Source organism: Pristis pectinata, chromosome 26, assembly GCF_009764475.1.
Source record: "Pristis pectinata isolate sPriPec2 chromosome 26, sPriPec2.1.pri, whole genome shotgun sequence".
Classification (NCBI taxonomy): domain Eukaryota; kingdom Metazoa; phylum Chordata; class Chondrichthyes; order Rhinopristiformes; family Pristidae; genus Pristis; species Pristis pectinata.
This window is the reverse complement of record NC_067430.1, coordinates 14,558,970-14,615,186: the sequence shown is the minus strand read 5'-3', so window position 1 is coordinate 14,615,186 and position 56,217 is coordinate 14,558,970. Positions and strand designations below refer to the sequence as shown.

The 56,217-nt window shown below is 44.8% G+C and overlaps 1 protein-coding gene across 1 annotated transcript; it reads left to right on the top strand.

Moving 5' to 3' along the window:
• The first annotated feature begins 9,667 nt into the window (after positions 1 to 9,667).
• On the top strand, positions 9,668 to 56,015 carry epha2b (eph receptor A2 b). Its single transcript, XM_052039132.1, has 17 exons — positions 9,668 to 9,789; positions 16,353 to 16,420; positions 17,099 to 17,759; positions 36,347 to 36,502; positions 37,279 to 37,608; positions 39,171 to 39,295; positions 42,153 to 42,315; positions 43,201 to 43,288; positions 44,633 to 44,691; positions 45,085 to 45,210; positions 45,457 to 45,639; positions 45,780 to 45,841; positions 46,301 to 46,510; positions 47,878 to 48,027; positions 48,950 to 49,143; positions 51,753 to 51,908; positions 54,215 to 56,015. The coding sequence occupies exons 1-17, from the start codon at positions 9,714 to 9,716 to the stop codon at positions 54,321 to 54,323; spliced, it is 2,916 nt and encodes a 971-aa protein (XP_051895092.1). The 5' UTR covers positions 9,668 to 9,713; the 3' UTR covers positions 54,324 to 56,015.
• The last annotated feature ends 202 nt before the right edge of the window (positions 56,016 to 56,217 follow it).

The following is a 56,217-nucleotide window of genomic DNA, read 5'->3' as shown; positions in this document are numbered from 1 at the left end:
AGCTGAATGTCTGTGAGCGGCAGAATGATGTTGGACACCAGGGTGAGGGATGGCAGCATTAATCTCCGCCCAGCAGAACGACACTTCACCAGGAGACTGGAAGCGTGTTCCAGCTGGGGAGCCTTACCCTAGGGGTGTTTATCCAACAGTGAAAGGAGAAGAGTAAAATCAGAAGAAAAATGAAAATATATAACTTCCAAAAAGTATTTAAAAGGGGGTTTGGTGAACTTCAACTTGCTTGTTCAGAGGGGATGGGCCACTGTTTTTCCTCAAGATAATCAGACCAAGCTTCCCCTGCCTTTCCCAGTCATCTCCCCCTTACCTCCTCCTGTTCCTCTCCTCCCCATCCCCCTCTTATAAACTGACAGTGTGCACTCTACCCCTGTTGTTAAAGAGGCAGATAAACTGGGAATGTTACTAAACAGCACGGTTCAGCTGTCACTGAAAATCCTTTTATTTGTTAAAGTAAAATACAATCAACCTTCCAGCACTGAACCAGAACTCCCTCTCACAGTCCCCGTTCTTCTTAGTTGCAAAATGCAGTTTTATTACAGAACATCCACATCTGATAACATGAAATGAAAAATAAATGCCGTTCATAAAACTGTAGTTATCTCAATTAAGTGGTCAATTCTGCGGTTTTGAATCTCAATTTTACGGACCGTGAAAATCTAAATGACCTCATCCTCAATGTTGCACCCAACAAACTCTGACAGCCCAGAGCTGAAACTTGTTCAGATGCTCAGTGCATTTGGACAGTGACTGATATATTAGGACCATTGACTGTATTATAAAGGAAATGTTCCCTGTGCCTAGGGAGACAAGTGAAAGTCTGCTAGAATGTGATGGATCAAAAATGAATGAGTTGATTAGTTCCTGCAAAATACAATTAGTAACCCTGAACCTAGGCAGAAAATGGCCAGTGAAGATTCCTACCACGTGTAAAAGTTCTCAACGTAGTTTGGTCTTGCTACTCATTCTGTCCACTGTTGGTTGTCCAATAAAGGTTTGCTGGATCGCTGTATTTTGGAAAGTTAACTTGGCAATGCATTACCTAGCTTTTCTTTATGTGTTGATACAGACTAAGAATACAGATAATGTTACTTATCAATCTGCTTCAACTCTCTTTGCACTCCTATGATGGCCTTGGGCAAGGTTGATACGTGATGTTGTTAGCAGAGATTTATGACCTGGATCTGAGTCAATTGATGGGAATGGTAATTCACTGACTCAATCAGTCCTTAATCTCTTCTGGTAAACCAGTCCTGACAAAGATCAGTCCTCCTGTGGGCCCATATCTCCCAGATTGCTAGGAACTAGTGTTTCTCCTGGACCATCAGGGAGAAGGTACAGGAGCCTGAAGACCCACACTCAATGTTTCAGGAACAGCTTCTTCCCCTCCGCTGTCAGATTTCCAAACGATCCATGAACCCATGAACACTACCTCGTTATTCCTCCTTTGCACTATTTATTTATTTTTGTAACTTATAGTAATTTTTATACCTTTGCACTGTACTGCTGCTGCAAAACAACAAATTTCACAACATATGTCAGTGATAATAAATCTGATTCTGATTTAAGCTCGTTTTATTTCCAACCTTTTCCAGTTCCGATGAGAAGTCACTGAATCTGAAATGTTAACTTTGCTCCTCTCTTCACCAATGCTGCCAGTGTATTTCAGCAGTGAAAATACTGCTGAGTACTTTCAGCTTCTTCACTTTTATTTGTGGATTGCTCAGTGGATGGGAAATGAGCAACCCAGATCTGAAGGAAGGATTTGATTGAGCTAGTTACTCTCAGGTAGTGAGGAGGAAAGACTGTTGAAACAGGTGAAACTCCCCTTGACTTGCAGGGAAGGTTCAGGGTTTCTGTGTCTGATTACAATCTTATTTTCCCTCCTGGAAAATACCTACTTGGCGACATTGTGTGAGAACAGGACTGACGTGGGCTGTCAGGTGTCTGGAGGCAACCATTCAGCTCCTAAACCTGCACATGAAGGAAAGCTGGTTAGGAGATTTAACATAAAGGAACTTAGTCCCATGGAATTGTCCTCTTTCCCTCTTCACCAGGAGAGGGATGAAGGGCAAACATTAGAAATGCATGAAATTACAAGTGTATGAAACTACAAGTACAATGTTAAACTTCAGAGAACTGAGAGTCGAAGAATCCACTGATACATAAGGAAGTAAAGGTAAGTATTAAAACTTGATTCATTATTTGTGGTTAATGATTAATCTCTTTGATCTGTTCTGCAGAAACCGTAAAGAAGGTGTGGGCAGATAATACTTCCTAAACTGACATTTCAACACTTTGGAAATTTGCCCAGTCAACTCATTCTGAGATTGGGAACTCAGTCTGCCTTTCAGTCGGATGTAAAAGCTTCCACGACGTAACCTGAAGTGGCCAAAGTGAATTCCCCCAGCAGCCAGAACACTAGGAATCCCAGGACGAGTTACAAATATATGTCACCTGGGAACGGAGATAGGGACTTGGTTTAAAGTCTTATCCAAAAGGAGAGAAAGCCCTTCCTTCAGGCATCTTTTGACACAACACTTCTCTGACGGTCTGTTAGTGATTAGAAACCTGCCAACTGATTGATACATGCTGATGGATTGATAGCAGTTGGCTGACAATCGAATAAATCCTGTTTTTGATGAACAAGTTCCAAATAGACAATAGGGCTGATTAGGATTTGGTTTACTTACCTCACTTTTTGGATTGCAGAGTTTTAGGAGGAAGGAAGCAGCACTTCCACTTTTGATATTATTACAATACTATTGCACGTCAGAGTCTATTTGATTGGATAATTTGACTGTCAATCAAACATACTACATTCTTATTTGTTACTGGCTACATTGCTATATTCTTATAACATAGAAGGAGGCCATTTGGCCCATAGAGGACATGCTGGCTTTCAGAGCAATTCAATCAATCCCACTCCTCTACTTATTTCCTTTTATTCTCTCTCATGGGCCACTAACTCCCCTTTCATTCTTCTACCATCCACTTACCCCAGGGTAATTTACAGTGGCCAATTAACCTTCCAACCAGAACACCTCTGGGCTATGGAAGGAAACTGAAGCATCCGGGGGAAACTCACGTCAGTCAAAGTCAAAGTTGAGTTTATTGTCATGTGCACAAGTACATGCATGCACGAGTACAATGGAAAACTTACTTGCAGCAGCAAACTTACTTGACAGTTGACATTTTGAGTTGAGACCCATCATTTGGTCCAGTTGAAAGGTCTTGACATGAAATGTCGACTGTCCATTTCCCTCCAGACCTGACCAGCAGTTTGTTTATTGATGGTGATAACTGTTTGATCAATTATTCAATGTGAGAATATGTGAGCACTTCTACAGATGTGCAGTGGAAAGCATTCTGACTGATTGCATCATGGCATGGTATGGTAACCCCAATGTACAGGAACGTAAGAGGCTTCAGAGAGTGGCAGACTCAGCCAGTGCCATCATGGGTACAGCTCTTCCCACCATCTCGGAAATCTACAAGAGGCGATGTCTCAGGAAAGTGACATCCATCTTTAAGGACCCCCACCATCTGGGCCATGCCTTCTTCTCGATGTTGCCATCAGGCAGGAGGTACAAGAGCCTGAAGACCCACACCTCAAGGTTCAACAACAGCTTATTCCACACTGCCATCAGGTTCTTGAACCGGCCTAAAAAACCCTAACACTCCCTCAAACTATATTCCCCTCAACTTGCACTAATGTTATGTTTGTTCTTGTTTATTGTGTTGTGTGAGTTATGCATAATTTATGTTAAGTTTATATAATTTATGTTGTCATGTTTGTAACATACTGTGCTGCTGCTGCAAAAAGCTACTTTTCATGGCATTTATACCCTGGGCATGTATGCCCATAAGACCATAAAACATAGGAGCAAAATTAGGCCATTCGGCCCTTCGAGTCTGCTCCACCATTCGATCATGGCTGATTTATTTTTCCCTCTCAACTCCATTCTCCTGCCTTCTCCCTGTAACCTTTGACGCCCTTACTAATTAAGAACCTATCAATGTCCTCTTTAAATATACCCAATGACTTGGCCTCCACTGACGTCTGTGGCAATGAATTCGACAGATTCACCACCCTCTGGCTAAAGAAATTCCTCCTCACCTCTGTTCTAAAGGGACATACTTCTATTCTGAGGCTGTGCCCTCTGGTCCAAGACTCTCCCACTACTGGAAACATCCTCTCCACGTCCACTCTATCGAGGCTTTTCAATATTTGGTAGGTTTCAATGAGATCGCCCCCCCCCCCATCCTTCTAAACTCCAGCGAGTACAGGCCCAGAGCCATCAAATGCTCCTCATATATTAACCGTTTCATCCCCAGGATCATTCTCTTAAACCTCCTCTGGACCCTCACCAATGCCAGCACATCCTTCCTTAGATGAGAGGCCTCAAAACTGCTCACAATACTCCAAATGTGGTCTGACCAACGCTTTATAAAGCCTCAGCATTACATCCTTGCTTTTATATTCCCGTCCTCTTGAAATGAATTGAATACTAACATGTCCATGACAATAAACTTGAAACTGGAACTTGAGCACAGATAATTGCATTGCCGCATATCCAACATATTGGCAGATAAGTTGTCAATAGACACTCTAACAGAGTTCCACTTAAGAAACAATGGTTAAAAATGGTATCAATTTATTCCAGTACGATTATCCTTGATACTCACCAAGGGAAGACAAAATGAGAGGAATGAGTCCCTTGTGACATTTTGGGCCTTCCCTTTGTGTCATTATCAAGCACTTGGGAATATTGGCTGCAATCTCTGCTTGTCTTTGTCTGTGGAATTCTTACACTTTACAAGCCTGATAATTGGCACTCATGCCAGTCCAGCAGGGCTTCCTGCTGTCAGCAACACAGGCAGACATACTCCTGTACCTCAGCCAAGAGGCTTTTTATTATATGTGAGTTTGGATCCTGTGTAGCTGGGCCAAAGAAGACATTGTTGCACATATAGTATATACCAGTGTGTGTGCTGACAGGAGGAGTTTTGTAGCTATTGTATAACACTGTCAGTGCACAAGAAAAGCTGCTGGTATGACCCTTTCCAGTGAATACTTGGTTCCGCCAACCATGGCAGAGTTTGCCAAGAAGCTCATTTGGATTTCCAGGTCAACAACAAGTTCTATTTATATAGAAAGTAGCAAGATATCCCATGACACTTCACAGGTACTTTATCCAGGGGCATAAAGGGAGATATCAGTGTGAATGACAGAAAGCTTGGACAAGGAAGCAGATTTTAAGGAGCATACTTATGGCAGAAGAGATTTAGCAGAAGAAATCCAGGGTTTAGGCTTTTGGCAGCTGAAGCCACAAACACCAAAAGAGAAGCAATTAACCTCAAGATGCCAGGATCACAGGTATCTCAGGAACACGAGGGACTGCGGATGCAGAATCTGGAGCGAAATGCAAACTGCTGGAGGAACTCAGCGATCAGGCAGCGTCAGATGGTCCTTAGGATGGTGGAGGTTACAGAGGTGTGGAGGGGCTGAAACCATTGAAGGATATGAAAATAATACCGGGAATTTAAAAATCAAGGAAATGTTAAACTGGGACCACAAGGAAAGTGAAGTCGGGATGGTGGGTTAAAGGTCAGTTTTGGATGGGAGCTTCAGGATGAGTAAGTGGTGGGTTAAGCAGAGGTTGGCAACTGGGTGATGGACTGCAGAGGGTTGTGCGGTTGGTTTAAGAGGGTAAGTGGTGTGTGTAGGTCAGAGAAGCGGTGGTTTTAATGGATTAGGAATTGGGGAGTGAGGAGGATGTAAGAATCGTGGATACAGGCCAAGCTCAGTGGCCGGAAAAGGGGTTTCAGAGAGTTAGCCTATCCCGTCAGTGAGGGTCAATCAACAGGCAACTGGGACCTGCTCCCAGGGCTGGATCTGACCATGTTGGAGCCACACCTCACCCTGGCCTGGATGTTGGAAGAAGTGAAACAGCCCCAAGCTCCATGCCATCAGTGCTGAGAGCCGTCCCACTCACTCCCTGGTCCTCACTGAAGAGCAATGTCTGCTGACTGAGGAGGGAGAGCAGCCAGTTCTCAGCAGGAACCACAAGCAGCTGTAAAATGTTTCACATAGTATAAGAAGCGTTAAAGTAGCTTCAGCTGATTTTTCTCTCCAAAAACAAAAATTACTGCTACTAATCAAAAACCGATATTACTTTTCCACAATTTTGTCTGTTTCACCCACAATTCAACCACAGTTCATTCTGCAGCTTATATAGTGCCTTATCTATTACCACTCAAAATGGGACTGATTCAATGGATAATTGAATGGGTAGGATAATTCCAGTGAAGAAAAAATAATCATCAAAAAGACTGATCTATGAATTATCTGTGGCAAATTACTGGTTATCCAGATTAACAAAATTACACATGGAGGTTTAGGAGGTTGGGTGCTCTGAGAGAGATGTAAAACTTGCAAATAAGAGGTCAAATGCAATCTTTAGATGAAGTGGAGAGACAGATTGGAAAAACAGGACATAATTGAAACCCACTCTAAAGTCAACTATTTCGTCATTATTTTTGTATAATACTTTGGAATTTATGGTATTGTTGTGGTATATGTTAGATAAGCATATGGAGGAATTTAAGATAGGGGGATATGTGGGAAGAAGGGGTTAGATAGTCTTAGGCGAGGTTTAGAGGTCAGCACAACATGGTGGGCTGAAGGGCCTGTATTGTGCTGTATTGTTCTATGGTTCTATGGTATTATTTTCAGTTATATAACATAATCTGCTAAAATTGAAATATTTCTCTGGAATTCAGACCTAGGAGTTGTAAGAATCACCGTATGCTAATGTGTGGCTGGAGGATATAATGATAACATAGCAAATTTACATACTCATATTTCTAGACATGAGTATGATAATAAATGTTGGCTGAAGAGTGAGGCAAAAGCGTGACATCAGGAAGCAAGAGTTAAGGGAACAGGAATATGGGGAGAAGGCAGGAGAGTGGGATTGAGAGGGAAAAGTAAATCAACCATGATCGAATGGTTCGATGGGCCAAATGGCCTAATTTTGCTCCTATGTCTTATGGTCTTATGAATAGCATGCAGATTTAACATCATTTACATATATTGTGTATTATAATATCATCTTTTAATTAGTTTTGTTAATAATTTATAATTTAAAAATGAGGCTTGTCTCTGTGATGCGTTATAATTTATCAGGGCTACAGTCCTACAGAGACAAGGATTAATTTGAATAATTAAATTACTCACTGGGAAATTGTTCACCTGAACTCATTGTTGACAATCTACCTAGATATGAAGACCAGTGAAGACACTTTGAAAAGCATAAGAAATTAAGATTCATCCAGAAGAGTGATCTGAGATTTGGGAGCAAGAAGGCCCAGAGTTGGTACGTAGGAATATATGGACCCTCCTTCCCGCTCTGCCATTCAACAAGATCTTTCACTCCAACGCCACTTTCCTACACTAACCCTAAATCCTTTGATGATAAGAGGTATAATAGAAGTGATTCAGAAATATCACCCTGTGCTTGGGCTGATGGGGTTGGGTTGAGGACGGATGGGTGTTGCCAGGTCCAGCATGTAGGACTTTGATTGATCTCACTTTCCATGTTCATGGTGGTGACATTCTCCATTTTCACTTTCACGGACAATTGCTTCCATCAGCCATTTAACATGAGAGCAATGAGGAAGACAATCCATTAGGGAAGGGGCAGTAGATTCAATTAGACTGATAATATGGGTAAACAGAGAGAGATTGTTGAAGCTAAGTATGTTGTGTCACAGGGAGCCAGGGGATTCGTTCCCGCTGCTAGGCTTTGGTCTCAGATGAGTTGATGCCTTGAGATAAGAATCGTTACATCCACTTTCTGTGCCGGTGACTGGCAGCAGAATCCAGGAGAGCGGAGGCCTGACAAAGACTGCGCCTGACGCCATTCTAAATGTGAGTTGCCAGGGTCTCCTCCGGAGGTAAACCCGGGGGAAGAGAAAGGAATTGTCAGCAAAAACTTGGTGCATTGCAGTGAATGGGTTGCAGATCCATCAGCACCTGAAGTAATAAATGCCTTCATTTCTTTTCCACGCGGCCCAGACACAACGTGTGATGTGACTCACCAACATTCACGAGGTCAGAAATCACCCTTTCAGTTCCTTTCCCTTGATTATTGGTCCTTGATGAAACTCACCTTCTGTGTTTGATCAGTAGATAAACCTTCTGTGAAATATCCGGGCCCGGCTGTTTTATTGGCAGAGAGTCGCTGCTAACACAGGCACAGTGGAAGTCCTCATCCTGTCCTGGTGGGGAATCAGTGGTGGCTGGGGTCTGGGGGGGTGGGGGGAGAAGGCTTCTCTTCAAGAAAATAGTTTTGGTATTGGTTTATTATTGTCACTTGTACCGAGGTACAGTGAAAATCTTGTCTTGCGTACCGATCGTGCAGGTCAATTCATTACACAGTGCAGTTACATTGGGTTAGTACAGAGTGCATTGATGTAGTACAAGTAAAAACAATAACAGTACAGAGTAAAGTGTCACAGCTACAGAGAAAGTGCAGTGGAATAAGGTGCAAGGTCACAACAAGGTAGATCGTGGGGTCATAGACCATCTCATCGTTTCCTAAGTTTTGAGGTCCTTCAAATATTTTGACAAGGGAAACAACAGTCTGTGGTGCATTGCAATGATCAGACCGATTAACTCGCTGCTCAATCACAAGCAGGCCAGCGGAGAGGCGGTAAAACTGGCCCCGCTATCCCTGAGCTCAGGAGGGGCAAGTAAACCAGATGTCATACCGGAGGCAGCAGCTCACGGCTGAGATCACCCGGGTGATGTGCAGCCCATGGACGGAAGTCATCAGAAGATAGCCCCGATACTCGTCTTTCCATAGAGGACAGGGTCTATATTGCCTGTATATTGCTTGCGCCTGGCACTTTAGGTTCCGTGCACTCCCACACACCAAATTTGTAATAAATGTGCTTCAAAACAACAGGTTAAAGCCCATCGTGTCGACCGAGGTTTTGAGTCAGCCACGTTGTTTCAAAGCACAGTTCACCGGGGTACTGTCCCTGGTAAAGGGTCCCGGGCCTGAAGCTTTAGCTGTTTCTTTGTTCAACCCCTGCCTGGTTTGTTCACAGCATTTGTTGTTTTTTTATTTCAGATTTCCTGCACTTTAGTTATTTTTTATATTTTTCAGGACTTGTCGAGCTGCCCTTTGAATGTAGGCAGAACGAACATCAATCGGGATGTCGATGGCCTGACAATAAGAATTATCATGGTGCAATAATTCGATACAAGGACAAGCCAAATTTGCTCCGGACCGATGGAGACTTGGGACGAGTGGGCGATTTGTCTTGGGGTTAATTCCAGTCTTTCAAACCTTGAATTAAATTCTGCTCCGGGGCTTTTAAATGGATCTGCCCGAGCCTGTTCTCCCGCCAGTAATGACAGGGCAAGTCACACTGCAGTGTATGGGAACAGCTCCGTTCTCAAGCAACGCTGCCTCCTCCCAGCGCCGGGCCGGGAGCCAGAGCCCCGCCCCCGGTCACTGACACCCAGCCCTGGAATGTGGGCCGTGCTCTGATTGGATGTCTCCGGGTTCGGTGGGAGGGACGGGGCGCCGACGTCACCGGGCATGAATGAAACTTTGGCAAAAGTTCGCCGCAAACTTCTTGGCGGAGGTTTTGCTCGGGTCCCGCACGGCTGCGGCGTTTCTGCAATGGAGCCGCGTCACTTGTACCTCACCGCCCTGCTCCTTCTCTCGCAGGTCGGCCTCGCTCTCCAGACCAACGAGGGTAAGAATCAGTTTTAACCTCTTTGTTAATTGACATCTAATCACAATCGAGCCCCGAGTTTAGGGGAGGGGGGCTTCGCTTTTCTTTTAGGTCACGTCCCGTGTTTCTCTGCTGTTCTGCGCACAGGGAGTGCGTTCACCTTTTAAAATCGGAATCTCAGTCCCTGCCCGCCAGCTCTCTGATCCTGGGGGGAGTGGGAGTGGGTTGGGAGGGGGAACACAAAGGTTAACCGACCTGGAGAGGCGACTCACTCCCTGAAACTGCTGGACCGTGTGTTTCTCTTCGGATTGCCGTGGAGGGTCAAGGCTTCTTACACCTGCGATTCAGTCCCTCCGGCCTGTTGTGAAAGGTTGCTTCAACCCTCCTGATCTTCTCACACATTCGATCCATTGTATCCGTTTGATCCAAAGTTTCCCATTAGTCCCAGTTCCCTTCCCCTTCAGTTTTAGTTTTCGCTTTAATTAAAGGGACGAGATCCTGGAGAGAAGGGGCCTTTCCCCTTTGGGGTGTATGCAATGGCTTCACTTGGAGGGATAATTTTTGTAAGGGAAGGGGAATGGTGCAAAATGCGAATATTGAAATTGTTGGAAATATTCGCCAGTGCGGTCAGCACCTGAAGTGGATGTTTCGGGATTTACGATCACCTGGATTTATTCTAGCCCAGTATTTAGAAATTCCCGATTCTCTCCCGCACTGCTGCATTTTCGCAGTACCTGTGTCAGGAGCTGGGCAGTTTGCAACCACGGAGCTGTTCCAGTTGAATGGGCTGGAAATGTGAATGGGGGTGGTGAGACGGGTGCGCACAACTGGTGCCCGCGGATGGTCTAGGTGCTGCCCAAGGTCAGAGAGTCTGAGCCTTGGACACGCCGGAGAGATGCCTGCCGTGTGCCCATGCCCAGGGAGGGGGACAGGGTTGGGCACCAGCAGCCAGCGTCTGCCTGCACACCTGTGCCCAGCTACAAGGTGGCACACTGTGTGTGTGTGGGTGGGGTGGGGTGAGGGGGGCACTAAACTCGGGAACCAGTCAGAGGAGGGCGATAAAAATCGAGCGACGAGTTTAAAGTCCCGTGTTTGAAGTCCTTGCGCGGTGTGAAATGGAAGGGGCTGGTTTAGATTTCAAACAATTGGTTCAAACCTTTGAAGCTTTAACGAGTCTGCGTCTCGGTTTCTACGAAGGGATAAGAGCAGGCTGGGGAAGAGACGGCTGTAATCCCCCCAGTGTTGCAACCAAGGGAAATTATTCCTTTATCTTGTGTCGTGATTAATTTGAAGTATTTGGCTCATGGAATGTGATCCACCTCTGTCAAAGTACTTTGTCCCCTCGCTTACTTTTCAATGAATTCCTCCCCCGACTCCGAGCCTTCCCCATCCTGTTTCCATCCGAGGCAAAATTCTTTCGAGCCACGAACAACGTTATTCCTGTTTTCAGGAAATGTAAAGTTAAAATGCAGCTGCCAGAGTTCCGCTAAACTCTCCCCTGTTCCCTGATAGCGTCTTCCCGTTTGGCCCCTGTGTGTGTTGCTCGGGAGGATGAATGTTGCTCTAGAGCCGCTTTTCCTGTGAAACCGGCAAGAACTCCCAGGGGAGACCCGCGGGCATCCTGTTCCACACTGAGCTCATTTCTGGAGACCCAGAGGCCGGAAAACTACCTGCACCTTGTGGATGCAGTGCATGAACCTCCGTGGCTCCGAAAGGTTGCATGTTGATTCTCGGTGAGGGTCCAGACCCGCCAGTAATGGTCATTGGAGATCTCTAAGAAAAGGAATTAGTGGGAAAACTCGCAGCAAAACCTTGGTTCTCCGAGGTGCCACCGTCGGCATGTGCCCAGCCCACACATTTGCTCCCTCTGGTCTAGGTAATCGGTGAAAAACACTTTTCACTGTAGCCTGTAACCGGGGACTGGAACACTGCGGGACGGTCGAAGGTGACTCGTTCACTCTGCAGCTTCACGAGTATGCGGCTCGTTCCTTCCCCTTCTGTGGGGACCGAGCTCCAGATACAATGCTGTTCAAATTGTTCTGGTCAGGAGGTCCCTGTACGGAACCAGTGGCCGCTTCCCCGCAGATCCAATTTCAGAAAAATGCAGTCCCTTCTAATAATGAGGAGTATGGCCCCTCTATTTCACCCCCCTCCCCCCCGTTTAAATAAACGCCACTGGCGACTTGCCTGGTCGCTTGGCCTCTGTTCCCTGAACGTTAAAGTAATTGGGAAGAATTTGAATGTTAATATCCGCGGCAGCTAATAGAGCCGCTGTCTCACAGCACCAGTGGCCCGGGTTCGATCCTGTCCTCGGCAGCTGTCTGTGTGGAGTTCTCCCGTTCTCCCTCTGACCGCGTGTTTCCCCGGGCGCTCCGGGTTCTCCTCCCCCACCCCCCATATCCCCCCCCGTATCCCCCCACATTTCCTACCCACCCCCCCCCCCACACACACACAACCCCCCCCCCCCCACACATCCCCCCCCCCCCCCACACACACACATCCCAAAGACATAATTGGTCGGTCAATTAGTCACTGTGAATTGCTCCTGGGATCTAGGCATCAACGACTCAGAACCAGCTTCTTCCCCACGGCCATTAAATTTCTGAACGGTCCATGAATTCATGAACACTACCTCGTTATTCCTTTCTTTTTGCACTATTTTGTAATTTATAGTAAATTTTTGTCTTTGCACTGTACCGCTGCCGCAGAACAACAAATTTCACGTCATATAAATCAGTGATAATAAATCTGATTCTGAGTGATAGAATGTGTGTTACTGTGTGTAAAATAGGATTAGTGTAGGATTAGTGTAAACGGGTTTTGGGTTGGCACCGATTCAGTGAGCCGAAGGGCCAGATTACCTGCTGTATGACTGATAATTATAACACACAAAAGCATCACTGTGTATTTCTATAGAATTAAAATTTGTGTTCAACTTGTTAGGCAACGCGTAGAGAACCCAGCTTAGTTCCTTTCTTCATGCTATAATGGAGAAGAGGCAGTAGAAGTGCTCCAGGTTAGGCATATCAGCAAAGGTTGAACACACTTCTCGGAAAAAGGCTGATCTGTGTCCCTGGAGATGTCTTTAAAATGAAGGGATTTGATAGAGTAGGGACCAGAACTGGGAACGGTAGTGTAGAGATGGTCAATAAATCCATTTCACTTTGGTTAGAATGTAGACTGATAGATACTTGGAATGATGAGCAGAGGTGCTTCCAAGAGGAAGTGAGTGAAACACGGGTGGAAGAGGGCCGTACTGATGGGCTATGCGGATGAAACAAATGGCTTAGTTCCGTGCTGTAAATCCCCTGTGGTACCATGTAATGTAGTCTTGAGCACCCGTCAAATGAGGAATATCAATAAAGGGGTAAGTGAAGGGGAGCACCAAGCAAAGGAAACGCTGACTCAAGGCACACCACACTTGTGTTTAGGCACCTCTGCAGGAGGATGACACTTGCCCACCAGGGATAGAGAGGCACTAAACAGAAACACCGTCAGATCTCATGGGAAAACTAAAGTCCTCCAATCCAGGCAACGTCCTGGTGAATCTCTTCGATATTTTCTCCAATGTGCCACATCCTTCCTATAGTGTGGTGATCAGAACTGCACACAATACCAGTGTTTAGTACTGTTGCAATGTAACATCCCAACTTTTATATTCTATGCTCTGACCTATGAAGGCAAGCATGCTATATACCATTTGTGTCATCTTTTCTACCCGTATTGCTACTTATGAACTTGAACCCCAAGTTCCCTCCGTTTATCCACATTCCTTCACACTCTACCATTTGCTGTACATGTCCTATCCCTATCTGTTGTCTCCAAACGCACCACCTCGCACTATTCAGGATTAAATTCCATCTGCTGACACTCTGTCCAACTTTCCAACTGATCTATATCCTACTGTAGTCTTAGATAACCTTTCTTATCCACAACACCACCAACTTTCATGTCATCTGCATACTTACTAATCATTCCTTCTACATTCACATCCAAGTTGTTAATATATATCACAGACAACAAGGGTCCAAGCATACACACTGCGGTCCTACCACCTGTACCCTCTGCCTCCTATCACCAAGCCAATTTTGGATCCAACTAGCTAGCTCGCCTTGGATTCCATGTGCCTTAATCTTCTGGACCTGCCTACCATGCAGGACCTTGTCAAATGCTTTACTAAACCCATATAAACAAAATTTACCATCCTGCCTTCATCAGTCATCTTGGTTACCTCAGAAAAACTCAATCAAATCAGTGAGACAGGATTTCCCCCACACAAAGCTACACTGACTCTCCCTGATGAGCCCCGCCTTTTCAAATGTACATAAATCCTATACTGTAGGATTTTCTCCAATAACTTTCCTACCATTGCTGTAAGGCTCACCTCTAGTTACTGGGCTTATCCCTGCTGCCCTTAAACAAAGGAACAACATTAGCTTCTGGTACCTCATCTGACGTTAACAAAGAGGTCCTTACTGCAGGCAGTAGGAGAATATTCAAGAAAGCAGGTGACCTAGATTTTTTACCACCTTGATTTGCCACTTGCACTGGTGCCTAGTCTTGTCCTGGGCACATTCCCTGTGAGAGTCAGAGTTTCCACCATCACCCAGTACTCAAAACGTGTCCTCTTCATAGAGCGCAGTCACAATTTTATCCTTTGACTGGGTTCCTGCCTCACCCACAGCACTGACATCAAGCTGTGCTCACAAGCCGGCCTGTGTTTTATTGTATGTGGCCATAAGGCACTTGGTCAGCTGCTGACCTGTAATTTGCTGAGCACCAGGAGCTGGATGCAGCTTGGACGATCCTATGGGCCTCCTGGTGTAGGGTATGGAGAAGTCTTCGGGATGTTGAAGGATGAAGGTCCCTGATCAATGAGACAGGTTTATCTGACTTCAGCTCTTACACCATGTTTGACTGTGAACTACCACTCCACACACTGAGGGGCTGGGTCATGTATAATACCTTTCAAACATTGCCATGTTTAAGGATGAAGCATTAGTGATCCTGATACTGTGTGAATGTAATGAATTACTTGGTTCAGTGAATGAAGATATAGACAAGTTCCAATTCTATTTCTTTATATGTTATGAATGAATATTTTTTTAGGTGAGGAGAGGTAGGCTCTTCCACCACATTTGAGGGTGGGGGTCGGTGCATCACTCTCTGGAGGCCTTCCGGGACTGGTGGGCACCACAGGGGCTGGAGTGTATCCTGGACAAGGATGGGAATATTTTAATTTGATGTTTTAATGTTATGTATATTTCTAAGTACTGAATTGAGAATAATGTGAATAATATGAAAGTCTTTAAAACAAAATGACATTGGCTATAGAAACCAGTTTGAGTTTCACTTCTGATGGGAATGATAAGAGTTGGCAGCCGACACCTGTGGAGCTGCTACAATAGCCGGATTACCACGGCGAGATAAAAAGGGTGATACAGTTTGTGGGGCTAAAGTGTTGCATTCTTTCCTCCTGTCATCTTTGTTCCGCCAGTTTCGGGACAGTTTTACACAGAAGTCCTCCACTTTAGTTGGTGAAGGGAATCCGTGGAATCCTGTTGGCAGGAATGTTCAAAGGCCAAATGTGAATCGGACACTCATTGCTTCTGACCAGGTTGACTCTTTCCAACAGTGGAACGGAGATTGCTTTATGCAACAATAAAAACAAAACCTTTAGGAGCCTACAGTGGATTCCAGTGTGAACTTCTGAGGTTCACAGCTCACTCCAATTTGCTGTATGTTCTTTCCAAAGAGCTGCAGATGTATCCCTGTTTTTGGTAGGTGGAGGGTGTGGTGCAGCATAACATGATCTAAATTAAACTTGCACCTAGATTTAAATAAATAACCTTAGATAATTAAAGAATGATGAGGTTCCTGCAGGTATTTTTAAACTAAGGATACCAGGGATATGGGATGAGGGGCATCATGCCCATGTGTCAGTACAACCTGAAAGCATTAGTTCAATGATTCTGAATATGAAAGTTGTAGAGATAAGGGGAAAAACTGAGAACTGCAGTGAAGCCGAGTTGGTGTGATGAAGCTGAGTTTAGTGCAGTGAGTCTCGACAGAACAGTGATGGAGGGGAGAAGACCTTTCAGAATTTAGTAGTGGAGCCTGGCAGGAATGGGAGAGCATCTAGTGAAGCAGGTGTTTATATGGATGCTTTGCTTATTCAGAGGGACTGTGCCTAGTAACTGACCACACAGCATATCGTCAGGAGTGTTGAGTCCTATGTTTTATTCAAGTTTAAGTGTATTATCACAGGCAAACAAACCCAAGGTATAAATGCCATGAAAGTTAGCTTTTTGCAGTAGCAGCACAGTACATTACAAAGTACAAATCAGTTCTGAGTAGGGTTTCTGCACGGGGATTCAGAGACTGAGCTGAGTGAAAAATCATGTGTTATACGTCTTCAAATGTTCCACACCATGACATCAGTGCTTCATCTTTTCCTGTAGTTCACATACATGGTGATTCCTTACAATGCTTCATTTAATAATTTGGAAATATTCTACAACATTTTGAGGAACATCCTCGGAAGTTTGTTGATGTACATTACTACTCTGTTTTTGTTCTTCCAGTTGTTCTGTTGGATTTTGCGTCCGCACATGGGGAACTCGGCTGGCTCACCAACCCGTACAACGCAGCTGTAAGTACAAAGGCTCAGCAGATCACATCCTTCCCACAGGACAGCCCAAGTCCATCCCCAAACCGCTCGCCAATCTGTTCGGATGAATGGGTGAAATTGGTAGTTTTAGATTCTGTGGTGGTGGGGGGGGGTGGGAATACAATATTAGGTGGGTAAATCCTTGAGAGGATGCCCTGCTGATATTAATTATTTGGATTATAATATCAAGGCTTCTCGCCTTCATAAATAAAAGGAGGAAATGTTGGAAATACCCAAAAGGCTAGGCAATCTCTGCAGAGGAACAGTAAACTTCACAGGTCATTATTTTTTTATCAGAACTGGAAAAACTGAGGGATAAATACACGCTAAAGATGCAGAAGAGCATGAGAAGGAAAAGCAAGTGCAGAAAGGAGGGTCTGTGAGAGAGGAATTTGGGAGATTAACTACCAGCAGTGTGGTGATGCAAGGTCAAACACAGCGTTGGGTTCACTTGTATTAGTTTCCTGTTCTCCTCTGGTACATTGGAAGTGACTGCTGCCGTGAATATGGAAGGTTGTCATCGTCCTACTGGACTAGAGAAGAGGAAAGGGCGGATGGGAGAGCATGGCTGGGTAATTGGCTTCCTCCTCCTGGGAAACCTTTGACCCTTGGTTTTGAACTGTTGTTGATTTTTTAAAATCTCTTTTTTTTCTTTGAAAGTGGGATCTTCTTCAGAATGTGTGGAATGACACGCCCATCTACATGTACAGTGTGTGCAACGTGGTGGAAGGCGATCAGGACAACTGGTTGCGGACTAACTGGATCTACCGTGGAGAGGCGCAGCAGATCTTTGTCGAGCTCAAGTTCACCGTGCGCGATTGCAACAGTTTCCCCAACATTGCGACCACCTGCAAGGAGACCTTCAATCTCTTCTATGCCGAGTCAGACTTTGATTATGGAACAATATTCAGGAAAAACCAGTTCAAAAAAATTGACACCATCGCACCCGATGAGATCACAAGGAAAGAGGACTTAAATTCCCGAAACGTTAAGGTGAACGTCGAGGTGCGTTCAGTTGGCTCGCTGAAACAGAAAGGTTTCTACTTGGCATTTCAAGATGTCGGTGCTTGTATTGCCCTCATCTCTGTGCGTGTGTACTACAAGAAGTGCCCGTCCATGGTGCGCAATATGGCTGTCTTTCCAGAAACGACAGCCGGGACAGATTCCCAAGCGCTCTCTGTAGTTACCGGCACTTGCATTGACCACGCCGTGGCTCAGGAGCCTCCGAAGATGCACTGCAACGCCGACGGCAAGTGGCTGGTTCCAGTTGGTCAGTGTGTGTGCGAGGCTGGGTACCAGATGGTGAATGGTAAATGTGAAGGTAAGTGTGGCAGTTGGAATTAAACGCTACCCAGTCCATCTCCTCCTAGCTGATAGAATTAGGACTAACACAACCCACACAAAATGCTGGAGGAACTCAGCGGGTCAGGCAGCACCTGTGGAGGGAAATGAACAGATGGTGTTTCGAGCCTAGACCCTTCATCAGGACTAATTAGGACAAAATGGTGTTTGGAATGAGTAGGGTTGCCGCTAATGGCCTGACCTCTTCATTGTCTGTTCCATCCATTATATATCAACACAAGAAAACAGGAGCAGGAGTAGGATACCTGGCCGCTTGTACCTGCCCCGCTGTTCAATGTGGTGACGACTGATCTGCCCCAGCCCTCATTCCTCTTCTCTGCCAGTTCCCCTTAGTCTTCAATTCCCTGATCTTTCACAACGGAGATTAAATAATACATTCACCTGCTTGTATTTTGTGTATGAATGGGATGTGTGCACTGTTCACTAAGCCAACATTAATTGCCCAAGAGACATTGGTGGTGAGCCACTACAGTCCTTGTGGTAAAGGTACTTCCACAGTGCTGAAGAATCATTGAAATGAGACCCAGGAGGAAACTACTCACTCTGTTCTGTCAGTGCTGGCTGATGCAGAGCTAACAACTACTTCCCAGCTCTTGCTTCGTGGCTAAAGAGTAGGAAGTTCCAGAATTCTGGCCCAACAATGATAATAGATTATTTCAAACTTTCCTGTTGGCAAGTGCACATTATTTACATCAATGTAATTCTAGATGCTGGTATTTTCTCTGCTCCACAACTGTGCTGTATTTGATTTTTCCTTGTCTCACACCTGTACTTCAGGGGTGAAATTGAGGCAGCATTATGGTTTAGAATGAGCACACTAATCACAGGAATTTGGATATGCCCGAATCTGCCAGACACCAGTGCACTGTTTGCAGAGTTCGTGCGTACGATCCACTTTCAATTGCACTGAGATTTATTGGGTTCTGATCTCAGGAGCTGATTTCACCTGGGTCCAACATGAGGAGGTGGTTAAGCAGGCGGGAGCTGGTCACTGAGCTAAGCCTCACTTTAACGTTTGATGAAGAGCTTTCCGCAAGGTCTGGCTGGGAGGGGGATGGGGCGGAGGTGGACAGGGAGCTGCAGAAAGAATTCATAGGACAATGGGCGCTGTTGTGCAGTGAGTTTGTTTAATGAGATATGGCCTCCATCATTCATCAGTGATTTATGGAGACCCTCCCTATTTCTGTGCATTAGTGAAATTCCATAACTGTACGTAATAAACAGGCATTCCACAGGATTTGCCTGCCTGTTACTGGGCAAGGTTTTCTTTTTTGGATTTGAAATAATGTTGAGAAGTTGCAAAGGGGGTTTTGGGGAGTGGAACAGACTTGCTTTGTGCCCCGTGTGACTGACCAGCTGCTCAGAGAGGAGGTGGAAAAGCCAAAGGATCCTTCATGCTCCTGCACAGTGTTACTGAAGTTGGAATGTTAACCGTTTAGTTTTGATCTCATGGTTTGACTGTGCTGGTAGGGCTAATTGCTGACCCTGCCAGCAGCAAAGAGTTTTCAGGAGCAGTCATAGGTCAATAACCCTGCCCTCTTTAATAGATTAATCCACCTACTCACCTTATCCCTTCATCTTGTTTTGGCTTTGTAAACACGTGTAAGTGTCTCTTCATTTTATTTACCTTGGCTGCTGCAAGTGTCTGTCCTTGTTAACAACTTTTCTCGGGGAGGATAATTTCAGGCTTCCTTTTTTTGGACTGGTGCCCTTCTTTCGGATTATCTTCCTTAGTGGAGCTTTTCGGCACTGGATCAGTTTTGTTGGACTCGTTCCATAGCCCTGAAATCGGATCATTTTGATGCTTCCTTTCTCCTTTTGCTTTGTTACTTCAGATTTTGAAACAAATTTCCTCCCCAGAAGGAACAGAACAGAACAGAACGGAACAAATCCGTTCTTCAGCATTCATTGGAGGCTCCAAGTGCATCAGGCCATGAGGAGTGTTTCTGGAGCACCTGAATACTGTTCAATAAGCCCTGCCTCTCCCCATGCAATAAAATCAGAAAATGCTGGAAGCACTCAGCAGCTACCTAACCTGCTGAGTGTTTCCTGCATTTTCTGTTTTTACTTTAGATTTTAAGTATCCTCCATTTTATGATTCTCTTTTCAGGCAAAATACATTTAAAGGGCGGTTTTGGTATTGGACTTCAAAACTTCAGAAACAGTGCTGTCTTTTGCAAGAACAGAAGATGTTTCGGTCAGGAATCAAAGGCCTGATAAATGATTAACCTGTTTCCCAGGTGTTCAGTCCACTTGGGAGTGGCTGCTTCTGCTCAAAGAATGAGAATGTGTTAGTTGCCTGAGGAGGCAGCAAGGACAGTGGCACTGACTGTAGGGATCCTGTGTATCGAGCCATTTCCTATGCCGTGGCCTCGACCGGGCTTTGTGCACTACTCAGCTAATTACAGACTGCTGCTCTGTGGAATGTCCTTCCTTTGCAAAACAGGAAGTTCATTGCACTTAAGAGGTGGAATGATTTGACAAAGGCATTGAATGTACTGGTTCCGTCGGGTTCCACATCCATGGGACCTATGCACTTGATCTTGAAATGTGCAACCCCTTTGTCACGTGACTAAGAGCTCAGAGGCCCTTTAGGTTTGGTGCAAGGCAACAAAATGTCTCGGCTGGAGAGGCTGTCTTCCATTCGGCCAGTGTTATTGCAGGGAGAGATTAGTTGCTCTGCTACAGGGAGGGACTTGATTTTGTACAAGATGTGGATGATCTATTTGGAGGTAGAATCTGGCACATGCTTTCAGTCACTATTTTTGCAACTCAAATCCTCCATGTAAAAGACAGACATGGGTGTCAGACTGGTTGGCATCAGCCCTTGTTTAAAGGTCTTTTTAAATCTGGTATAAAGCTCCTCTGATGGTTAGTAATTGTACCACTGTAGTTGGTAATTATACCACCTTGTGTTTGTGTAAGATTTTACTGAGTGCAAAGTAGGCATTCCACAAAAAATATCCTGTGACTGGTGTTCCCTGCAAAGTGCTCCAGATTCAGGTACGAACTGCCTCAGTGGTCTTGCGGATGAGTTCATCACTTGGTTTGGTATTGGGATGCCCGGGACTAAAGACCCCATGTTAAGTCCTAATCTGTGTCTCATTGACTGACCTCTGAGCTTTACTGAGGTCTTTCCCACTGTCTCAATGTACTTGGGAAGAAAACACTAATTAGGAAGGCTGCCCCTCTCATTGCTTAATGTTCTCTGCTGAAACATGGATGGAACACTAGGGCTGAGGCTGGGTTGACCTTGTGATGCATTGTGTGGCCAAATAGCCTTCAGTACTGACTGTCAATTTCTGTTGTCATCCTGGTTCTATGAAGCCCTGGGGTACAAAACAGAAGGGCTCTTGATGTCTTTTCAATAAAATGCAAGCACCAAAGCAAAATACTGCAGATGCTGTGAATCTGAAATAAAAACATAATGTAGTGAAAATAGAAGGCGGTTCTGGTGAAAGAAACAATAATTCTCCATCAATGCTGCCTGACACACACTTATTCCTCCTTTCCCTAAGATAAGATCTGTTCACGTGTTGCCTGTCCTCCAGCACAACTGTCTTGTCGGTGGTTCCGAGCCACTTGGAAGCTGGCAGACACCCTGAGGTATTGGAACTCAGTTAAACTGTCCGCAGGCCTGGGGGGGCCATTGGATTGTGCACCTTTCCAGCTGGGCCCGCTGATCCCGCTGCAGCTGGACAATGTGCTACCATCCCTGGGAATTTGCATCCTGTCCAACACTTTAATTGGACAAGAACACCTGCCACTTGCCTGCTGTGCAACAGGTGGCCTCTGGCAATGTGAATAAACTCAGTCTGGGCCACTGGAATGCAAAATCCACACGTTGTTTAAACATCAGCCAAAGAAAGAATGGAGAATCTACAGAGGCTGTAGGGAAAAACGAGCTTATCTTTTCGAACACAAAAAAGAAAGCACTCTAGTTTTGAACATCCTGCTTATTAGCTGAGTGTTCCCTGCATTTTCTGTCTTTAGATTTTAAGCATCGGATGTTTTTTGATGCTCTTTTCAGGCAAAATCATCTGTTTAAGGCTGGTTTTGGTGCTGGACTTAAATTTCAGAAACATTGCAGCCCTTTGGAAGAACAGAAGATGTTGCTAACACTAAGCAGGGGGAAAACGGGAAAACTCTGCATTAGTTTGACTGCAGCAGTAGTATCAGGCTCCCCTGTGACACATATGTCAGTAAGTCTGTTCTTGCAGAACACTGGGTGCTGTGGAAGTATTCTGAGCTTTACCCTGCCTGTTTACATACAGGGTGGTGGTTCTACTCTGGGATGGTGCCACTCTCTATCCTCCCCTCCTGCTTGGTTGTGTATTTCCAGGAGACCAGCCCCATCCCTTCCTTCATCTGTGCTCTTGGCATTGATAACCACGGGACAACACTGCTCTGACCACAGCTGGCAAACTTTTCAAGTTACCGCATGGTTCTCAGCCGCCTCCATTTACCCCTGAGAGAAATTACCTCTGAGGTGTCTTAACTCAGCCAAGACTTGGAATCAATACTGACAGCCTCAACCTACTTGGCTTAGTGTGACTCCATTTGGATTTGCAAGAGGTATTCCTATTGGTGGGGATGAACAAGTCTGGAATGGGGAGGTATAATACAATTAGCCATCTGAGGCTAAAGTTATGAACTATTTCTTCATACAAAGGAAGGCAGAAACTTGAAACATTCTCCACAGTAACTGGGTGCTGGGACAGGGTGGAGCTTTCAGGACCTGAGATGGACACTTTAATTAGATGTGGTCTGTGGAACAAAGGTGGGAAAATTGTTTGAGGGGCTGAATGGCCTGAATCTGTGCTTGTAATTATCCGTTCATTGGGAAAGATGTTGATCGGGTTGTTCCCTTTCAAATTCAATGTCAGAAGACAGGACTCAGGTGGGATCTAGTGTGGAATTTCAAGATCTATATTAGCCAAGAACACAATCTATCCCCAACACTACCTCGAACGGGGTCAGTGAGACGTTTCTCCTTCGGCTCCTGCAAGTCATTGGGCATGGCTGTGGTAAAAGGCCCAGAACCCTAATGGATGGTGTGACAAGAGGGGCTTTTTCCTCCTGCTGAAACCCCAGTCCTAGCAAGTTGCCTCTCCCTTCTGCCCAATGTTGTACCTGGTGCTGTTATACTACAAGTTTGGATGTATCAATGCCTCCTCCCACAACCACCATGTAATTGTAGTGTCTGTAGGTGCTTTAGTGTTGCAGATTGCATTAAACATATACACTGAACAGCCTTTATTGAAGGCAGGAACTCTGAACTAAACAGCTGTGTCTGGTGCAGCGATGTATCCGAGTCATACCACATGGTATAGGGACACACATGTACCAGAATGTTCCCTTTTCTTGACAGAAGCATCAAGAACCAGCAATGAAGGTGATTGTAGGCAAGAAGAAAACACAGGTGTTCAAGGGAAGACTTCCACACAGCAATAGATGTTATCCTGGATGGCTCTCTAGGACCTGCACACCCTTTCTGTTTTATGGTGACCAGAACTAGACTGTGGCTTCAGGAGTGTTTCTGAGGTTCCACATAATCTCCTTTACCCTGTATTCTGTGCCTTTATTTATAAGGTCTGGCATCCCATGAGCCTTTTTGATCACTCTCTCGTCCCGTCCTGCTGAACGTTTTGCCCATGTACCCAGGCTCTGGGTTCCTGTAGACCCGTAGTTGGACCTTTCTATATTATGTTGCCTTTCTTTTCTTCTTTCTAGAAAAGTGCATCCCTTCAGACTTCTGTTAAATTTCATCTGTAGCATGGGACCAGCCTGTCTCCACCCATTTGAAGCCTATCCCCATCCTCATTGTTTTCTGCCAATTGTAATTAGTCCAATGAAGATATTGTTAATTTTCCTCTTGAGATGCAATCTCTGTGCACACAGTGAAGTCATAAATAATCTTTAGAAAGGGCAGCTTTGCTATTCTTGCAGCATGAATGGAGGAAAGTTGGTGACTCTGCCTGACATTCAGAAGGGCGTTTTGTAAACCAGCCCGATGAGAATGCTGCCCTTGGCCTCGTCTCCTCCATTCAAAGAATCCTGCCACTAATTTCCCTACCGGATACATGCTTCTGCTATCTCGATCACATCCCACAAGCAAAATACACTTCCCTTTTTTGTGTCATATCAGCCACAGGGCAAGATGTCTGAAGGGCTCTGACCTTGGTTCTGCTACCGCGTACCATTCCTAGAACAATGCCCAGAAGCAGAGATTAGCTGACACAAGTGGAGTTTGTGTAATCAGTATGGGGTCTCCTACAACTTTAACCTTGATGTTGTTACACAGTATACACCCCTACCTTCATCTACGTTCCTTCATTATATGGGAAGGCAAAGTGGCCTTGCTTCATTTTGACATTTAGCAGTGACTGATATTGGTGCAGGGTATGGATTTTGACTTTTGCATTTAGTTTTGCAGTGTGTACAAACCAGTGCCTTCTGCCACTGCCTCTCAGTGCCAGAAACCCGGATCCTATCCTGACCTCGGCTGCTGTCTGTTCACATTCTCCTTGTGACCGTGTGGGTTTCCTCCAGGCACTCCGGTTTCCTCCCACATCCCAAAGACATGTGGGTTGGTAGGTTAACCTGCCACTGTAAATTGCCCCCAGTGTGTAGGAAAGTGGTAGAATCTTGGAGTTGAAGAGAATGTGGGGAGAATAAAAAAATGGGATTAATGTAGGATTGGTGTAGAATGCGTGGTTGGCGGTTGGTACGGACTCAGTGGGCCGAAGGGCCTGTTTCCAAGTTGTCTCTTTATGACTCTGTCTGACACAGCTACTGTATTTTAAACTAAAAATATTTATTTTCTTTACATTAGATTTTTTTGCCCGATTGTATAAACTTACGGTTAAATTGTGGCTTACTTTGTGAGGTGGAACAATGATGTATCCGGATATGAGAGGAAATGGGAAGCCACAGGGAACTGTAAGGATGACCAAAGACCAAAGTGGTCACCATTAACAGTGGTGACTGCAGTTAATTGGGATGTCCCATGTGCTCTAGCTCCTGCTTGGCTGGAGACAACAACCTTTGCTGTATTGCCCCACAAGGTGATCATGTGCTTGATTTTGTAGTTGGATCATCTCCTTTGAAAACTGGCCTAACACTACAGAAACCCCGAACCTGCTGGTACAGGTTTCGGTTGTGGACCAGCTCTTGGACCCTGATCAGTGTGTCATTCTCCCTTCAGTTCAGGGACTTCCCAGGAACACTAAGGAGCAATTCTAACCTCAGCCCTAGTTTTTTCCTTATTGTCAACTGTTTTCTTTCAAAAGGAGTATACCTTTCCACCGCAGCCTCCTCCCCAGAGCAAGTGTTTAACCAAGTAATCGGGTCCCTGCTGCCGGTTGTTGTCCTTGGGACTTGCATCTTCTTCAGCAGTTATTGGCTTTATTGTTGCACCGGTTCCAGAGGTTGGGAAATATTGGGTCTTATCTTGATGTGTCGGAGTGTGGGCCATTTACTGCTACAATACTTCCCCCTTTTTCAGCAGGCCTGATAGCTGGCTAAGCGTCTCACTCATTGCTGTGCCCCAGCCAAATCTTTCTTGCATGAGTCACCCTGTTATCTTTTTAAGTTGAGTGCTGATCAGTTCCTTCCTTAACTGTGAGTTTGATTTTTTTGGTGTGTGGGTGTGGTGGGAGGTCGTTTGGTTTGTTGTGCCATTTCTCGGCCTGTTTTGCCATGATTCCATTCCAGTTTGTAACAACTCAGTCTATCTGAGACCAAACCGAGATTGGGGCCGGGAAGTTTCTCTTTTGTCACCTTTGCCCAGAGAGACATTTGACTGAAGTACATTTCTGAGGTACTTGTGTGAGGGGCAGGAGAGTGCGAGTGAGCTGAGGCAACATTTACAATCTGTTGTTGCTGAGATGGGAGACTGAGCCCAGAGATCCCCGAGAACTGATTTAATTTTCCCCATTAAAAGCACAAGGCCTCATTTCATAGTCATTCTCCCCTATAATCTGTAAAACATCTGGAGGAATTTCATTTGGCCTCAGCAGTCCATGCCTACTTTACAGATATTGCTGTTCCTTGTTAATTTCCTAATGAGCAGTTTGTGCAAAATGCACCAAACGCCAAGGTTAATTGGGTTGCCAAATGGCTCCGTTTCGCTAAGCTGAATGGGATCCTTTTGTACTCTGGTTATAGGTAGTGTAGTGCTTGCTGTCTTGCCAGACATGAACAACAAGCGTTGGCGATGATATCCAGGGTCCTGAATCTGATTTGGTTTATGTGACTCTAATCCCAGTTTAATCTGGTTAACCAGCACTCTAGGACGGTATCAAACTGCCATCTTTATTGCCAGGATAAACAAAAAGGTGCTGGAAGTACCTTTGCCAGTGCTGCCAACGCTCTGAGAGGGAACTAAACCTCCAGGTGTCCATTCCCAATTAACGAATCTCAGTTGGGGGGAGTTGCAATTAGCTTCAGTGCCTTGAGGCGAAGGAAGGAAGAAAGTCATTAGGGGTTGACAGCCTCCTGCATGATGAACGCAAGGGTTAGGATACGTACCAACCATCGAGCTGCCCGCCAGTTACAGCCAATGCATTCAGTGAAGGAGAGAAGAAAATAAAATGTGCACTGCTTGGTGATGTGCTTTCTTATGCACAGATGATTGGCAGCTCAGACTTTATCACTGATTGAAGTGTGGAAAACAACTCCAAGGATCCGGCTGTTAGTCCATCAGACAGGATTAGTGGTAACCTTGTACTTCAGTGTCAGTCCACACCTTCCCTCTCAGCAGGCGTAGTCACACATGTAACATTTAACCTGGGTTTCTCTGACTCTTGCCCCTGTTCTATTGCCATATCCTGTAGTAAATGAGAATACTTTTAATTTTCAATGTGCTAATTTACGGGTGCCATTATGAGCTCAGTTGTAATTATGTTTTTAATTTCCTCTCTCTTCGGAGCAACCCCAGTATCCAATTTTACTGTGGAGTGACTCTAGGGCAGTGTCGCCATAAATATGCACTTAAGCTGCAGATTTGCATCAGTCCTGGCCCCATCACAGTGGGAGAGGAGACATGTATCCAGCTGGGCTGTGACCTGGAGGCAAAAGGCCTCTTCACTGTTCTGTCTCTCACTGTCCACAGGAGAGGGAAGGTCTTGGTCCTTTCTGCTGGGCTGAATTTAAATCCAGCTCAATTTTCTAGCCTTGTCCTCTGTAACCTATTATCCGCAACAGACTGACTGGGGGGAAAAATACTCTTCGGGTCAGCCAGAAGGGTTAGAGTAAGGGCCCCAGTGGAGGGGAAGCACAACAGGGTTGTCAGTCTTTAAAAGTGTAATTTGGTTAGTGTTCTGATTGGACAGGACTAAAGTTCTAATAACCAATCTTACCTTGAAACATTAACAACGTACTTCTCTTTAACTCAGATTTTAGAACCAACGCTGGGGTGGAGTTCACTATCTTTATGTAAGATATCTTTATTAGTCATATGTACATCGAAACACACAGTGAAACACATCTTTTTGCATAGAGTGTTCTGGGGGACAGCCCGCAAGTGTTGCCACGCTTCTGGCGCCAACGTAGCATGCCCACAACTTCCTAACCCGTACGTCTCTGTACCCGGAGGAAACCCACGCGGAGAATGTACAAACTCCTTGCAGACAGTGGCCGGAACTGAACCTGGGTCGCTGGCACTGTAAAGTGTTATGCTAACCGCTACACTACCGTGCTTGTGCTCTGCCTGTTCCAATGTGTTGCCGATTTAGGGCCTGATCCTTGGGATTTGTCATACTTGCCTAAAGTATGTTAAGTCTTCATTGACGCTTAGACAGAACTTGGTGCAGTGCAAGCCTTGTTGAATGGCTATTTTCTGCTAATTACTGTTTTTGCTTGTTGCCCTGACATTCCACGGCTGGGGTTGAGGCACAGTTGTGAACTGTAAGGTTTGTGCAGTGACTAATTGCATAGAAATACTTTCTCAGTAATTTTGTTAATTAACACTCTGAGTGTCTGAGCTATTGAGTGGGAAGATCCTGAAGACACCTGGTCCCCTGCTGTGTTAGTGGCCAGGCATGTGCTGGACTTTGTGTAATTGGACTAATTGTGACCAAGAGCTGACGAGGGAAGTTTTGCTTCCATTTGTTTGTTCTCCAGGGTGGTTAAGAGCAGAATGGGACTTTTCCACAGTGCACCTCCCAATAAATATCCTGCTGACACTCATTACCCATGGCACTTGGGAATGGGTGGGGGGTGGAGGAGAACCACAGTCTGCGAGACTGTTGTCCGGCAAATGACTTTATCTTCAGGAAAGGAGTTCAGGAGAGGGAGGGAAATGTCTCATGCAGAAATTGAAAATTCGATTTGGCATTTAGTAAGTTAATCTGCAGACATTCTGGATACACCCTGATTAGTAAGTGAAATAAAATCTTCCCACAATGATCTGCGATGGTGGTGTTTGAACTTGCCCAGTTGTGCCTCATAATGGCCCAACGTGTTTCAGTACGACAGAGCTTGAAAGGTGTGATGTGGCATTGAAGGCTGAAATTCTTCTGAACATTCTTGAAGCGATTGCTCATTTCCTCAGTAGAAGGATAAAGTTGGTTGGTGGATGTGTCTGGGCTTGTCTCTCCCAGAATCCTGTCACCATATTTTCCAAGAGGCTTGAGTGTGCTCCTGAATTGCTAACGTTATCCACTTCCTTAGGCAATCCGGTGTGTATGGTACCTCCAAGGAAACTCTGACGCCATCTGTTAGAAACCTCCACTTGGCAGACTGTCATTTGAACCCAATTTAGTTTTATTAGACAACCATGGACTTGCCTTGTCCTTTCCAGCTTGTTATTGAGTCATGGAGTTATACAGCACAGAAACCGCCCTTTTGGCTTGTGTCGATGTTGATAATCAAGCCCCCAACTATAGTGATCCTATTTGGCCCCAAGCCTGCTATGCTTTGCCCTTTCAAGTGTTTGTCCAGATACATCTTAAATGCAGCATGAGTATCTGCCCCCACCACTCCCTTTGGCAGTGTGTTCCAGTATGTCTGACCACTACTGGAAATCGCAGCACCTGATTGAAATGGAGGAAACGTGTTTATTATATTCGCAGGTTGAATATATTTTTGGAATTTTTTTTAAAAGTCCTCTCTCTGTTTCAAATGGAACCTGTGGTTGGTCGTGGATGACCTCATTCTATTCATGGATTTGAATGACTGGTTCCGCAGGATGTGCACAGTAATTCTGAACTTCCTCGCCAGATGCAGGGCACCATCAGGAAAGCACCGACTTGTCCTCCAGAGGAGGAATGAGACCTCTTGGATCAACATCAGTCCCTTTGTTTTTTTTCTCCCTCGCATTTTCCAGAGAATTAAACAAACACTGATTTCTCCCTGTCAGACCTTTGTAACACAGTATTTATTGGGCCTTGAATGTTCTTCATTAGGTTTTAACAGACTGCTTCAGTTAAATGGGGGGTGAGGATAGTGGACTGTCAGTGCCATGTGACCAAGCAGTTTGTATGCTGGTGATCCAGCTCTTGTTAGAGCACAGCCAGCCATCCAGTTAATTCACACACACCCTGCCTTCACTGCGCTGACCAGTTCCCAAGAACCATTCAGCTCTCCCTCTGCTTGAGCCTATTTTCCAGCAGATCCCTCTAATTTGGATGTCCTGTTTCCACACACCCCTTCTGTATTTTCCAGAATTGCCCTCTTTACCTCTCCATTTAATGCCACTTTCATCCTGTAATCATTCAGTCCTCAGTCATTCACCACCAGCAGAGCTGGGGGCTGAGCTAGCTGCCCCTTGTCCATCAGTTGTTGCCATGGGTGGCCCTGGCTGGCTGCAGGTAGCCATTGCAAGTTGGGAGGGAGGAGGGGTTACAACAGGGTTAGTTCCAGCCAACCCCCCCCCCCACCCATCCTCCCGTCCTCCTGTCCTCTCCTGACCTCCCTGCCAGTGGGTTAGTAGCCACATCTGACTGAGGTAGTACTTTCATAGCAGGACAATCTGAGTTCAATCCCCACTCTGCTGTTGGTTAACTGAAGCCACTTGCTGCTCATTATAGCTTACTTCAGAGCTTCTGGATTAGTGAGGCGTAGGCTCCAGTTTCTTGTCACTGCCCACAACAATCCCGCTCCCACCGGACCCCTCCTCTGGAAAGTGCACGCAACCATTCGCATGAAGGTACATGTGATCAAACTCTCGTGTCTAGGTTGATTTCAGAATGGGTTGCTTGGATGAGGCAGCAGACGCTGGTTGTCTGTGGGTTTTGATGATGGTGGCAGGAGCAGGGGTACGTTGGGAGCATGTCGGCTGAGTGTTATGTGAGGCTGCAGTTTATTTGCATTCTATATTTGGGTGGCTGTGAATGTTCTGCATGACTTTAAAATATGCCTGGAATGTTGTTGCAGGTTGATGTGCAGCCTGTTCCTCTTGGCATTGCCAGTATACTCACTGAATCGTTTCACTGACAAAGCACCTTCTTAAATCTGCCTCACTGGGCACATCCCACTCCAGTGCCTGACAGTGCACTATGACCAACCACCACCCACATTTTCCAGGTCAATATCCTTTTCAGTAAGTGCTGCAGCCTGATTGTTGAGGCCTCATTGTCCCTGAGGGACTGATGCATTTATGTTTGTGTTGCTAGTTAATTGGAGGATCACAGGGAACGGAACTGTAGCCAGGCTGGTGCTGACAGCTCGCTTCTAATGACGAGTCATTATCCTTTCCTAAAGCTCCGTGCACCCTACGTGATAAAACCCTGGGCTTTCAGCTTCCTTTCAACTCTGCTCACTTACTGAAAGGTTAAGAGCCATGACCTCTCTCTGTCTGGCTACTCACTCTTCCCAGACAAGGCCCAGTCAATCATAATGTATTTGAAATGAGGTAGAGGTGCTGTCGCCAAGACCATATCAGGGAGATGGTCCTGTTTCTTCTCTGTTGTAAACATCAACCGTAAAACTTTGATAATTAAATCAGGGAACATGACCGTGGCAGCCCTTCAACTGTTCAGCCTGCAGTCTCAGACTTGATCTCATTCAAGACTTTGCTGGCAGATGTTTGAATACTTCATTCGATATTCCTTCAGATCAAAAGCTTCCTCAATAATATTGAATTTGATTTGCAAATTGACAGCTGTATCCAGACTGAGACCATAGGATGTATGCCTAAAGATTAACAGAAATGATTTGTGGGCTCTGATCTTGACAAAAGCCAACAAATCTCTTTGGCCTCACCCAGAACCGTCACATAACCTCACTTCTTTAACTCTAGTGTTCTGGCCCCTCCTCCCCTCCCCCTAAGTTCCATCATTGTCTTGGCTGTCTTTGATCTTTGTTTCTTGAAGAGTACTTGCTAACCCCTCTCTGATCCGACTTAAGTCTCCTCAGAGTTTCATCTCTTTGACTAACCTGCCCACTGTGACTCGGTGCCCACTTCTATTTTTTCCTTCTGGGACACTCTTTCATACATGCAATGTAAGTAGACTCTCTTCTGAATTAAATCAACTTTGAATCAAGCTTGGATTTATATGATGGGCTACTCTTGTGTTTATCAATTACAACTATACCTCTTGTACTTGATGAACCAGCTCAGAATTGCTGATTTACAGCAACTACATTTCATTTTTTTGCCTTTGTCTGTGGAACAGGTTGGCCGTGATATAATGTTGGTTTGAAACCGCCCCATTTGGGTGCAGATGATATTTGTACGTTCTGTCGAGCAGAACCGTTCCCCTTGCGGTGAAGCTCATGGTGCTAACTCCTTGGTGGGTCAGCTTAAACATTCTTTCTATTAGAAAGAAAACAGCTGGACTGTGTTTACATTTTGTTACTGATTTACATGCCCGTGGTTTAAGGTTAAAATTATAACATATGATGTCCCCACCCAGGAAATGCCAGAGTGTACAGATCAACACTTGATAGCGTGCCCAGTTCTCACCGTGCTGAACAATCCTTTTCAAAGTTGCATCTCCTGTGACTGTATCCACCTTTCCCTGCCCTTGGTGGTGTTTAACGCAGTTGACCTTGTCATTCTACCCCAACATCTCTCCGCCATTCAGCTTCATGGGTCTGTCTGAACTTAACTGGTATATTTCCCAGAAAGACTTCCCTTTCCCACACTATCCAGTGTCCCAAGGATCACTTCTGGTCTCAGTTCTGTTCCAGCTTTCGCCTGTGTTCCGATATCACCCAGCTCTTCGGCTCTGCCCACCGAGCTTAATGACAATTACTCCCGGGTGCCACAAGTCCCTGGGGATGAGTGTTGGTTAGACTGTACATGGCACCGTCACAGTCTATTTGCCACAGTTCCATTATACTCCTCCTGACTTCATCAGACCATTCACAATATTGGGAAGTCATCCAATTTAGACATTAATAGTTAGCGCCAAACCATCCATGAGGCGTTTCTGGTTCCTGGCCGCTGCACAAGTGTAGGCTCACTGCCCAGAGTGGAGGCATGTTGAATGCCCTGGAAAACTTTATCTGATATGGCCCCTTTGTAATCCTGCTGGAATTTGAAAAAAGGTTGCCTTCTGGACTGTACCCACCACAGCAGGTCCAGTGGGGCTGCATCACGGGAGGTGTGGTTGAACTTTCACAGTCAGGCTTGTTTCCTAGATTCCCAATTGCAACTGACTCTAGCCAGTGAGTGTTCCAAACTCCAAATGTTTCCTGACCCCTGCAAGCCTTGGGCTCCAATGGAAGGAATTCCTGTCACCAGCTAATGACTCTGCTTATTTAAAAACGTGCGTGGGAAATCTGAAGTAAAGCCTAGGCTGGGCAGACCGAGGTGTAGGTCTTGCTTTGTCAGACGACCTGAAAACCTTGGCTCCAACCTCCCCCGCCCCCCAATGTGAAGGAGCACGTGCAACTTGGTTGCAGGCTACCCAGCGAATATTTCAGTTTAATCCTACCGGAGCTTAAAAGAATTTTGCTTTCAGGATTGTATTCAACACAGTAGGTCGAGTGAGGATGTGAAACCGCAGTCATATCACATTTAAATCGAAGTTCTGTCCAAACTGGCAGATCACCGCTGACCCAGAATAAATAAACTGTGATATTCTTAAAATTCCTCCTCTCCACAGGAGAATAGAAGACAATCTCTGCCTTACATGGGAATTTTGAGCTCTGCTGAACTGCTAACATCTGTGCACCCTGCTGTTCAGACTGCAGTGCATGCTTGATACCAGGGCAGGGTTACTTCAAAGAATATATTTACCAAATCTGGCAGGAGAGGCCACCACAGCACCAGGGAGAGGCCGGTGGAGGGGGAAGGGCATTGATTTTGCAGCCAAAATTCCTTTCTCTTATTTTTAAAAAAAAATTTGCTTCAGGCAGTTTTTCTTTAATGCTTTCTCTCCCCTGTCATTTTTTGTTTGCAAGGTTCTCTGGACAGGATCTCTGCTGTGTGCTGTGCACTGCAGTCTGACCATAGCCAGCACCAGACACAAAGATGATCCCCCCTCCTTGCCATCTCTCTCCTGTGTAAAGGAAACAATTGGAATTCTTTGAAAGAAGCAGCACAGTTCGGTGATAAATGCGAACATTTATTCTTGGGTCATTGGCATCATTAGGAGCCCCATGCGATCTAAACCTTTCTCATTCACGAATTGCCATGTACTGTTGGGTGTGTACCAGGCCGTAGGAATACGACAGAATCAGTGTTAATCCCACAACAACGAGTGGTATTGAGGCAGCCTGTAGGGGCTCGGCTTCACTTTGTGTTAGCAAAGAAAAGAGAATAGATGGGCATTCTGACTGAGCCCTGTGTATGTCAGCACCGCTCCTAAGTGCATTAGTATTACTGCTGGCTAGATAGACATTCCTATTCTATTAACTGCAAGCCAGGCTCAATGTGAGCTCCCAGTTCAAACAAAGCAGCTTCACCATTCCCGCTCTCCCAGGGTCTCTGCACTACAGCTGTGTCATTTGAGGTCCCTTGCTATTTGGGCAGCTGTCTGACATCATTATTAAGTGGAATGTCAGTGTTGACACGACCCTGTCAGTAAACGTCCTCCAGAATATAAAAAAGTCGTCTGCATTGCTGTCAAAAGAACCCTGATTTTCTTTTGAGTCTGATGAGTAATGTCCCAAAGAAGTGAGACAACCTGAAGCCAGGAGGAACTGTTTGAGGAGAAGGGCATATGAACTTTGTAGGTCCTGAAGGTTGCTAATGCAGAAATGCCCAACAATGTGGGGATGGCATTTATGGTTTGGATCCCAGTCTGTCCAAAGCACTTTGCAGACAGAAATTTTCTTCTAACGTTGTCTGGCATTTTAGTTGGCAGATGTGGGTTGAAGCCATACACTTCAGTCCAGTTGAAAGTGCTGTTATAGTGTAGGTATATGGTGGGGTAGGACATGGGCCACTGTTTGAAGCACGGCCCAGGATTCGCGCTGGTGCCCTGGCTACTATTTAGTAACCATCACCCAAAGTAGGTGACTTTGGTCATCCTCCTTGCTAGTGGCAGCAGTGACCACATTCTAAGTGCTGCATTAATTGGGGAAAGCATTTAGTGTATCCTTGGGTTCTGTGCAAATGCAAATGCATTAATTGCCCCTAGTTGGCTCTTAATGTCATCAAAGTGCCCTCTGAACCTGCAAGCTGGTGATTTAATCAAACGTTTGTGAACATTTGCACAAAGCTCTTGCTATTAGTTCATGTAAACCTGCTTTTTGAAGTTAGTAGTGAGCCCTCACCTGATGTAAAGCAATCATCCTCCAACGTTGCAAATGATGATTTCCACACACTAGGTGTGAGCACTGAAGGAATGCTCAACGCTGGCCAGATGCAGGAGATGGCTGCAGGATTGGAAGCGTGAATCGATACTTTCATGATTAATGTGCGCTTGTTGCTCCGAGGGTTAACAGATGAGCCCGTTGCTCGTCAGTCAGTTGGTTGGTGGAGAAGGGGAGCTGTGGTGAGAAAGCCTGAGCTCATGTGAAAGACCTTGTCCTTTTCTTCTCCTCCAACCTTCTGTCCTTGGAAATATTCTCTCCTTGTGTGAATGTGCTCAGCATGCACTCGCCTGAGAGATCAGCTGTGCTCTGCTGTGTACACAGAGGAGTTGTTATGTCCCCTGCCATAAACTTGGGGCCCCAGGCTCTGAAGCCACTCTGCAACCAACAGGAGGTGGCTGTTTGAGTGAAGCAGTTGTCCCCTCAGCTGTTGAGAACGTGTCGGGTTGGCATGCCGGGAAATGCCAGGAATTTCCCCCAACGTGAGTGCGGAAGCAGCTTTCAGACAGGGTTTCAGGGCTGCACAATTGGTACCTGCTGACGCTTTTCATTTAGAATGAAGAGCTTGACATTTACAATGGATTGATTGTCAGGCAGTTGACACCCTGTTTACATAAGCAAATTGAAATCACTTAACCTCCCTGCTCACAAGCTCTCAACTGGAAAGCTGAGTTAAACCCTCCTTCACAAAGTAGCCACCTGTTGCGTTCTCCGTAAGTGCAAAGCCCATGCTGATTGTTTCTGCGTTGGGTTCAGTGGGTTAGTGGAGTTGCCAGGTGGTAGATTGTAGATGTTGGGTTCCCCGCAGAATGAACTTGTCGTATTTACTGGATCTGAATCCACTGAAGGAGCCGGTTGTCGCAATGATTGTTTGTGAGTGAGAAGAGTGTTGTTGCTGACATCCTATCAGAGTGTCCAAATCAGAACAGCTTTAACCTTGAGTAGTTGCTGGGTGCTTTAAAGAAACCCTTACACAAAGTATTTGTGTTTCGCCAGCTGCAGATGTCCCGGTTCTGTCCCTTCCGTTCCATCCCACTATGTACCCAAGCCTGTATTCCAAGGACATTGGAGTCATGTGTCCATGTTTATTCTATATGGGGCTCTCTATGCCAACAGAACCAGTTGTTGTAGAAGCTCATGTCACACCACTTAAGAACTGGGAATTGGAGTAGGCCAATCGGCCCTTCAAGCCTGTCCTGTCATTCAGTAAGATCACTGCTGATTGTAATCTCAGCCTTGCATTCCCGCCTACCCACAGTAACCTTGCACCCGCTCTGCCTTAAAAATATTCAAAGTGTTATAAAGAATTACAACCCTCTGAGAGCAAAAAATTGCCTGATCTTTGTCTAATATGGGCAACTTCTTATTTTTGAACAATGACCTGAAGTTCTAGCTCCTCCCAGAAGAGGAGACATCCTCTCCGCATCCATCCTGAAACGACCCCTCAGGATCTCGTATATTTCAACGGAGTTATCTCCCATGCTTAACTCCAGTGGATACAAGCCCTGCATGTCCAACCTAAGATAACCTACCATTCCTGGTATCGGTCTAATAAACAGGAGGCTATGTGATGTCCACAGACTTGAATCTGTTCATTAAAAACATTAGTCTTGGCTATGATGCCATCATAGTTGAATAGCCCAATAAGTCTTAACAGTCTGGCCTTAGAAATGATTGGCTACTTGGGTGACCCACCAGAAAAGGAGTATTTAGAAAGCAGCATGATACTCATGTTAAGGATTCAGCCAGATTGGATGAGAGACTTGGACATCATTCTGTTAAGATATTCTTTGTGTCTGCTCTGATTCTGTACTCACTCCTGGATCTGTGTTTCAGTGTGCAACGAAGGGTTCTTCAAGTCCGAGGCCAACAACGACCCCTGCTTGGGATGTCCTGCCAACACCCAACGCTCTGCAGCAGGTTCCAAGTCGTGTCCATGTGAGGAAGGTTTCTACCGAGCCTCCGGTGACCCTGCCACTTCCGCGTGCTCCTGTGAGTACACTCGCCTTTCCTGCAGTTTGCACGCTGCACACAACACTTACAGAACAATGCATCCACTGGGCTTGTTGGCTTAGAGTCCTATAGTCGTACAGCAAGGGAAAAGGCCTTTCAGCCCAACTGGTCCCTGCTGACCCAAGATTCCCTTCTAAGCTCGTCCCATTTGTCCCATATCCCCCTAAACCTTTCTTACCCATGTACCTGTCCAAGTGCCTTCTAAATGTTGTTAGTGTATCTGCTTCAACCACTTCCGCTGGCAACTCATTCCTTGGACTGACCACCCTCTGAGTGAAAAAGTTGCCCCTCTGGTTCCTAATAAATCTCTCCCCTCTCACCTTAAACCTATGCCCTCCAGTTCTCAATTCCCAACCCTGGGAAAAAGACTGTGCATTGACTCTATCTGTGCCCCTCATGCTGCCCGAAGCAAGGTTGGTACAAACCAGGGGCAGGGGGGTGTGATGGTGCTCAGGGAATCTCCTTCACTGAGCTGTCTGCCATGCGGTGACTTAAAGTGATAGGAGAATTAGAGGGAAGATAAAAAATTATTTTGCACATACACGGGTCTGGAACTCGTGTCCTGAAAGGAAGAAACGCTCCTCGCATGTGAAGTGTCCATTGTGTTACCTGCAGGGGTGTGAGCGGAGGGCCGGAAGGTGGGATTGGGTGGGTAGACATCTCTAGACTGACCCGGACACAGTGGACTAGTGACGGTCATTGGTGTTGTAGCTTTCAATGATTCCACCCACCTTCTCTTCACGTTCAATCTACAGCATTGCCCTCGGCGCCGGAAGCCATCAGCGCCACCGTCTCTGGCTCCACAGTCCTGCTGAAGTGGAAGCCGCCCAGTGACACCGGGGGTCGGAGCGACATCACCTACAGCGTGGCGTGTGAGCGCTGCTCTTGGGACAGAGGGAGCTGCAAGCCCTGCGAGGCTGACGTCCGCTTCACCCGCCAGTCGCCGTTTGCAGAGACGGCGGTGAGCGTGTTGGAGCTGAGCCCGTACACCAACTACACCTTCACGGTGGAGGCGAGGAACGGGGTGTCCGACCAGAGCTCCATGCGCAGTGTGGCCACAGCCGTTGCTTACGTCAACGAGACGGGTGAGTGTTGAGTAAGTTGCAGCATGAGATGGGGATCAAACTGCCAGGTGCTGGAAAGGTGAAATAAAAAGCAAAGTGCTGGAAGTACTCAGTGGGCCAAGCAGTGTCTGTGGGGAGGGTTTCCAGCCTGTCCTGTTTTTATTACAGTGGGAGACAGTGTGAATGGCGCAGTGTGGAGTGTTGGTCCAGGGCGTGGTGAATGACACAGTTCAAATAGGGCGGCACGGTAGTGTAGTGGTTAGCATAATGCTATTACAGCGCCGGCAACCCGGGTTCAATTCCCGCCACCGTCTGTAAGGAGTTTCTACGTTCTCCCCGTGTCTCCGTGGCTTTCCTCCGGGTGCTCTGGTTTCCTCCCACGTTCCAAAAGACGTGGGTTAGGAGCTGTGGGCATGCTATGTTGGCGCTGGAAGCGTGGGAACACTTGCGGGCTGCCCCCAGCGCATTCTCAGTAACGCAGAAAGACGCACTTCACTGTGAGTTTCGATGTACATGTGACCAATAAACAAATATCTTAAATTGTTCTCTATGGTTCATAACATGAGAAACAGGAGTGGGATTAACAAACAAAAAGCTGGAGTGTCTCAGCGGGTCAGGGAGGGGTGCAGTACCAAGGAGAGAGAAATGTTAGTAATGAGCTAACATGTGGAACATCAGAGGTGATCACAGCATCCTCCTGTGAATGCTGGGCCTTGTTGGGTTTGCTCAAGTTTATCGTTGTTGTACATACACAGGTATAAGTGCCTCGAAAATTAGCTTTTTGCAGCAGCAGCACAAACAAGATGAAGACAAACATAAGTTAATTAACTTAATTAATATAAGTTGTACGTAACTTGCACCTGTGCAAAATAAACAACGACACTAGTGCAAGACTGAGAGAGAAAGAAAATGTATAGTGCGAGATCTCCCCTGGTCAAGTCCCTCTGATGTATGTACTTGCAGGTGGAGTCCTGAGTCCCAGCCCAGGTCTGATTTCTTGTTCTCCAGTTCAGGAGATGAAGGCAACTCTTGTTTTTCTTGAAGTAGTGAAAATGGGACCATGGACCTTTGAATGATATGGCGTCCCATCAATCAACCTGTCACTGGTTCCCAGTAGTGAAACACCTCCCCCTTGGGTTCCTGCTCTTTCTCACGGTGCAGGGTTTACTGCAAGGGCTCGAGATGGGCCTGCAGGGTAGTAATGCTCCACGTGCCACAGCTGTCACTCAAGGTGTGGTGTCTGGGCCTGGTGGGAGTGTTTTGGGCTCAGTGGGGGTGGGAGGGCAGAGGGATCCGGGGAGGGGAAGGTTTTATTCCTCACTCCAGTGTAGATCATTGACTGGTGTGGAGAACAACTGAGAGCACTGTACTTGCAATAAAAGCCAAAGCCATGCACGTCTGGCAGCCTCTTCACTGCACACAATGGCCTTGATGTAACAAAAGGTTGCAAAGTGGTCTTGTATTCTCAAAACCACTGGAGCAGGTGATCAACCTTCTGATGGGACAGCCCAGAGATGTCTTGAGATTGCATTCAGCTAGTTACTTGCACCATATTTATTGTCATTTCCTTCTCTCTTCCACAGAACCTCCGAAAATCACTTCTATTATCATGGAAAAACGAGAGAAGTCCAGCCTTACTCTGTCCTGGACTGTTCCCAGTAGGCAGATGGGGAGCATTACAGGCTACAAGGTCATGTACAGCAAGAAGGTGAGGTTATCTCAATGAACAATTTCCTTCCTAGACCTCTGACTCTGACTTCCGCTGCTCCTCTGTTGTTGTGCCCACTCGAGTTCGGAGCCAAGGTCCCCAAACACTTCCATTTGCCGTTCTGCAGTTTCCTGTCCTGATGTTTAGGCCTTGGTTGAGTCATGCAAGCAAGCAATGGAATCTGACCAAAGGAGCTAACTTCGTCTCCTTTAAAAGTGCCGAGACTCTGATACTGGTCTCCCCTTCCAGCTCTACCCCTCTTGCTTCTTGTTTAAAGTCCTCCTCCTCTGTCATTCACCCATGCACAAAACAAAATGTTCTTACCATGATCTAGGACCAAGCCGTTAAAAAGATTTGTCCTCAAAAGTGAATCAGCGGAAAGAGTATACGGTTTCCAAATGGGAGGCTAGGATTGTCCAACTGCTTTTATCCACGTAAAGGGCTTTGGTAGTTGGTAGGGAACTGGGTGGTGAGCTGGTGGCATTGGATCTAATTATCAAGGACCCTGGCATAATGTAAACATACCTCTAAACTCTGCACAAGGACGGGAGGGAGTGGGGAAGGTTTGTAGTGGGAAAACACCCATCAGGTTTGGTGCCAACTTCTTAGTAGTGTGACTTTAGATTTGAAACTGGGGATGGTTTCCTTGCATTTAAACATCCAGCTGACCAAAAGAATTTCTCACCAGGAGATGCGCTTAAACTAGAAGAGCTCTGAAACCAGTTTGCAATTTAATTAAGAGTACAAATCGGCAAGGGTGTTGGACTTTGGACAGCTGCGAGGCAGTGTTGCCTTTAATAAGTGTAACATCCTGAAACACAGATACTGTTACATGCATCTGAGGACTAGTCACACTAATCCCTCATTGAAATGTGTCAGAAACGCCCTGATTAATTCCTTTGAGGTGTTACGTGTAAACTGACAAACTGTCAGTGCACATTAGCGGAACTCCAGGCTGTACACATCATATGGAAACACAAGAGACTGCAGATGCTGGAATCTGCAGCAACAAATAAACTGCTGGGAAACCCACTGAGTTTTTTGCTTCATATCATCTGGAAAGTGGCTTTCCCACGTGGTTCAGGCTCCAAAATAAACTTGATGTAAAATAATTGCAATTTGAGAGCAGCTTCCAATGGCAACAGTTGGAGAAACTATTGGCATCAATGTTTAAAGCAGTGCTGAACAGCTCCAACTTCCATTCTTGATATACCCCAAATGTGTTAGTCTCAGCAGGAGCGGCTGTTGAAGGTGCTAAATAGGTGATAATATCCCTTGGGCTAAAGCAGGTTACGGGAGTCGATGGTGAGGGGGTCAGAGAGCTGCGTGCTGGGTCAATACAAATGTACAGTCGGAACCAAAAAATAAAAAATAACAGTTCTGATGAAGGGTCTTTGATCTGAAACATTAAAGTGTTTCTCTTTTCACAGATGCTGCCTGACTTGTTAAGTTTTTCCAGCACTTCCTGTGTTTTTTTTTGTTATTACTAATAAAAGTTTCAAAAAAAAACTTGCAGATGTTGGAAATCTGAAACAAAAACAAAAAATGCTAGAAAAACTCAGTAGGTCAGGCAGCATCTGTGGGAAGAGAAAGTGAGAGACAAAGGACTGCAGATGCTGGAGTCTAGATATTGGGCTTCCCCTTTTCCTATCTTCAGTCCTAAAGAAGGGTCCTGACCCGAAACGTTGACCACCTGCTTTTCTCCATGGATGCTGTCTGGCCTGCTGAGTTCCTCCAGCATCATCGTGTTTTTCAAATGAACAACATTCTTTATCACTACACACTGACTTTTGATGGAGTCAGTATGTATATGGGTATGATTTAATGGTCAGATAATCTAGAGGTATTCACTATTTAAATCCACATTGGATAGAATGGGAGTGTAACTCTCCAATCCATGTGGAGAACATTCCTGAGCAAAATACAAACTGCTGGAGGAACTCAGCTAGTCAGGCAGCATCTGCAAAGGGAAATGTACAGTTGATGTTTCAGGTCAGGACCCAGTCCACGTGAAAGGTCTCCACCTAAAACTTTGCCTGTCCATTTCCCTCCACAGATGCTGCCCGACCTGCTGAGTTCCAGCAGTTTTTTTTATCCAAAATAAACTTTATTCATAATAAAAGACAAACTATATACAATAATAAAACAGTGCAAACCTTTACATTCGCGTGCAGATCAATTATTAGTGTTACTTTTTACACAAACCACAGCACCAATGCCACTTGTGTGGCTCCCTGGGGTGATATCCCAATCCCATATTTACAATCTTTAAGGGGCTTCGTTGCCTGACCCCGCCCCTCCCTCTCCTGTGGCAGGAGAATTGCTCCAGATTCCAGGATCTACAGTGCCTCGTGAACCCATTCCTGAGTTCATATTGAAAGGGGAGAGAAAACCAAGCCAATATTATTGTGATATTGTCTACTGCACATTGTAACACTGCATTTGCAACCTCTTGAGTAAGCACTGATAAATTAAAGTAGCTCTAGCTTTGCTTTGTGGTTTAGGAGGCAGATCCATTGTTCTGTGAATTACAAAAGCCATGTCGTTCCCCCTACTTAACATTCATGTATTCCTTGTGCTTAACCCACAGTGCATCTGAAGGTTTACATATGAATGAGGCCCCTTGAGAACCATGTTCCCCTTTATGTGATATTGGCCATTCACTGTTCCATTAGCACCTCTTAATCACAAAAATCTCACTGCAACTCTGAACAAGAGAAATCACAAAAGGGAGAAGTTCAATTCTTATTGCTTAACATTCTGCTGACAGCAGCTGACCCCCAGGATGCTGGGGTCAGCTTGCTTTGCCCTGATGGGAGCTGCTGTTTTATCTGCCCTTTCCTTCCAATGTCCGTAGGTGGATCAACAGACCTATACGGTGCTGCAGTCCATCAAGAACTCTGTGAAGGTTTCTGACTTGCTACCTGGAACGGCTTATGTTTTTCGCGTGCAGGCATTGACACGGGACGGAGCTGGGTTTTACAGTGAGACCCACGAATTCCTGACACTTGCAGAGAAAGGTGAATGATTGCTTTAGTTCTCCTGCTTGTTCCTTAACACTTAATGTGTTTGTTATATCTCCCCCCTCCTGTTAACTGAAATCTGGAAAAACAAAAAGTGCTAAGGAAAGAATTTGGAAGAGTAAGACCTTTTAATTATTCTCTATTTCATAAAGGTGGGATCTGCATTGTATTGCTGACATAGTTTTAGATCCAGCTTCTGGCATTTTGTATTTTATCCTCCCTTTGTTTAGCTTTTGAAAGTAGCTGGGTGCTTGCAGTCCAACACAAGAGCTCAGGTGGTGGGTCAGGCTGCAGTTAGTTTGATCTGTGGGTTTATTGGGCGCACTGGGGTTATTGCTGTGCATGGTGCTCACCATTGTAGGAGCTACTGGATGCATAGAGAGGAATCCAACCATTCTGAGTGCTGCTCTAAAGGGAGCACGGGGCTAACCCTGACAATAGGTCTCAAGTTCAAGACATAAGAATTAGGAGTTATTCTTAAGGCCCCTTGAGCCTGCTCTACCACTCTGATATCCACCATCTCCCTGAAGCCCCTTCACCACTGCCCCCACCCTCCACAACCCTTCATTCACATATAATCTAAAAATCTACCTCGAGCCATGAAAATAGTTAATGTGTGAACATCCTCTGACCTGATGGGCGAAGAATCTGAAACTTTCAACCCTCAGAAGAATTTTATTCTTATTTCTGACTTGAGCAGCCACCCACTTTTCCTGAGTGTATCTCCACTCTCCACCAGTTCTAAAAGCTTCACCTGAAACGAAATAACTCCGTTCGAAATCTAAAAGAAATCCTGCACATAATGTAGATCTGAAATACAACTGAAGTGTACAGCAGTTTGGACTCAGGATAAGAAAATAATTCTCTTCTTTCTTCCAGCAGATACTAATTGGATAACTCTTACAGTGGCGATGGTTGTCGGAGGAGTTGTGATAATTGCAGTGATTGCTTTTATCTACTTCAGGCGGAGGTGAGTTGTTAAATTGATTATTGCAATCAATTTAATCTCTTCAGTGGTCTTGGTTGTAGTTTATTTCAGTTTGTTGCCAAAAATGCTGAAGTTTTAGTGAAAATAGCTGGATATTTGCTTGCTGTTGATCTTGCCCAGGTAAGAAGCAGTTGTAGCCTCTCCAGCCCTTCAAGTCTGTCAGCTCCATTTCCCTGCACTGACCCCAAAGCCCTTGTTTCCCTCATTATCCAGAAACCTATCAATCTCTGTTTTGAATGAAGCTTATGACAGCCCTCTGAATAAGGAATTCAAAAAATTTACCACCCTCCGAGTGAAGAAATTTCTCCTCATCGCAGTCCTCGTACTGAGCTCTGGTTCCAAACTCCTAATCCAGGAGAAATGTCCTCCTTGCAGCCACCCTGTCAAGCTCTGTTGAATGTCCTAAGTTGCAATGAGATTGCCTCTCCTAAACTGTAAAGAATACAGACCTAGTTTACTCAGTCTTTCCTTGTGTGCCAACCCTACCATCCCAAGAACCACCCCTTCCAAAGGAAGTATATCCTTTAAGTAGGAAGCCAAAACTATACACAATACAGAGGTGTGGTTTCGTCAGGCACTATCCAGTTGCAGTAAGATGTCTTTACTCTTCTCATAATTAAAGGCCAACATAACATTTGCCTTCCTAATTCCTTGCTGCAACTGGATGTGCTCAAGGACATTGAGGTCCCTTAGAACATTACCATATATAAAATACTCCGCCTTTGCATTTATGCACACAAGTGGATGATCCAGCATTTCCCAAGTAACATTCCATCTGCCATGTTCTCACCCAATCATAAAACTTATCTATATCCTCTAGAAGCCCCTTTATATTCTTCTCCCTGTTCACAATCCCACCTAGTTTTATTCATTGCAAAACTTGGCAATATAATATCTGATCCCCTCAGTCAAATCATGACTATAGACTGTGAATAGCCAGGTATACCATGATGTGATAAATCTTTTCAGTAATGTTGTATTTGGCGCTGGACTCCCGGTAACCTCTTAATGTTGGTAAATGTCTTGTGGGTAGAACAAACACATGGGACAATATCTTCTAAAACGTACCTCATTCATAGACCAGAGGAGAGGTAGTGCAAGGTACCTTTTTAAATTGTAGTAATTAAGCCCACAACTGGTCAGTAATTAAATATGGAAATAAAATGAACAAATCCACTGGCAGCTCATGGCAACTGAGAATGGGATTTAGTGTGTAGATTTCAGTGACAAAAGTTACTCTTCCTGAAACCCAGATTGGTCTGATATACTGGTTTTTTCCCTTCCTGGATTGCTTTTGTTTTAAATAAACATGTGTTTTGTTTGAAGGAAACGCAGTTCCCGAGCACGGCAGGGACCTGAGGATATTTATTTCACCAAACTCCCTGGTAAGTCTCATTTAGTTAAAGATCCTCTCTTTGGGAAATGAAGTCAGGATGCTGGCAGGGAAGATTTCTTTAATTATTTATAAGCTGGGTAACCTTTTCTGGTGTTCCAATTACTTTGAAAATATGAATTTTCAGCTGTCTTTTCCAAATTTTATATAGTCAGCCTTTCCTGCTTGTGGTAGCTGCAACCCATTGTATTCTTGAATGCACTTGGGATAAAAAACACTGCAGGCTCCCTCCTGTTTGGTGATCCACTGGCCCCTGTGATTTGGCTATTGTAGCTCTTCTGGGGTCAAACAGCAGTTAATATCCCATTTGTGACTGTTAATGTTGGTATTTCATCCACTGTGTAGAAGATATCGGTAATATAGAATGATATTTTTATGCCAACAGACCAGCTGAAGCCTCTGAAGACCTATGTTGATCCGCACACGTACGAGGACCCAAATCAAGCTGTCCTAAAGTTTGCTGATGAGATCCACCCATCTGCCATCACCAAGCAGAAAGTGATTGGAGCTGGTATGTAACTTTTTAGCATGATATTCACTTCTAACATCCAAATGTGGAACTGCCCTCAGCAATACAATGACAGCTAAAGATAGATATATGTAAAAAGCACCTTAACTCAAGGACAGTGCTGATATTGAATCAAGTCTGTACTATTGGAGTGGCAGTATTGAGCTCGTACTCAGTGGTATCAGTCATTACTGTGCTGTTCCGTCTGAGTTTTACCTTGGTAAATTACTTCTTTTATACCTTCCTCAGGTGAATTTGGTGAGGTCTACAAAGGAATTTTGAAGAAAGGAAGGAAGGAGATTGGTGTAGCTATTAAAACGCTGAAAGCTGGTTACACTGAAAGCCAAAGGATCGACTTTCTCAGTGAAGCAAGCATCATGGGACAGTTCAGTCATCACAATGTCATCCATCTGGAAGGGGTTGTCACCAAATGTGAGTAACTCAGTCAAATGAAAAACACCTGGTAGAGTTATTAGTTAGGGAAACTCCCATGTTGAATGATCTGAAGCGAGTGTGTGACTCTCCATTGGTGATACCCTTGTCTTACATGTTCCTCTTCTATCTCCTCACAGACAAACCTCTGATGATTGTTACAGAATATATGGAAAATGGAGCACTTGATGCCTACCTCCGTGTAAGTAACTACAACTTGGATCAGTGCTTGAAGTCTATTAAATTGAAACATTTTTAAAATAGTTTTAAGCAACGGTGAAATACAAGTTTTTGGAGCATCTGATGTGTTACACCCTTTACCCTAGTTTGTACATTAAATGGTATTCCTAATCCCTCTACTGCACAGTTGGCTGACACGGATGCATGCAGCTAGCACAGATATCTGTAATCACATACACTTCTATACTTTTATACATTCAACCCCACAATGAATGCATTCAACCTGTGACCATCTCCTTGAATTTGATTTTATCAATTTCCAAAATGTGGTTATGGAATCCTATCCTAACTGAAAGATCACAAGATTACTTTAACTACTCAGTGGGATTTTGTATTATAAAGATGCTTATTAATCCTAAAGGAATGGGTTCACAAACCTGAATACACTGGTAACAGATTAGTGTCAATTTCTTCTTTACAGAATAATGACGGTGAGTTCTCTTCTCTCCAACTGGTCGGAATGCTTCGAGGCATTTCATCTGGCATGAAGTACCTTTCCGATATGAACTACGTACACCGGGACCTTGCAGCACGCAATATCCTAGTAAACAGTCAGCTGGTGTGCAAAGTGTCTGACTTTGGTCTCTCGCGAGTGTTGGAAGATGACACTGAGGGCACATACACCACCAGTGTGAGTACACTTTTTGTAGAAAGAGTGGATCAGTGTGGGGCAGAGGGCGAGAAACCAGTTTGGAAAGCTGTGTGGCCACAAGATTCCTTTAGCACTTGAGGAAAACTTGTGAGTGGGATGACTTAAACAGCTGTGAAATGCAAATCTATTCCGACTTGCCTGACTTCAAACTGATGAGTTCTAGAGGAGCAGGTGGGCAAGAGTTGGATAAGAACACTGCCTGAATATAGCCCCTGATCTGGGAGCTGGCATTGGTATGGCCTGAACTCAGCACACAGTCTGAACTCAACACTGAAAGCTGTTTGAAAAGGATATAACGTCTACATTTCTGTAGATTTTCCAAGTCCTAAAATAGGGCAGCATGAGGCAGGGATGGAGTTGTTTAATCTCTGTGCCGGGAGAGATGCTCTTCCCCTCCAGAGCCTGAATCCCAAGAAGTGTCCAGCCAGGTGACTCCTGCTCCATGTGTCTGAAATTCCATACTACAAATCCACCATTGAAAACCTAGCACTTTTAGTGATAGAGAGATACAGCACAGAAACAGGCCTTCTGCACCAAACATCAACCTACATTCATCCCATTTACATGTAATGTTGTGGCCCTTGCTATTTCCTAGCCTGTTATGATAAATTTCTTCATGTATCGTTCAAAGAACGGGTGATGTTGAAGCACTTGGTCCAATGATCTCCGGTCATCACACCACTTGCATCTATGACCCAGTCAGTTTCAGAGCCTGTCTGTGCTGATGTCCTCTGCCTTTGAACAAAATAAATACTTGCCTGGTTTTCTCATTCCCTCGGTAATTGTCAAAGTGGAGTTTATTGTTATATGCACAAGTACATGTGTGCAGAGGTGCAACGAAAATCCTACTTTCAGCAGCATCACAGGCACATAGCATCATATAAGCAGCATTCACAAGAAAAAAATAAATTAAACATTATTAAAGCACAATTTTTTACAAGGAAGAATACAATTAGATCAAAATAAAAGTCCATTTTAGTGCAAAGTGACCAAAGGGTCAAGTACGCAGCTAATTGTTTCTCCAGGACTTCCATTAATGGGGCGGTGCCGTTTCTTTGCCGTCGCTTGTTATCTGGCAGAGACTGGAATTGAGCACTGGACAGCTGGTTGGGAGTTGTCCAGTGTTGGAACAGCAAAAACTTGGCTGCAAGTTTACTTACAGAATTTTAGATGGATGTCTGGTGGGAATGTATTTGAATATCAGAGGCACGATTGCTATTTAACCACCCATAAACTATCAACAATAAGATGGGAGCAAAGTCATGACCTCTCGTTCCCTAGGATTTATTTTTAATCCTATCCAAAGAGATTGTGATCCTCAGTTGCTGATGATGCGCTTCTTTCAGGGCGGGAAGATCCCCATCCGTTGGACTGCTCCAGAGGCGATTGCTTATCGGAAGTTTACCTCGGCAAGCGACGTGTGGAGCTTTGGCATTGTAATGTGGGAAATCTTGTCCTATGGAGAGAGACCATACTGGGAAATGTCCAATCACGAGGTGAGAGGCAGAGTTGTGCAAATAGTACGAGCTCATGTGTCCTGGTTCTGTAATCAGAATCAGATTCTGTGATTCTGGATTTATCCCCAGCAGCTTAATATAGCAAAAATGTCCCGAGGCAGTTTGCCAGAGCGTTCTTGGACCAAGAAAAAAGTTGCAGAAGGAGGTATGAGAGGATGTAACTAAAAACTCAGTGAAAGAGGTGGAGAGGTTTAGGGAGGGAATTCCAGAGTTAAGGGCCTTGCCAGCCAACGCCACAGATGTCAGTTGTGAACTGAATTTGTGGATGAGTAAGAGACCAAATTACACAGAAAACATAGGAGGTTTATGGGATTGGTGTAGATTACAGAGATGGAGAGTGACTCAATGGAGAGTGAAAGCTAGGTGAGAATTTTGAAATTGAGTCTGCCTACCTGAGAGCCAGTACAGTTCAAGAGTAGGGGGAATGAAATGATGTAAAGTAACCAGACTTTTGGATGAACTTGGGTTTAAGGAGAGTTGAATAAAGAAGGCTGCTGAGAGATATTTAAGAGTTGGTACTTGTGCTGGGAAAGTTGAACCGTTTAACCCTCCAAGGATAGAATTACCATTTGTTGGCAATTAAGGTGAAGGTTGGAGATGGGGATTGAAGATTCAAGCATGCAGTGTCTGCACTAAGCACACTCTACCTGGATCCAATTCCCACACCACGTAGGGAGTGGCACCCTGCTTTGTTCATTGGAGACCACTCCACCCTCCTGACATGTTGGGCTTTAGAGCAGCATTAGACTGAGTCGTTTGAAGAGTTCCTTGTCGCTCTTGAAATGTCATCGCTTATCAACTTGTGCTTCTTTTACCCTGGCATTTGCAGTTGTATACAGAGGCCAGTTCGCCACATCCCAAGCTACTGATTTCAGCATCGTTTATTCCTTCTCTTTTGTAGGTGATGAAGTCGATAAATGAAGGATTCCGCCTGCCTGCTCCAATGGAATGTCCCTCTGCCATCTACCAGCTGATGATGCAGTGCTGGCAACAAGAGAGGACTAAACGACCCAAGTTCTGTGACATTGTTAACATCCTCGACAAACTGATCCGTAGCCCGGAATCCTTGAAAAGTATTGCAGATTTTGATCCACGGTATGTCTTAAGGGCTGGTGTCATTTGACGACCTCTGTTGCAAAGGTCAAATCCTTTTTTGTTGTGTTAATCCCAAATCTGTTGTCCAAATCTGATTGGACAGTCAGAGACTTTTTCCCAGGGCAAAAATGGCTAATACGAAGGGGCATAATTTTAAGGTGATTGGAGGAAGATATAAGGGGGATGTCAGAGGTAAGTTTTTTTTTACACAGAGTGGTGGGCGCATGGAACACACTGCCGGCAGAGGTGGTGGAGGCAGATACATTAGGGACATTTAAGAGACTCTTAGGTGTACACATGAATGATAGAGAAATGGAGGGCTATGCGGGAGGGAAGGATTAGGTAGATATTAGAGCAGGATAAAATGTCGGCATGACATCGTGGGTCAAAGGGCCTGTACTGTGCTGTAGTGTTCTATGTTCTACGTTCAGATGGAGTGGAGTCGCTAGCCTTGGACCTGGCACATGAAGGGTAAGAAGTGGGTGGTGAAGTCAGTGGTTTGCCACATGGGACCCCCAGCTTCCCATCAGCTGGGCCTTCTGGGATCACATGTAAACTAAATGTTCAGGGACCTGCAGGATTTACTGGAACAGTCGGTGAGATTAGCTGAAGGAAAATGCACCCAATTCACAAGCCGATCATTCCTGAGGTCGCCCTGTTTGTTTGTGTTGATGCAATGTCAGGCTCATCCATCATGTATGATATTGGGCTGCTTGTGGGATGTGATTAGGGGATATTTCCTTGTACTTATGATGAGTTCTCCATATGAATGTTTGTTGGCTCGCATGGACAATAACTGGATAATCCCACCCATACGATGTTACTTATTTTTGAGAGCTGAGCTCTAGCTGAATGCAGGATGCCTGGGTTATCTGTGCCGCGGGGAATGATGGAAGTGCCCAAAGTGTTTTTATATTTAAACAAAAGCATTATTTACACAGAAATGATATTTTTTACTCACTATTTACTGCTGCCAAAAGAAACATGGAAGTGCAGGGACTTGGTGACCTCTTGGTATGAGTGGGAACTGGTCAACAGCTCCAGCAATGTATACATGAGGTTTTGAAATGCACACACTGAAGCTATGCAATTTCCAGTTCTGGTCAAGCCCCGGTGGCTCCCATATATATTGGGGTGCTGAACCGGCTAAACTGGTGGTTAGTGTATGTAGCTGTGGTAATGAAATCTCTCCTGGCAGTGCTCCAGCTCTGTTTATAGCACTATAGTCCCAGAAGTGTACATTCCAATGCTCCAGGTGCATGAACAATGGAGAAACCACAAAATCCAATTAGCGCAATGGCTGTGGGCAATCTGATCAGGTCTCCGCACTAAAGGCATGTCTGACTAGCATGGGACAGAAAATAATTAAGGATTAATCTTTGCTATGGATGAGCAAATGAATTTGAGCAGACCTGTTTTATTGCTTTCTGCTGTGAGCTGGCTGCCTTTATTGTCTGATATTTTAACCCCTCGCTGCCCTGGGTTGTAATGAATAGAGCTAAATTTTCATAGTGGTAACAAGCCTCAAACAAAATTATAGAGTAAAATCAACTTGTCACCCATGGGGGACTGGATGTGAAACAGATTCCAGTAAATCCCGCTGACACTGGGCCAGTTATTAGCATTTTTATTAAAAAAATAGTTTTAGAAAGGGATTACTGATTGTGGGGGAACAGAGGGATCAAACACTCCAATGTGATTCAACAATGCCTGGTGACCTCTGAGCCAGGGTTAAATATTGCAGAAATGATGTTGCATTGATAATTTGGCAATTTGCTTAATTACGTTTGGATATTAGGGAGCACATTTGGATATTAGGGAGCATACTGTCTGAGAGTAAATGGGTGAGGTGGGGCTTGATTGTATACATTCTGCAAAAGGAGTGACGTAATGGGATGAAGGGGAGAAGCCATTCTTGTGGTGTTTGAGTTCAAAGTCATGCCTAAATCGTGGAAGGTTTTCAGAATATTTTATATAAATACATAAAGACTCAGTAATCCATGAAGCCCTTGTATTGATGTGATTTCCTCCTGCCTTCACTGGTCATGTTGTTGTCAGTACTTCACAGTCTGCTGAGCTGCCAATGTATTCAATACATTTGGTTTTATAAAAGGAAACCATGCATAATTCATAAATTTGCAGCAAAAATGCATCATTAATGTTCCCCATCACTCAACCACTCAGAACCTTTATTGGGGAAACATTAGAAGGTGACTCTGTAAATTAGCTTAATTGCACTCCTCAAGAAATATTAAACCAGCCAAATGTTTTTAAATCAAAATAAGTGTGCCTTTCCAAATCTGAGCTTTGGTTTGCATTTACCAAAGCTCAATCTGTAACTAGTTTCTGGATTGAGATGAACATCTCTAACCAGCAAAGGGAGGTTGTCCATTGTAATGGAGTAAGTCCAGAGGAACTGTGGCATGGATTGACAATGAGACCAAAAGGAGAGCTTTATAGACAACTTAACGGCTTTCAACATTAAGTACATGGAGAAGAGAAATGGCATTAGTCCCATAAGATTCAGTTTTGTGACATAGCTGGTTTTGCCCATGTGAATCTACATCTTGTAATAAATTCTCACTGCCAATGTTCTGACTCACCAACAGCGTGTCCATCCGCCTGCCCAGCACCAGTGGGACTGATGGTATGATTTTCCGTACAGTCACCGAGTGGTTGGAGTCTATAAAGATGGGACAGTATTTGGAGAACTTTATGGCAGCAGGATATAATACCATGGAGCACGTTGTTCAGCTAACCTCAGAGTAAGTAAACATTTGGGCCAACTCGCCAATCTGTGGATTATGGCACAAGACAGACTGGAGGAAATGCTACCTGCTCATGGGGCCCAGTCTGCCTGTGTATGTTACTTTCTCTTTGGATTTTGCTAGGGTAATTCCAGATAGTTATGATGTGTTCCCACAGTTACTTGGGGTTGGTGACTAATGTACAACTGGCCAGATTAGATATGATGAGTAGTGTTTTAAACTCTCTCAAATCATGACCATTACGCTGGAGATGGTCTGGCAGTCAATTTGCAAAAGATATGTCACTCCAACGCCCCCAGTATGCCTTCTGTCCCAGGGAGATCCCACACCCTTCCCAAAATCACTAATGCCTATATCAACTAAAGCTGTTAATCTCATTCCATTCATCAGTTCACAGCTAGAGACCTCAGCACAGAAGGGGATGTTTAAGTGGAATCATATCTCAAGTTGCTGGGAAAATGTCTGCTTTCCTGAGGAATTTCACATAGATATGCAGACACTTCAAGGAAGTGCTATTAACAGTTTCTATTGCACTGCAGTAGACAGCAGCCTAACCCTCACACGGAACTATCACTGACTAAATAAACACATCAGGCACAGTGCACGCCAATCAACATTGTGACCTGATTTGCTGTGATGGCTTGGAATTCCCACTGAGATGAGATAGAGGTGATTTTATCCTAAAGGAGACAAAACTTGTTCATGCTCTTTAAAACTGTGGGTCTGCTGTTTAACTGTTGAGCATCGTGTGAAAGCTTTCAATACCACAAAACTGATTCAACCTGTAATAACAGCAACATGGAGGCAGACAGATAATGGGCTTTGGGAGTGACCTGACTGAACAAAATGTAATAAAAAAAAACGTGAGTGCTTACAGATTTAACAAAAATGTAAAGGTGGGAAGGAAAACAATGTGGCAAGGTGCCGTGAGCAAGAAAAGCAATCAGAAGGTTCACAAACCAGGTGCTTTTTCTCAAAAACATTATTTATTCATGAAATTTTCAATTATACAATGTAGAACATTTATCTTTCATCATTCACTGTATTCAACATATAATTACATTCTTTTATAATATTTACATTGGGTCAACATAGAATCAATGTTTCATCCCCAAACATTCTGTCAGCACTATGTTTGAGAGGTTATTACATGGGACCCAGCCCCTCCAGTATCCAGTGGCAGGAGGACCATCTACCTTGGTGGTAAAGCCTTTGCGGCAGCTACCCCAAGCTTCAGTTCATCCCTCAGATCACAGTCCTACACCTTGTCATATGTCCTTCTGTTGCACTTGGTTTTGGGCAGCTCCTCATACCGGAAGACCAAAGTTGATGATCTTCCAGCAGCAATCAATGTTTGTCTCCCTGGGACTAGCCCAAGGAGAACAGTGTCCTGTGGCTTGAAGTGGACCTTGACAAAGACCACTTTATCCCTTTCCATACTTGCCTGGCAAATACAGATTCCAGAGGGAGATGGATGATCTTTAGACTGAGGACCCAGACAAAACACTGTCTAATTTTAAAGGAATTTAAGGAAGATGGTGGAGGGGTACTTGTACGAGTGAAGCTAATTGATTACATTCCTCAGTGCAGGGTAAATAAATGAAGGTATCCTGGAAACAGATGGCTTGCTTTGGAAAGCAGACCTTAATATCAGGGTGTAGCAAGAAAAAGCACTGCAGAGGTTTAAAACGAAACCTGTAAACAATGAAAGAATTTGCATTCATTGCAAGGAGTGTAGGGCAGAGGAGTGAAGTACCCTTGGATTGCAGGGCTGGCTCAGTAGAAGGAAATGTCTGAATATAAATGTCAGGTTCTTATCTCCATGGAAACAAGGACAAGACTGATGGGTTTCTTTGTGCTCCAATGTAGCACAGGATTTTACAGCCCTTCCTCATTTGGGAGAATAGAGTAATAGGAAGGAAAGTGATCTGTTCATTCCCAAGCTGTGCTGAAGACCAGCCCAAGCAGTCTTACCACTGGACATGATTTCCCTTGTGCCTGTATCTTCTGAATGTTAGAGCCCTTGGCTGGTTGTGTGAATTCCCATATCATTTTGTTTGACAAACCTTCATCTAATTGCCTTTAATATGACTTTAATATGGGCCAGCTACCTCCTCAGGAAAGTTCATTGCAGGAATGCTTAGCATTCCATTGCATGCTAACCACATTGCAGCCAGATGCGAAGCTATTACAGGTGACAACTATTGACCACAATGACTAAAAAAAATAAATGGAAACTCTGGTGATAGGAGTAGACAAGTCTCTTCCACTTTACATACGCTGATTCTATGCTTTCTTTTCAGGGATGTGAAAAAGATTGGAGTTCGGTTACCAGGCCATCAGAAGCGGATTGCTTTCAGCATTCTGGGACTGCAGGAACAAGCTAATAGCATGGGTGTATACACAGTGTGAACTCTTCCTGCACCTAGGAGGTGCAAAATCCTTTTCCACTGACTTGCATTACTTGAATGGGACAGTAGTCCTGCACCAGAGTGCAGGAGGGACCAGTGCCGAAGAGAAACTCGATTCTTTATTAAAATCTAGAGAAGGGGAGAAAAGGAACACCTTGCCAGCCTGCCTTTATGACTCCCTCTTTTCTAGTCTGGGATTCCCGATTCCCACTGGCAAGGGTCTGATATGGCTGTATGACAAGAAGGGGAAGCCTTTCAAAATCCTTGAATCCGCCTGGCTGTAACTGAATTGCTGCAGTGCGCGTGTGTAGCGGGTTTAGTGGAATACATACAGCATTCGGTTCCTTGGGCATTTGGTTTAATCAGTGCATTGATTTGTTGACCTCATCCCTCCAGAAGCTTCCAGGGACCCAAGTACCAGTGGTAGTAATGTGGTAGGAGATGTCTCCTCATCTAACACCATCTTTAGAGTTTGTTTTTATATTAAAGTGGAGACTCTCAGGAAACATTAGTTTTTGAACTTTTGTTTTAATGCTTGATGGCAAAATTGGGAGTTAAACCTGGCCGTTTAATGGATGGTGCGCAGAACACCAACTCAACTTTATACAGCCAAGTTTTTTGAACTCTAAGTATGCTGATAAACGCCATTTTTAAACTCTAGCAATGCTGCAACAAGTGTGCTTTCCACATCTGCCATCACTTCTGCTTTATGACCTTGGTGATCCTTCTGTCAAAGCCTACATGATTCCTTTACGTAAGGTGTGATCCCAATTAACCAAGATTGGGACAATAATGTAACTGATGCCACAAAAGATCACGATTGTTTCTGTGAGTGATCAATGAGTCGGAACCCACCACCAAAAAATGAGGCACTGGATCTTGGGCGAGTGTTCAAAACTCAATTGGATCGTTACTTTCTAACGAACAAGTTAAATGTGAACAACTTCTACTGCATCTGAATTAAGGCACCCATTTGCCTTCTGTAATTCAGACCACCTCTGCTCATCCTGGTCACGCAGTGATGAGTACTATGACTCTTTGTTAATGCAAAATGTAAACAATGCATCATATCACAAAATCCCAAAGCTAAGCTCTCCTGAAATTCAGTGTCACATCTCTGCATCTTGCAAACATTCCCATTTTCAGAAATCCCTCTCCCAGATGGTTTATAATTGAAATGCATTTCCACATGATCCATAAACTAAAGCGTGTTGCTTTGGGGAGACAGTAAAGAGGGGAGGAATTTTGCACACAATAGTACTGCAGGGGGAGGAAAGAGAGGCAGGAAATATCCTTTTTTTTCCCAAATCGAGTTATTTTATAAATTAAAAATAATGAATTTGCACAGGCTGAATTTTTATTTCCTGATTTATAGGAATCTGACAGATAAATATATTTTGTAAATCTTTTCAGAAATAGTTTGATAGAAACCTCTGCTTTTTTTTTAAAAAAAGAAAAAAATGATTAATTTAAACTGTATTTATTCTGTGCTTTCCCATCTGACTGATTTTATTTATTTAACTTAGTTAATTTTGTTGCCTCTGGCTGTAAGTGTGTGTGATCTTGCTCTTTGTCCTTTAATTTGCTTGTATTTAGAACATGATTTATTTATTCAGACCAAAGTGAATGGAGCATATCAGCAAGTTCTCTACCCAAGATGTTTCTTTTTGTAATAAAAGTTGGTGTTCTGGTAGAGAGTTTCCTGTGAATTTTCCTTCCTGTCATTTTAAGATGTTGGGAATAAGTTTCTACTGCTGTATGAAATTGAAATGATGCATTGAAAGGGCAACATATGCCAAAGTTGCTGATGCTGCTACAGTCGGACCTGCCCAATTAGGCCAATGCCTCAGCATTCAGCAGTCAGCCTGTAAACACTCTTGCCTCATGGAAGAAAG

What these genes read in the sequence shown, in the direction of transcription:
- epha2b (XM_052039132.1), top strand. Translation starts at nt 9,714, where the DNA reads ATGGAGCCGCGTCACTTGTACCTCACCGCCCTGCTCCTTCTCTCGCAG. An exon ending in AGGGCACATACACCACCAGT is followed by an intron (nt 46,511 to 47,877) that starts GTGAGTACACTT and finishes CGCTTCTTTCAG; the next exon opens with GGCGGGAAGATCCCCATCCG. An exon ending in GTTGTTCAGCTAACCTCAGA is followed by an intron (nt 51,909 to 54,214) that starts GTAAGTAAACAT and finishes CTTTCTTTTCAG; the next exon opens with GGATGTGAAAAAGATTGGAG.